Consider the following 72,089-nt stretch of genomic DNA (forward strand, 5'->3'; position numbering starts at 1 on the left):
AAATGTAAGTCACTTTTGTGTTTTTGGAAGTGAAGCATCGGCCCATATTCTAGATGAGAAACATAAAACCTTAGAACCTAAGAGAGAAAAATGTAATTTTTCTGGATATTCTAAAGATGTCAAAGCATACTGTTATAGACATTTTTGGGCACTGCAACCCCAATCAAACATGTCCATAAACCAAGGGCTCCTAAGTCCCTAAAAGTGTTGTTTCATACCCTAAAGGAACAAGGTCAGCTGATTACATCATCTCCCAGAAGTTCTCCACAAGAAACTGCTCAGAACTGGTCAAAATTGGACCATACAGGTTGCTCAGTGCTAAGGGTGTGATGCATCCCACCTGCCCAGTGAAAAGGGCGTGATGCATACTGAAAAGCCCTTCTATAGGGTGCGATGGGCGAGAGTGGACAAATGGCAGAGACAGTTTGCGAGGTGGATGATCATGGAATCTTCCAGAAACTTCTCTTGTGACACTTGCCTATCTGAATTCACCCAGGGATGAGTAAGAGATCATCAATCTCCAAGTGGAATCAAAAACTATCAGAGAGAGGACACTAATCAAAATCCCAGAAGCTAACTCACCCCCTGCAATCATCTATATATGGATCCCTCATCCCAGAGATCCAGAGGCTGGAATTTTGTATCTTGTAAGGAAGCGCTGTTGGTTTCTTGTTGGAATATCATAGTGTTGGGTGATCTAAGATTTTCATGAGGTGAAAGAAGGGTTGTCATGCTGGAGGATGACGCTGGGTCAAAACAATTGGTTGTAATCCTCTTTGCTATTCTTGATATTAATAAAGCTATTCAAGTTTTCCTCCACATTCCTGTATGTTTGATGATATATGCATTTGTGTGGTCAATATACATCTGGTCCTATATTGTTTATGATTGTAGATCTTTGTTCTTCGATAGTATTATGCTGCTTTGATTCCACAGGTGCTCTTTGAAGCTGGGTAGATGAAGGAGAAGCGGCAAGGATCTGTCAGAAGGGAGAGGAATCGAGCAAGGAACCAAGCACAAGACTAAGGTTGGTGTCCTTCATTCCACTCTTATCTACTTCTCATAAAGGAAAACGAAAGTAGTTTTAGTTTGTTTGTTTCTAAGATAATTACCAGTCTTAGTGGGACTAGCAACTCCAAGTGGACACTAGATTTCCTGATAACAAAATGGTGACTCCACTGGGGATCGAATAGATTGTTTGTTTGTCTATATTTGTTTGTTTTATAAACTTACAGATGGAGCCTGAAGTCAAGCCAGCTAGCCTTCGAACTGCATTTGCTATGCAAGTGCAAAGTAGATCAATGCTGCTTCAGTCTATCTCCAGGTTTTGTTTATAAACTGAACAATCGATTTGCAAACTTTCTAATTGCCCTAGTGGTGGCTCTAGTAACCTCATTAAATCAACCCCTGTGATTTCTATTTACTGTACATCACTTGCCCGGCCTAAATCCTCGAACTGAGCTGCAAACTGTGACCCGAAACCCAGTTGAAGTCTCGTCCCTGGACCATCGCACCTTTTACTCTTGGGAATCTGGATGCATCGCACTTCCCGTGTGTAGTAGGTGCGCTGCATCACACTTTCCCTGTGTTACAGGTGCACTGATCAGACAAGACCTCTTCTGCTCTCAGATTTTGGTTTTTGTGTTCACTCTCTTCAGCTCTATTCAGGAGTTTTGCTGTCTGTGATCAGTATACCACTGTGGAAACCCCCTTCCTTTCCATCATTCCGCCTCCATTGTGCAAAGAACTGTGAATGTTTTTATGTATTTTCCACCATTTTCAGTTCTCTTTTACAAAGTAGTAGCATAGTCGAACTATCGTCTTTTGATTTGAAAGTGTCGCAAGTGTCGTTTTCAGTCAAAGAAAATAATTCTATTGTTCTTGATGGTCAATTATACAGTTACTCTTGTATTTGATTTGAATTAGTAGTTTTTCAAGTGTTGAAAGCAGTTTTCAATTCAAAATAGTAAAGTGTCGTTATTATCTTCCTTTCGTTTTTGAAGAGAAATTTGTTAGTACTGTCGCTTTGAAAAGATAATTCAGATTTGTACTTAGCATTCTTCTTGTCATTCGCACATTAAGAAAGCTGAAAACAAATACATGCATGTGCATTTGCATTTAGACTGCTTGTTGGTTTGATTTAGGACAGTGCATCTAGTGTGTGCTCTCTGCTCTATGTTGAAAGAATATCATCTCTCTTTCTTTAGTAGATAGGATTTTCATTGCAAGAAGAAGATTAAATGATTGTTTATGATCTTAGATTGCATTTTAGGAATTGTACATCTACATCACGTGGTGAACCTCAAAGGAAAATTTCTTAAGAAATGTCAACTGTAAAATAAATTTAATGAACCTAAAAATGCTTTGGAACCTAACGCACAACATCTAGAAGTCTAGGCTAGAGACGTGTTCCGGCGTCGTAAAGCCTGGTAACTGTCACCTTCAGTGTTGGTTGGGTGATTCTTCCTCTTTGAGAGGACAAGTACTAGTACGGACTCGTGCTCCCACGTACCATCGAGTATATATTGGGAGAGCACAATAGGATATATCCTTTATCCATAGGAAGCTGTGTCTGCTGCCCTATCGATCGCAATGCACTAAACACAGCGTTCAAGAAGATTGACTGCCATACCGTAAAAAGTATTCTACAGTTTTGCGATTGGTTTGGTAATCCCTCTGTCTAGATTTCCAGAGTAGTCCCTTTCGTTCCTTTTCAGGCTCCTTAAAGGAAAAGGTCCATCTGAGCACTTGTCACTTCAAGCTCATTAAAAATCGAAGGCGACTAGAGTCATCTTTTGTTTTTTCTCGACTCTTAAAAATTGAAAAAACAAGTTGTGTCAAAGCATCTAAAAATTATTTTAATCGGAATAATATCACCATTCCCGCGTTGGTCTTAGGTTGAGGAAAATGGAGTCCACCAATGAAGGATTTCCCCTTGGGGGAAATCCTAGTCCTTTCTCCTCTTGGGGAGATGTTGGTGCACCTCATATGGCCACATTGTCACTTCCAGGATTAACGATTGGCTTGCCAATATGGCTCTTCTCGACCTCCATCGTTCAGAACACTGTGATTCCTGAGCAATCAAGTCAGCTACTAGATGATACTAAAGTTACCCCCAAACCTTCTACATCTGATTCTCCCTCTCCTCCTTCCTCTTCGCTTGATAAAGTTGGTAAGGCCAAAAATCAAGTAACTAAGAAGGATAAGAAAGAGAAGAACAAGAAGGAGCCAAAGGTGAAAAGGGGTAACCAGGCATCGTCTAGTGAAAATCCACACACTGCACCATCCAAGCCTAAATCTCCATGTGTCATTTTCAAAGGAGACCACTATCATCGAGATTGTCCTTGCATCCCTCAGATCTTAAGGGACTGGTCTCCTCGTTTGCACAACCCGGTGTCATCAACCTCTGAAGACCATGTTGAAAGTACACCATCAGCTAGTGAAAACGAAGCATTTGGACAAAAAAGGAAATGTAAATTTCCTTGTAAATTGTGTGAAAGCGATCACGCTGTCCACCATTGTCCCTTCCTAGACGAAGCTAAAATATCTTTGGATAACCATCCAGCTTTGCTGCTACGGCTTCCTCCTGGATACAAGAAACTCTTGCCGAGTCCATCGCCAGTTGAAAATCCGACCGACACGCCATTATGGTCGGTCGAAGCATCTGTCATTGAAGATAAACCCGCTGAATCCATACTAGACAAAAATCAAAAGGTTGAGGCGGCAGTCGACCCGGTCTTGTCTTCGAAAGGTCTATCTTCAGATGACATAAACACCGAAGAGAATGAGAATGACACCGTCCAAATTCTTTTCGTAAACACAGACTCTGATGAACATGGGCGCAGTCTACCTGTTCCTTTACCGCAGGAAGGAAGTTCGTTAGAGTCATATCCGGTCGTCTATTCGGTCCCACATCCAAGCAACCTAGTTGTTTCTTTCGATTGGAATCTACTATGCAGACCCCGGGTACCGGCCAATGTACCATTCCGAATCATTGTACAAGCTTACAAAATGATCATGGTATGTACCATCATAGATGAAGGGGCTTCTGTGAATATCCTTTCCTCAATTGCTTGGGAAGTGCCTGGTTCGCCATCACTTCTGCCTGAGATGAGAAATCTGACAGGCTTCGACAAAGGAACCAGCCGACCGTTAGGGATCCTTCCCAATGTGCCCATAAAGTTAAGAAGCAAAACCATTTACATGAACGTAATGGTAGTCTGAGGACCTCTAGATTATAATCTACTCCTTGGGCGTGACTATATTTATTGCATGGGAGCCATTGTCTCCTCACTCTTTAGAGTAATGTGTTTTCCGCATGAAGGCCGAGTGGTCAAGCTCGTAGACCAGCTTTCGTTCCCTGGCTCGCACATAGAAAATATTCAAATGCCATCCCTAAATGGTCTTTTCACGCAAGGAATGTCTCATTAATCTCCAGTCCGTCCACCTGAAGAGCGCAAGTGATTCAGGAGGACATGACTAAAACCCAAGGAGCATGCACCCTGGTCTGTTTCAGCAGGAAAACCTTGGGTATAGGGTAGGTTTCCACGAAGGATATATGACTAGTCTGACACACCCGTCCATTTAGGAAAATGGGATTAGACTGGAATAAGATTCCCTTGTCAAAGTTATGTGAGTGGACGCGACCGCGCCACTCACCTTTGTCAATTTCGGTAGACATCGCCAAGGAAGCATTTTGTCTGCAACGCGGATGGGGAGCTTTCATATGGTAACCTGGAAACTTTTCGCTATACCTGGGGGCATGCAAACCTTTTTGCATGCAAGCGAAGAGCGACCATTTATTTTCATAGTTTGTAGTTTCTCAACCCTTTAAACTCATAGGATTGGTCGTTCCTAACTTGCATAAAGAAAGGATCCGGGGCAAAGCTTTGAAAGGTGCAAGCTCCATAAAAAATGGCATCTTAGATGAGATATCCTTATTATACGACTGGCACGAGCAGTTTTTATGTGGAGTTCAAGCTCGTTAAAAATTAAACATAAGCAATGAGCAAACGTTCCCCCAGAGTTTAAGCTCATTAAAAAATGAACCAATTTCCGGCAAATAACCATTGTGAATGCATTATCATCAGCTTTTGAGCCCTGGTGGTGTTCTCATCATCACCTCCACTCTGTTTTAGCCAATCATTCACCTCCATTTGATTGTTTGCCCCTTTTTGAGGAACAACTGTGAAGAGTGATCCTATTAGCCATCCTTGTGACACTGCCGTGACTGGAAAATTCCAAACCTTACCTAGAACCAGCTGCTACCTGAAATTATTACTCATTCCTCAAAAACAAGTCTCCTTTAAGCTCTTTTCACCTGACTCGTAAAATATGAAAATATTGCCGAGCGATTGGCCTCTCCAGCTCGTTAAAGCGACCAGAAGTGCTATCCCTCCTCTAGATTTTAATCTTTTTTGACCTGAGGGATTATTACACAAAAAGATCGAGCGCTTGTCTTGTTTGGCTCGTTAAAATTACCGAAAATTCATCCCTTTCGTATTATTTTATACTTTTTCGGACTTAAGGGATTATATGACGAAAAAGGATTGTTGGAGTTTCCTTTACGTCCCTTTCAGACTCTCTAAAATTGAAAAGGACCGAGTTATCTTTGTCGTTAAACTCGTTAAAACCGAATAGCGACAAACTTGTCCATACATACAAGAATGAGTTTCACCGTCACTAGGCTCATTAAAATATAGCGACGGGTTTGCCCGAAGGGCAAATTATAGAACAAGCATATGTTATCCTCCTCAAGCTTGACAAAAATAAAGAGGTACTAGTCAGCAATGACTGGGGAAAAATTGGGAAGAAAACTTGAAGAAACTTTATTGGTAGCAAGTCGCTCTTGAACATGACACTTTCACTCCGCATCCGAGTCGTGTTGGGTTGTTCCGTTCACTAGTCATATCACCATTGGTCCATCACAACATCCATATTTGGGGTTAACGCTACCAATCCATGTCAGTGTAGCCGATATGTTCAAGAGAAGTCGCTCAGAGAATTCACCTGTGTCTCATTCGCTACAATACATTCACTCTCCATTCTTTCATGACCGCCACCCTGAACCCTGTATTATCAGATCGTTTTCACCTCCAAAATCATTTACTCTATTCCGTGTCGTAGATGTGGGATTCATTAAGGCCCTCCTACGGCGGGTCGCTTCTTGTCGACATTAGCTCATTATCCAAGAAGTCGACGTAGGAACAACCCTTTCAGTACTTTGAAGCTTGCATGCCTCAATGGCAATTTTCTCACTTCCAGTGACAGGTTTACATCAATGGCCTTCAACCGAAAGATTTTGCGCGGTGTTCGACGCCAAGTCCCTTATTCACACCACATGAATTCTACTGTAGTACCTTGAGGGTCATCATCATTATCGGTGATTCCTCTCGTGCCTATCAACAGCTTACATCATTAGCTGGTAATCAGGCGATGTCTTTCCATGTTCGACTCCAAAACATCTTTCACATGGATCGACTTGTACTCCAAGTGAAGATTGAACGAGTTTGAAGACCCCGGATCTAGTTTCATCCATCCGGGCTGCGATATATTCAGGAAAATAAAGACATCAAATGTACATTGTTGCTGCACAGATGATCATCCGAATCAAAGGATGATGACTCTATTATAATCATCAGTCTCCTGCACAGACGGTTGTCTGTCTTATGTACATGAAAATGAATTTATAAATCTGAGCATGGGAATGCCCGCCTCAGCTAGATCATGAAAAATATTATGAAGATAATGTATTGTATTGTATCTTATTACAGGTCGCCTTCCAGCTCGAAAAACTTCGATCCTCATGATAAAGCATTTCACCCAACATCAAAAGATTAACGACCTTATGCTTTAGGGGGCAACTGTTATAGACATTTTTGGGCACTGCAACCCCAATCAAACATGTCCATAAACCAAGGGCTCCTAAGTCCCTAAAAGTTTTGTTTCATACCCTAAAGGAACAAGGTCAGTTGATTACATCATCTCCAAGAAGTTCTCCACAGGAACTGCTCAGAACTAGTCAAAACTGGACCATACAAGTTGCTCAATGCTAAGGGTGCGATGCATCCCACTTGCCCAGTGAAAAGGGTGCGATGCATACTAAAAATCCCTTCTGTAGGGTGTGATTGACGAGAGTGGACAAATGGTAGAGACAGTTTGCGAGGTGGATGATCATGGAATCTTCCAGAAACTTCTCCTGTGACACTTGCCTATCTGAATTCGCCCAGGGACGAGTAAGAGATCATCAATCTCCAAGTGGAATCAAAAGCTATCAGAGAGAGGACACTAATCAAAATCCCAAAAGCTGACTCACCCCCCTGCAATCATCTATATATGGATCCCTCATCCCAGAGATCCAGAGGCTGGAATTTTGTATCTTGTAAGGAAGTGTTGTTGGTTTCTTGTTGGAATATCATAGTGTTGGGTGATCTAAGCTTTTCATGAGGTGAAAGAAGGGCTTTCATGCTGGAGAATGACATTGGGTTAGAACAATTGGTTGTAATCCTCTTTGCTATTCTAGATATTAATAAATCTATTCAAGTTTTCCTCCACATTCCTGTATGTTTGATGATATATGCATTTGTGTGGTCAATATACATCTGGTCCTATATTGTTTATGATTGTAGATCTCTGTTCTTCGATAGTATTATGCTGCTTTGATTCCACAGGTGCTCTTTGAAGCTGGGTAGACGAAGGAGAAGCGGCAAGGATCTGTCAGAAGGGAGAGGAATCGAGCAAGGAACCAAGCGCAAGACTGAGGTTGGTGTCCTTCGTTCCACTCTTATCTACTTCTCATAAAGGAAAACGAAAGTAGTTTAGTTTGTTTGTTTCTAATATAGCTACCAGTCTTAGTGGGACACTAGATTTCCTGATAACACATACAAACTTCTTCAACCTAAATCCAAAAATATAATCATTAGAAGAGATGTAAAGTTTTCTGAAAATATATCAGCCTACAAGCCTAGTTCGGTGGATGTGCCACCTCTCGATATCCATTCTACTTCTGAAAATATTCCTTCTTTAGATGATGACAGCGAGGATGAAAATCTTCCCCCACATTCTTGGGATCCTCCTTCATCTCCTCAACTTCCAAAAGGTCTGCACTACTCGAGATGTAGCAAGTGCTCCTGCAGGTGATCCTACAGATTAACATCGTACATGTTCTCAATTCGATAAAGCCTCTTCTTTACTGGCTCAATTTGCAGCGAATTCTGATCCTGACACCTTTATAGAAGCTTCAAGCCATCCAGATTGGGAGTTATGAATGAAGAATATCATTCATTATTGGCAAATGATACATGGGACCTTGTTCCTCTTCCAAAGGGTCGATAGCTTGTTAGATGCAAATGGGTTTATAGAACCAAGTTTGGACTAGATGGAAAAGTTGATAAACATAAAGCTCGTCTTTTTTCTAAGGGTTTTTCACAAGTTGAAGGCATTGAATATATTGAAAACTTGTACCTTGTTTCCAAAATGAACGATATCCACCTTGTTATTTCCCTTGCTGCCTCTTTCAAATGGGAATTCCATAAAGTAGATCTTAAATCTTGAATGGGGACTTTCATGAAGAAATATATATGGAACAACCTCCTAGATTTAAACAAAAAGACTCTAGCCTTGTATGTCAACTTAAGAAATCCCTTTATGGTCTTAAGCAAGCCCCTTGGGCTTGGTATGCCAAAATGGATAACTTTCTTTTAGACACTGACTTTTCTAGGTGTCATTCTAAAAATATTGTCTACACCAAGAAAGTGGGTAAGTCTCTTATCATTCTTGTTCTTTTTGTTGATGATATTATCCTTACTGGTAGTGATCCAACCTTATAAACTATGTGAAGTCTAGCCTTAAAACAGAGTTTGAAATGATAGGCTTAGGAGACTTGCATTATCTTCTTGGTCTTCAAGTCTTGCAATCCAATGAAGGTGTTTCCCTTTCCCAATTCAAGCCTGTAATCCTCTACACCACTTTCACATGGAAAAATGTAATCCAACCCCTTCTTCCTTTCAGTCTTGATTCAAAATTTAAATCACTTGTACTTCGCCTAAAGTTGATGCTACGTTATACTGTCGGCTTTTTGGAAAACTTTTGTATCTGACCCATATGTGTCTTGACCTTTCCTTTGTTGTTGGCCTTGTTGCTCGGTTTACACACAAACCACATGAAAGTCATTGGAAAGTAGCTAAAAGAATACTTCGTTATGGTTGAGGTACAGTTTAGTTTTGGATTCATTACAGTGAAGAAGTATCTCCTCTATTGGTTGGTTTCAATGATTCTGATTGGGTTGGTGACCCTGATGGTCGGAAGTCTACTGCAGGTTATGTCTTCACTCTTGATTATGGACCTATTATATAGGGTTGCAAGAAACAAAGTGTCATTTCTCTTTCTTCAACAGAAGCAAAGTATCATGGCATTGTTGAAGCTAGTCAGATCTTGTTAGAGTTTGGTTTTCACCAGCTGCATCCGAGTACACTTTGATGTGATAATCAAAGTGCCATTCAACTATGCAAAGATCCAGTCTAACATCAGTGCAGTAAACAAATTGAACTACATGTTAACTTCATCATAAAGCTCATTCATGACCATGTTCTTGAAGTTCAATATTGTTCAAATGATGATCAAGTTTCAGACATCTTTACAAAGGCTCTCACAAAGGCAAAGTTTAATAAACTTTGATTTATGGTTGGAGTTCAGGAAGTTCTAGACATGAAGTGATATGATGGTTGAATCTCTCCTTGGTATTACAAACACTTGATTCATGGCTTAACACCCGATTGGTCCATGATCTCTAATTAAAGAGCATGGAGGGTCATTTGTATGGTGACCGTTTATGAGAGAGCTTATGTAAAAAAAAATCTTTTACATCAATAAATTGCATGAAGTGGTTGTGTTGGCTCAGGTCATGGACTGTTTCCCTCTTTGAGGGTTTTAACCACCTCAAGAATATTGGTGTACTGATCTGTGATCTGTTTGTGAGTGGTGTCCTTTAGTGTTCAATCTAAGGAACTTACCCTGTAAATTCCTACATAGGTGGTAGATTGGGAGGCTTGACGTGGAGTTCTATTGTGCATTAACTAGACCACAAAGTTACATTAGTATTTAGGATGAAGGTATGTATTGGTTGATAAATTCATGTTGAGTTTGATCTTGGGGATGGTTTCTAAGTGTGGATTGAATTTGTAGCCTATGGAAGCCAAGTGGATTGAGCTTGACTTTGTGGCTAGAAGCCTAACCTAGTAGCATATTCTATAGTCATTGGCTTGGGAACCTTTGGACTATTAGAGGGTAGTGTGTAGGTAGCCCAAAGTAGCCCTAGACCAGAAAAAAAGAAGGACGTTGAATTTTGAGTGATTGTGTTGAGAATGCAACAAGATGATGGAGCTTAGTGGAAAGAAGTCGCCTTCACTAAGTGGGCCCGCAGGCTATTTTTGGCGCAAAGTCTATTTTTAGACTATGTCTATTTTTAGACATATGGATCATGGTCTATGAGTTGCAGGATGTTGTTTATGGATGATTGGTCATGTTGGGAAAAATACATGGACTTCTATTTCTAGTTCACAGCGGAGTGATCAAACTCTATTTTTAGACTGCCAGGCTAAAAATAGAAAAGTCAAATATTATTGTCTCATAATAATATTTAGACTATAAACATTATTCTATCCTCTTGGAGCACTTCAGTTTGAGCTACAGATGTGGCACATGCAGCTGTCAGAAGGAAATACACTTTCTTTGTGGGTCAGTTGAGCTATTGCATGCAGGACTTCAGTTAGAACTCAAGCAGTTGAGTTTGGTGGAGTTGGATGTGGAGTTGATGGAGTTGTGTTCAATTTGACTTGGTTAAATTAGTTGTACTTAGTCTAACTGCAAATAGACTAGTGATGAGTTGTGTGATTTAATTCACTAATTATTAACTCATAAAGCAACTAAAGAATACATCAGTTAAATCAGTTGCATGTCAGTGCATGTACAGTTCAGTGGAGACAGGTGTTAGAGGTTGAGATTGCTATCAGTTGTGACTATAGTTGTGCATGAGATCTTGCACAATCAATGGGATTGAGTTATGCCAATGAGGATTGCGCAGTGTGGGCCAATACCAATGAATTATAGCCTGTGCTCACATGATTTTCAGTGTGGATGATTTTCACAAAGCATTGTGCAGTGGAGGTAGGCAAAGCAGCAGAGGAGATTTGAACCTGTGACTTGTTCGGATCTGAGCTAGTCTTGTGTGTAACAGGCGGAGATAGTACTGAGTACTTGTGAGGAGTATTGTACTATGTATTGTTACATGTTCTCAATCATTATAATATACAGATAGTGTGGGGTTTTCATCTGTATTCTTTCCCCGAGTTACATACTGTGTTAATGTGTGCATGTGATTGATGTTTCATTGTTTTTGATGCTGCTAAATTGATGATCAACGTAGAGGAGGTTATGTATTATGCATGTATTCTGCAATAGTGTATAAACGGGATAATCTCTGTAAATAAGTGTTTATTATTCAAAATTTCTACAGATTGTGTAAATATTGGAGCCTATTGTGTAGCACTTTGATGGACAAAAGTGATTTCTATATTGGCATATTGGAACTCAGGTCTTGGCCAGCCTAGAAGAGAAGATTGTGTCAGCATGTTTTCATTGTAGCAAAAGTGACTTACAACGGTGATAGGTGGCAGCCCTACCAGAGTCTCTATGTGTTGTTTATTGATAGACTAAGGGGCAACTTGAGAGTAGAATGGAAGTGAAGGACTAGCAGGACAAGATACAACATATATTGTGAGATTGTAGTGAGTTTTTCATTGTATCTTATATTCTTTTAATTGTGTATATTTGAGGGAAATTATCCTTTGTACAGAATCCCTAGACAGTTGTATTATATGTTGATTAATATAATGAATTTGGGTTGAAAATTTGTAAAAAAAGTTGGTGATAATTGTGCATGTGTGATTTAATGTTGTTTATATTTCGCTATTCAAAGTAGCTTTGTTGAGATTATTGGTTTGGTAGTTTTAGATATTTTAAGATTCTATCCTAACACCATGGTCATGGAAATTAAACATAGTATTAGAGCGTGTTTGAGCTACTTTGGAAGATAGTGAATGAAAGGGTCCACAATGAAGTACAAGTTAAGAGGGAGTTGGTCACATTGTAGGTGAAGGGAACACTACAATGTCGAAGTTGAATCTTGGTCTCGAGTATGAGGACAGGTTGGAAGGGTTGTCCAACTATAGTCCTTGGAAGGAAAGGATCAAGTTGGTATTGGGGGTCAACAGGATCTCAGAGTTTGCCGAGAAAGAGATCAAGAAACCATCTAACCCTAAGGAACTGGAATTTTATGAGGAATTCGATATGAGAGTGAGATTGGTCATCCTTGATGGTGTGAAGGATCCCCTAATACCTCATTTGTCTGAGAAGAACTCTTCTCATGACATGTGGATGGATCTTTAGAATATGTTCTAGAATAAGAATGAGAATCGGGTATTAATATTGGAGGATAAGTTGATGTCCACCAAGATGATATAGGGTGAAGGAGTTACTTCATATCTAACGAGGTTGTCTCAAACCAAATATGAGATTGATTTCATTGGTGTGACTATTTCAGATTTTGATATGGTGAGAATTTCTTTGAAAGGGTTCACCATGGAATGGAAGCCCTTCATCAATGGGATTCATTGCCAGAGAGAAGTTGTTAGACTGGAATAGGGTGTGGGATGACTTAATTCAAGAAGAGTTGCAAGACGAGGAGTTTCAACCAAAGAACTGGGCTTTGTATGATGATGTGGCACTTGCAGCACGAATGAAGGATAAGAAAAATAAGTACTTGAGTAAAATCAAGTGTTTCAACTATTGCGAGATGGGTCGTTTTTGTCAAGATGTCTGATAAAGAACAAGATTGGAGATGATGAGAACAAGAAAGGGAAGCAATTCAACAGTGTTGCCACTTTTGTTGATGTAGGAGGAATTTGCTATGATCGCTCATTCTCGCAGGGTACTATCAATGAGGATGGATGGTACATGGAAAGTGGTGTGTCAAAATATATGAGAGGGTCACACGAGGTATTCATGACTCTAGCTGAGTGGGATTCGAAGTTGCACATGGTGTTGGGAAACAAGAGTAAGAAGGAGAGCCAAGGATCGAGAGTTATGTTATTGAGAATGGAGCCATGATGAGTGATGTGGGTTGAGGATGTATTGTTTCTAAAAGCACTCATATATAGTGTGATATTTGTCTTATTGATAGAGAAGAAGGGGTTTGAGGTCTTATTCCAGGATGGGAAGGAAAGAATCAGGCCCAGAGCCTCTATCTCTGCAGGTATTTTTCTTGGAGTTAAATAACATGATTTATTTAGGATGACAGGGAAGCCTATAGATCATGGGAAGAAAAAGTAGAAGGACCAGCTGTAGGTTCCATAGAAGAAAGTATAAGTTTAGGATTCAGAGTTGAGGGTACAAGTTCTAGAATCGAAGGTCCAGAGTCTAAAGTATCAGAGTGAATAAAGTTCTAGAGGGAGTTTGCAGGTTTATAGAGAGACTTTGCAGCCCAAGAAGAGTGTGTGGTCAGTGGGGTGCAAGGGTGCTCCTACAACTACCAATAAGTTATCATGGGGATAGTGGAAGCCATTTCATGAGAAGAAGAAGAAGAAGGATGCTTCCCGTGAAAACATAAATTCTAAAAGAGGGGTAGTTCATACTATAGGGATTGTTGTAGTTGTGAGCATCAGGAGTTGGGCGAGTGTTGCAAGTAGTGATGATGACGACGAGCTAGTTCCTAGTCTTTGAATTACCTCCCTCCCTAAGAGGGATTAATTATTTTTTATAGCTTTGGAGGTACTCCAAGCCGTGGGGTTTGATTTTTGGAGGTTGGAGCGCCACAAAAATAATTTTTGGGCTTGGAACCCAAGGTTGGGGTTTTGCACCCATTGGTTTTTGGGCCAAAACCATGGACAATTTTTGACATGTGATGGATGGAAATGATAGAGGACGTTGAATAGAATCCAGTGCGATAGAAATCATGTAATTCCGAGTTGTCTATGCTGAGATATGATTTTTTGAAGGTTAAGGATGACTTTTTGGCACATAAGTCATGTAGGATTGAAATGAAATGTGCCAAAATACATGTATCTTCAAGGAATTCATGGAGACCTTGTATTGGTATAAATATAAGGTGAGGAAGATCATTTTCAAAATCAAAGAGAATCATCTCATTGGAAATTTATCTCAAAGGAAACCGAGCTCAAGAGAGCAAGGAAAAAATATGATTGGGTTTGTTTTTGTGGTGAGATTACACCTATGAGAGGATAGAGCTACTACAGGGGGACAACTGTAGTTTGAGGAAAATCAGTGCAATATTTGAGTGGATAATATGCCTTTGTAGGTCTGAATTCGGAGAGAAAAGGGCACCCGCATTTCTGGGCAGATTAGAGGAGTTTTTTTGTGTGATTTAGGAGAGTTTTGTCTCCTATACAGGAGGCCATAGTTCAAGAAGGAAAGAAGAGTAGGCCACAGGCCTTACCCTTCCCTATGAAAATCTTTGTAAGGGTAGTTTTGGGGCTGGTTATTAGCCTAAGGAGCATCAAATGTGTATAGGAGATAGAGAAAGCTAGGTCGCAGTTGTGAAGGCTCTTAGGTGGAAGATTGAGTGGGTTGGTGTGGATTCCCATTTTGCCCTAACCATTTCACAAATTTACAAAAATATTTAGCCCATGAAGGTATGTGTTGGTCGATAAATTCATGTTGATTTTTATGTTAGGTATGTTGTCCAAGTATGGACATATTTTGTAGCATGTGGAAACCAAGTGGATTGGACTTGACTTGGTGATTAGAAGCCTAACCTAGGAGCAAATTCTACAATCATTGGATTGGGAACCTTTGGACTCTTTGAGGGAAGTGTTAGGTATCCCAAAGTATCCCTGGATCAAGAAACAACAAGGACGTTTATTTTTGCGTGATTGGGTGAAGATTAGAGCCTAATGTGCAACACTTTGATAAACAAAAGTGACTACTAGATTGGTAGATTGGAGCTCAAGTGTTGGACAACCTAGAAGAGTAGATTGTATTCGTCTATGTTCATTATAGCAGAAGTGACTTTTAGCAGTGATAGGTGGCATCCCTCTTGGAGTCTCTATCTATTGTTTCTTGATGGATTTGGGGGATGCTAGAGAGAAGAATGGAAGTGAAGGACTGCCAAGTGGAGATACGACATATATGTTGAGATTGTAGTGATATTTTCACTGTCTCTTGTATTCTTGTACTTGTGGATATTTTAGGGTTATTATTTCATGTACAGGAGCCCTAAACAATTGTATTATATGTTGATTAATATAATAAAGTTGGGTTGAAAGTTTTGTAAAAAAAGATGTCAATAATTGTTTATGTGTGATTTACTGTTGTTTATATTCCACTATGAAAAGCAACTTTGTTGTATATTCTTGGTTTGGTATCGTCAGAGATTTTAAGATTCTATCCTAGTACCAGGGTCATGGAAATTCTGCATAGAGTGGATTCGATATCTCTCTTATTATTGCTAAGTAATATAAATACCACAAATCAACAAGGAGAGAGAGGGGGTAACTGGACCCCTTAGAACTAGTCAGAGCCATCGTTTAAATAAATAAGGGTCTGATTTGGGAATCTTACTCGATGGCCTTCCCAAATGTTGATGAGGTCATTTTTTGCCATCAACATGTTTTGTGATAGAAGGAGGGCTAACATTAAGTTTATTTTTTAACATTTTCCTTCTTGGGTTTATATATTTTTTATGGATCCTTCAAAATTATCTATTTGGATTTGTTTTACCGAACCACCACTAGCCGTCACTTCAATGAAGGCAGTAAGGATCATGTAAAAAATAAAATTTAATGATAAGACTTCTCCTTTTGATCATTTCATTCAATTTGTTTCATATTGCAATAATTTTGATATTGACGAAGGTTCCATTTACAAGATAAGTAAGGTTGAAGACTGGTGTTGGGATGATTTTTCAAAAAATTTCCTTCATGCCTTTCAAGAATATAATTGCGAAAATATTTGTGATCAATTAGAAGCATTGTGTAGATTGGAAGGTGGGTCCTTGGACTATTTTCTAATTAGATTTAAACTTTTTTGTTTACAATTTTGATCCAAAGAATTTCCTCCTCAATTTCAACTAATAGTGTGATTTAAACATTTGGTGTCCCTTCTATGTAATTTAACAATTTTAAGGAACCAGAAGATATGACATTAGTAAGCATATGATTTACTATAGAAGAGTCAACGGTTCAAAATGACAATGCTGATCCTCCACAAATTAAAATTGCAAACGTTGTTGATCAAGTATTACAACAAGAAATAGATATCACAAAAAACAAAATAATAATAATAATAATAATAAATAAATAAATAAAAATAAAATAATAAAATAATAAAAAATAAAATAAAATAAAATATTGAAAATGGTGTTGCAATTATAAATGATGGTCTCCAATCTATTCTAAATCTAAATGGTTTTACTCCAAATTTTGATAATTTTGAAGTAAAAGATCAACAATTCATGAAGTCAATTTGCCGAAACCAGTAGGAAATAACTAATGAACAACAAATAAATCAACAAGTAAAAATGCAAATCAAAAAGTCCAACGCATGCAAATTTCTACAATTAATTATGAATTATCTCTTGCTAAAATTATTATTCATTCACAAATTACAGAGAAACCTAGAATCAATTGGCAGGAAAACCAAATATTTGATTCTCTTGAGATTCTTCCAAAGAATAAAAAATCATATTTTTGTGTTGAAGATGACATTGATCAACAATCCAAAATCTGCAATAGTGCAAATGTGGAAAAATTTGAAGTACCTATTCTGGAAAAATAACAAATTTCTTCAAGCAAAGAAACTTTTAGGTACATATCTACAACTAGCCATTTCTCTCTCTACCTAGATCTTTTTAATTCATTAAATATTATCTCGACAACTCTTTCTTGCATAAATACTATTTTAGAAAATAGAGTAGTTGTCACAAATTTAATTAGTAATGAATTATTGGGAAATTCTTATTGGGATAGAGAAGATATAATTTCTCATAATTTCAACCATACTAAAAAATCTCTTAATTATGCATCTAATCATTTGTCCGATTCTAATTTATCTTATGAAAAGGAAGAGAACATTAGTGAATTCATTTATGATGATGATTTGAAAGTTGAGAATGTTGAGCCTTTTCATCCATTGGTATGGCTATGTCAAATTCTCATAGAATCAATCCCTCAAATCCAAATACATTTGAAGGTGAGGAAAACACCAATCCAGAAATTGTTCCAGTATTTTCTCATTTTCAAACCTCCTAGCATTGTGATGATTTCATTATTCAATAACATACTCCTATTTTTGTTTCTTATCATGATGAAATTTCCTCTTCTAATCACAAGCCTAAAATTTTTCTATGTCCACAAGTGGATGTTCCAGTATTTTCTCATTTTCAAACCTCCTAGCATTGTGATGATTTCATTATTCAATAACAAACTCCTATTTTTGTTTCTTATCATGATGAAATTTCCTCTTCTAATCACAAGCCTAAAATTTTTCTATGTCCACAAGTGGATGTTATTAATAGTTTTAATCTTATTATTTCGGTTGACACTTGTGGAAAATAAATTTTGGTAAACACTCCCCAACTATGTTGTACTATTATTTATAAAATTAATTTAAATTAGAGTTTGTTTTTTCTTCATTTTCCTCGGTTTGAGTTTATTTTCAATTTATTTTTTTTGCTGAAATTTTGAATAAATTATGTTGGCACTTTGAGCATTTGGGCACTCAATACTCATCAAATGCATTAATTGAAAACCGATTCCATGAATTTAAGCACGAGAATCAACGACTCCTTATTCTACAATTTTATTTGATGTTCGTGTCTGGACAATTCATGTATTTTTTTCAAAAGAATTATTTAAAACTTTTGACATTTGGGAGGGCATTAAAATTTGGCCTGAAATCTAATTCATTCAAAAATATTATGTGTTATTTTAAATTCCATTCGCACTTATATGATCCATTTCAAAAGTATTTGGAAAACTTTGTTGTACAAAATATTTTTTATGTTTTTTCCATTGTATATAAGATTAATTGTTTTCTGCAGGCTACACCATTTAAAGATATATCATCCAAGTCTGGCCTTATAGTTTCTCCTTCTTTGAACTTCTTCCAATCATTAATAGAAATACAAATTCATTTTCATGATCTTGTAGGCATATGTTTGGAAGAATCTCAAGGTAAGAATTTTATGAATAAGTTTATTTTTCTGAACTTGTTAGATGTACATAGTAGGATGAATTTTCCTTTTGATAATCTAGCTGCAATTTTATTTTTGTTTCTAATTTTTATATTTTTATATGTGCAGAAATAAAACTGAAATAATGTTTACATTGGAAGTACGATTTCACCTAGTTTTAGTCTGCTCTTTAGACTAAGATTTGAAATAGATTTGCCTAAATTTACATTGTTTCCCTTTTGTTTCTATTTTAATAATGTAGGTGGAAGAATAAAGAGAGTAGGTAAGTCATACAAGTCACAAAAATGTTCAGGAAATTATTCATTTTTCTTATTAGAATCATTATTCATGTGTTGTGTATAGGTATTTGCTTTTTATATTTCCTTTGCTTTGCAGATATACAAGATGAGTCATGCTCATGTTTCAATTTTTGTTGCAGCTTAAATAAAGTGTTGGATTTTTCTTGTTCTAATTTGTCATGAGCCTTTAACTTCTCAAGTTTCAAATGATCAAATAAAGTGCCTGAAAGAAAAGGAAAATCGTAAAGAATATTCCAACAATTGTAAAACCACTCATGTCAATGGACATATCTCTGCACGTTCTAAGAATCTTACAAGTATTGAGAACTGGATGAATCAACTCTTTTCACCATATTGTTCATCCTATTTATTTCTTTTTATTTTCACTCCTTTTATAAATCCTGAGATGACTCAGATCCTACAAGATCATCTATCCTGCATATTGAATCCACATAGGTCATTATTCTTGGGTTTTTATTGATCATTCATTCCACTAGTCCACAAACAATTACACCTAGTTATCTTTGGAGCATTTCATTCATTTCCTTCTTGGATAACATGTATAGTTGGTATTGTTGTGGAAAAACAAAAACCCCCCATTTTTACTTTATTTTCTTCATAATAATAATGGAGACCCTCCATGTAAATTTTGGCTAAATTTATTTTATCTTGCTTGACTTGGTTTATTTTGTGAGATTTTCGTTTTCCTTGAATTTTATTTTTGATTGTTTCATTGAGTGCAGTTTCTCACCAACTTCCCAATAGCTATGTTTTCCTCGAATTTGGACTTATGGTTTGCAAATGGTGCTTTTTCAAAGATTTAATGATTTCCACCAGCTAGCCTTTAAAATGTAAAAATTGTATCTAATTTTATTCTTTTAGATTATTTAATTACTTTATAGGTAAATACAATTATTTAATTAAATGATTGAGGGACTAACGCGTCGATTCTAAAAGGGGGGGAAATGGTTTTTTGGTTAGTGTCACCACATCTGAGGCCAGTTCAGGACGAGGGTTAGGGTTTCCTAGCACGTTATTCACACTGGATGACCTCCCCAATAGGTAATATTCAAATATCTTGGAGTGCAACACAATTATATCTAAGAGGGATTATTTTTTCTTAGTGAGGCGAGTAGTGTGAGATATTCTTTCCTATCGATAGGAGGTAGTTTGGACGGCAGTTGACAATGCGAGAAAGGATATTATTTTTCTGGAATTTTTCATACATGACAGAGTGGAATTTCAAAATTGAGGAGGAGTTGGTAGAATATTCAGAAGATCCCACCTTGAATATCTCCATTTGGTCAATCCATCCACATCAGCGATAAGGCATGGTGATAGATCCGACATCTGGAGGTCAAAATATAGGGAATATTTTCTTCATTGTCAAATTTATCGGAAGGGGATCCAAGCTCCACTACGTTCCTCCCTAGACCACTTGATTTCAAACAAACCTGCACCCAGTGTAAAGATGAAACACTCTTCGAAAACCCTTCTCTAGGATGATTGACACCACAGGAGTAAGGAGACTTCCTGAATTGTTTTTCAATAAAAGCCCTAATATTTGCAGAGACCTGCATTAACCCTTGTATTCCATACCATACTATGGAACTTCAAAGAAATAGAGGCTCAATACAAGTGGGTCAAATTAGTGAGAATCAAGAATATCCACATGAAAAGTAAATTATTGAGGAAGGGGCTCATGAAGTTATTCAGCATTCGGTGACCACCGGAAATACATTGGCACCCACAACCCCTGGTGGGGTAGGGTGTTCTTAGTCATCAGGCGAGTTCAGTGGAATTAGGGAAGACATTAGATTACCCACATCGACATTGGAAGGGGATGAGAATCTAGCTGGGGAGAAGTTTCAACATGGAAGCATAACTTCCTGAGACTAGGAGGGGGTTCATAAGAAGAACGCTAAGAAAAAATTCCCTAAAGTCAAGAATAAAAACAGGGCACTTGTGTTGGGGGAGGGCATCAGAATTGATGATATTATGGACAAGATTGGCAGGGTTTTAGTTGGTAGAGTAAGAGCAAGCATCTACTCCTTCTCTCGACTCAGGAAATGGACACAGGAAATATGGGGACAGGACTTAGAATCCCTCCCTCCAATTTTCAATGTGTAGAAGGGATGGTTCGCATTGATGTTCAGTAGAGAAGAACATGTGACTTGGGTCCTCTCGCATTATTGGAACATTGATATGGCACCAGTATTATTGAAGAATTGGTCCCCAATGATCAACCTATAACGATAAAAGCTTGGTGTTGGCCCCATTTGGGTCTAACTTCCAGGCCTACCCCTTCAACTCTGGACGAAATACATATTTCGATTCATTGGTGATGATTTAGGGAACTATTTTTATTTGGATGATTCTTTTTGGAGATAGAGAAAATGTTCTTCAAGTGGATATTAGTATATCTGGACACTAGGGAGGGTTTGGTGGAGAATTTGATACTAAATTATAGAGGTTTTTTCCACAACCAAATCCTTGAATATGAGGGCGTCCCTTTCAGATGTCATCGGTGCCATCAGGTTGGGAATGTTTACAAATATTGCCCTATATTAGTAAAGGAGAATCAGGGTATCATCAATGATAGGAATGGAAATCTATTGGTTGCAGGCTCGGTGTCTACAGAGGAATATCCCCTTAGAAATCCTGCCCAAGCTCACTTAGTCCCTCTGACCAGTGACGACATAGTAAAAGGAATGATCTCACAGACCTTTGTGCTTGGACCGCACAAGAGCAGAGAATATTTGAGGATGTCCCAACTGACATCAATTGCTCATTCAGGTACTACTACTCTTTCCCCTCCTCTTTCTTGTAGCTTTGCTTCTAAGGTATTTGCATATATTACCTCTTCTATTTCCCTCTCTCCTGTTGGCTATAATATCCCATCACAAAATTTGGGGGTTCTATCCTACCTAGTAAATACTATACTTGTTTATAGCTTGACTCCATCTCCTATTATGCCTGCTCCTAGTGACTCCTTTTCTGGGTCATACAAGGGGCATAGATGCAATCTCTGATCCCTGTCTAGACCTTTTATTTTATCTATAGCCATCACCAGCCATGGAATAGGTTTGGGCCCTCTCTCCCCATCTAAGGTTCCTAAAATCACTCATGGGATACAATCACATATATCCAAAGCCATGAATAATGCTAGCCTAGATATAGTAGCAGGAAGACAACTATCACTAGAAGGGGTTCTTAGAGAAAGGAATTCCCCATGTTCAGTTCTCCCATGAAGTGGCTATCTATTGTAGCGGATACAACCACCCTCCAAAATTTCTGCCTACACCCAATTCCAGAGCCTCCCTTGAGAGTTTCACTTGATGATTGCATAGACTCGGGTTCACTCAGTAAGCTTGTGTGAGTATTTGCACCCACCTTACTTGATCATTTCACCCAAGATTTTGCATGTTGATGTCAATGTCATGCTTTCGACCATGTTCTCGTCATGCTCAAGGTCTTCGCTTTGTGTGTACATGTTGTTTTCACTATGAAAACATATGTCACACACACACACGAAGTCACATACACTATCGCACAAGAATCATCGCGATCGACCAACAATCAATCACAAATGTCAGGCTTATCACTCACACCATCATTCAATGATGTTGAGCATGTGTGTCTGGATGGTTTGAGTCATCTCGTCATCGAGTCATGTAAGTGTGTGTATGAAAGATCACATATGCATCTTTCACTTGTTCACACACTTAGTCCTTTTGCAGAAGTTCTCACGACTGGACTCCCCTATGATATCCAAACCATCACCCCACCATCGACTCGATTGACTATCAACTAGAATAGCCCAAAAGCACCAAGCAAGTCATTTCAAGTTGTGCTACCCGCAAGAAAATCAATCAGTTTTCATGTTGGTCAACCAAAGAGTTTGACCCGGCAGCTACACCGAGACTCACTTCCCTCAAAAATTGCGCAAAGGTTGCAGGCCTTGCTAACTCCACTGACTGGAAAAATTGCGCAGACAGACCGAATAGACACCCAGTGCCTATCCCTGTCTCCCTTAGAAACTTGCGCAGTTTTTAGAGTTAGGCCTCGTGACAGTCGACCAACTGCTCACCAAGAAAATTGCGCAATTTTCATGAGAAATCCCTCTACTGCCCAAGAGTCCACTCAGCTCAGAAACTGTGCAGAGGTGATCAGTAGGCCAACCTCCTAGTAGTAGCATAGTTTTTCCTGCCAGCAGCTCCTGGAAACTGACTGCCAGTTCCCTCCAAGAATTGCGCAGTTTTTGCTGCCAAGATCCAGCAGTTGACTGCTACTTCCCTCTAGGAATTGCGCAGTTTTTGCTGCCAACATCCAATAGTTGACTACCAATTCCCCTCAGGAATTGTGTAAGTTTCGTTGCCAGTGGCCGAGCAGTAGACTGCCAATTCCCTTAAGGAATTGCACAGTTCTTGCTACCAATTTTCCACTGCCTGCTCGTTTTGGAAATTGTGCATATTTTGCCTACCTAGCCTTCCTACAACCCGGACTATTCCTCCCAAAATATCCATAGTTTTGTCCTCTAGCCGAGCCAGACACCACAGATAGTCACTGTCAATCTGGATTGCCCATATTCATCACCCAATGACTCTTGCACATTTTTCATCAGCAGTGCCCAGAGCCTCCATCCCACCTCACAACCTTGTTACCTCTCCCGATCACCTGCATCCAAAATGATCATGCATCATGGTAGACTAGGAAGTTTTTGATTTGATGTCATCTCATCATGAGTGACAGTAGGTACAGGTACACAAACAAACATAGCATGACAACGGATGGGATGAATGAAGGGAGCACATTCAGAAGGACAGGTTCACCAATAGACGAATAGATGATGCATGCAAAGAGATATGCTCATGAACAGATGATCATGCAAAGATGTGTTCACAGATGGACAGATAAGAAAACATGCAAGATGTTCTCATAGAAGGATGGACGAACGAACATGTACCTTTCATGAATGGACGAACCTACCAAGCTTACCAACATACAAGAAAGGAGCAATCTGTGAATACAACATCAAGCGAACCAACGACCATCAAAGACTCCATACACTTTGCCATGTGGAGGTGAAGTTGGACACACCATGAGGACATCCATCACCTAGCAGCACTACAGTTCGACATGCACACCAGCTGTAGCACAAATGTACCAGCACTTTCATGTCGAGTCATGTCATGAGTCATGTCATCCACATCTCTACTACGGGCCATACTGTCAATCAATGTAATGTAACGTGGAAGTCTAAGAGACCCACTTGTTGTATGAAGAATCATGTAAAGTCGAAAAGTCATCTAAGTCAAACAGTCATGAGGATAGTCGAACACCCACAAGGGTCAGTTTCACCCTTGGCTATAAATACCCCCTCATTTGTACATGCAAAGGACTTTTCACCTCAACTCCTCCCACATATCCTTGAGAGTATGTAATATTTTCTTTGAGGAGTAAGTAGTGGCTCCAACGCCCCGCCCACGGGGTTAGTGATGTATGGTTTAACGATGTGTCTAGGAACTTTCGCTTAATTCAGAATCCTGCTAACAGGCCAAAACGTTTTCACACATGTATTGTAATTGTTGTAAGACTAATCTTGAACACTTGTAATGCATGATGCTTTAACCTATATTTAACACTTTAACTCATTCACCTGTTGTAATACATATATGTTAATGAAAATGTGTTGTATATGTTGTTAACGCTATCTTGCCGGTGTTGGTTACCTCCCTAGACATCAGATAGACCTTTCACATAAAACTTTCTATAACAACCGTTGCACTAATGCAGACTCATCCGCCGAGTGTTGTACATGTTATCTTCCCTTATGTGTTGTCACTACCACATCCGTGTGGACTGCTCTTCCCAAAGTTGCGCACGTCCTATTGTGTTGTGTGTTCCTAACAGAGTTGGAGCTTCCTCCCAACCAACTTTGGACTCACTCCCACAAGTAACACTAGCAATCATGAAGCACGCAAACCTTACTTCTCAAAGACAAAGCAGACCACTCTCCTATGCTGAAAAGAAAGAGTTGAGCCAAATCCTTAAGACAATGGAACTGGGCCATCATACTATATAGGACTCCCACACCAAATGGTGTGAGTTCTAGTTGGTACTTCATACCAGGGTGACCCCCTGAATGTTGGCAAGTCCAGCACCGTCAACATTTCTGGCGCTAGAAGGAGGGCAGTGAGTTGTATATGGCTGAACATCCTCTCACACTCACTCATCAACCATGTGGTCAAGGAAGTAACTCGCACTTCCTCTCACCTACACCCGACACTGCAGTTGGTTACTTCTCACCTCCTAGGACTGAACACGAAATTTGATATCATCAACTTCACTCTTTATGTCCCATCACTCACCAATTTTCGAAAGCAATCGGACTAATCCTAGGCATACAACATCTTCCATATGCATCAACGAAGCCAAAAGCCACTCCCACATGAGTTGTTGTATCATCAGTGGAAGAAGCAGTTCTTGCCACACTTGAAGGTCTGGCAGAATATATTGAATATGAAGAGGAACCTCCAGTCTTCCGAAAAGGGGAACAAGACACCCTTGTGACCTTGGGATCAAACTCTAGTACAGGAGGTGGAGGGGAAGGCAATGGAGGATGCAAAGGCGAAGACGAACCAATAGACTAAGAGATGGAACCATCAGATTCTGAAGGAGAGGAGGAGGAGGAAGAAGAAGAAGGGTTGGCTGACCAAAATCTGGAATGAATGACTTAGTGACCATTGCCTCTCTCGAGTGTCTTGAAAAAGATGTCAAAGCGAGCGAAGAGAATGAACATCAAGTTTAACCCTGATAGCATGGTGAAGGCAGAAGGTCACTTGGACAACTTCTACCTACAGCTGTAGACCCTTGAGGTGAGGTACGACGACGTAGCATGTAAATTGTTTCCGTGTACGTTGGATGGTCCTGCAGCTGCATGGTATCAAAAAATTTCACTGAAATCCATACAGAACTGGGGTGCATTCAAACACATGTTCCTTGAAAATTTTGCTGATAACAAGACCTCAGCCATGCTACTCAAAGAATTGGGAAGCCTGAAGATGGAGGGAAAAGAAAAGGTAAAAGATTTCAGTAAGATGTTTGCACACATATTGAACAAGTTTGCAATACACACCAAACCTCATGACTCCATCATTGTTAATTACTACACGTCCACACTTCCAAACAGCATTGCGCAGTTCGTCAAGTGAGCTTCAAAACCAAGACTCTTAGAAAACTGCGAAGAGGCTATTGCTGTAGAGAAAGACCTGCACGTGATTGGAGTCATCAAGGATGACAAATCAATAAAGGAATCCAAAGATGCGAGCATGTAGTCCCAAGTGATGGTGAGCAAGGGTAGAGACAGAGAAGCAAATGAAATTGAAACCCTCACTCGCCTCGTCAAGAACTTGACAACAGAAGTGTCTGAGCTTAAGCAATGGAAAATGGACACATCCACAAGCATCCATCCACGCAAACAAAGACAGGGAAGCATCTCATATGGTAGCAACTAGTTTGATCAAAAAACTGTGCATATATCTGTGTTCCAGGTTGAACAGTGCGCAGATCCTAAGTTCTGTTCATTCCAGGAAGAACATCACCCCGAGAACTCTTGTTCGAACTGGAAGCGAGTCGCGAAATCTATATGCAGTTATACTTTTGACGCGGAAAAGAGTATGCAAGAGCAGCCAGAAGACACTGATAATGATGAAGAGGGTGCACCTGATGAAGCATCAAGTTCTGGGCATGTGGTGAATGCATATCAATGCTTGTAAGCAATGCCGAAGACAAACACCAAAAAATAGCCCCAAAGAAAAATGATCGTTACAATCTTAGGAGTCAAGGGGCTCCCCTTACACTTGGGGAAGCACAAGAGAAGATGAGACTGTTGTTGAGGAAGGCTAATCCACTAGTCGCCCCAAAGCAGAAACAAAAAACAAGTCCGGGAAGATAGCAACGGACAAGAGTAAATCCATGAGCAACAAACTATAGAACACTCTGTCGAACAACATGAACATTCGTTCTACCCCGGGCACCTCAATGATTTTATCACCTCTCGACTACAACATTGTAGATGACATGAAGAAAACTCGAGTGAACATCAATTTGTTTGTGTCACCTAAGATCCAAAGTCAACAAGACATCCTGTTGTGCACATTGGGATAGACAACAATGGACCACACAACCTATACCAGCAAGGGAGAAAGCACACCTCCCAGATCACTTTCTACTATGCTCAACACACTCCGGATGGAAGAATAAAACTCATGTTTCACTCCATGCCTACTATCATTTGAAATTTGTAGCTGCAATGTTCACAATTGCTTGGTTAATTCCAACGCGGCAGCCAACGTCATGCCGCTCTCCATTGCAAAAAAGATCAATGCACAATGGAGCAAGACATCCGCGTGAATCATCCAGCTTAATCAAACATCGGTACCAGCCATTGGTGAAGTATGAGATGTGATCATTCGACTATCTCATGAAGGTCGATTCCACCAATGCATCAATATAGTTGTTGTGGATATACTGGAAGCATATGGTCTACTACTAAGTAGAGACTTGTACAGCAAGCTGGACGGATATTTTTTACACACTGGTCCCACATGTGGCTTCTGTACAAGGGAAAATGCAACCAAATCCGGGTATTGTACAAGAGGTATATGAAGAAAAATGTCACTCCCCTTAATGGCAACAATGAACCGTTGGCCTTCGCAGAACTCATCTTGGGCAACTACCTCCAAGAAACAACATTGGGGTGTTATCCTGCATGGCCAGCTCCAAGCCCACCAGACGCGCAGTTGGTACTCCTTCCATACCCAACTGATGGTAATGAAACATGTATAGTGCATTGTACCAATATTAGTAGTAGTAGCAACAGTAGTAGTAGCAGTACTAGCACGTCAAACTGTTTGTGTACAGAGAAGTTGTTGACCATGTACTTTGACGGATCAAAGACACAAGATGGCTCAAGAATTGGGTGTGTCTTGATCGACCCTTACAACAGGAAGCATTTGGTTTCAAGTTGCTTGGAGTTCGAGTGCACAAACAAAGTTGCTGAGTATGTAGCACTCATTTTAGGCTTGTAGAAATCCATCAACCTCAATGTGATTGCGCTCAAAGTGGTAGGTGATTCAGACATAGTGGTACAACAGGTACATAACACCATTCATTGTTTGTTACACATCTCAAAACTTACCAACAAGAGGTGTGGTGGCTAATCTCTAACTTCCAAGCATCTAACATCATTGTTGTACCACATACGTGTAATGCAGCTGCCAATGCTCTGGCTAATGCATCTTTGAGAATGTCACCGATTAGGGATAGATTTACTATTGAAATTTTCTACAAGCCATATTTCGTGGACAACATAACTAATTTACGTGTGTTTAATGATAATCAATAGATACTGCATTTCATCACCAACGCTGACGTCTTCAAAGATGAAACGATAGATGATGATGAGCACGAGCGCTCTCTACAAGCAGAAGCTGGTAACAGGAAAGGCCACCTTATCACAAAATGTGTGGCAACATTGGAAAAGCTTTATGACTTGCAAGAACGTTTTCAGGGGACGACGAATAGCAAGACCCACAATTCCACCATGATGCACGAACTAATCAACCTGTGAACAGAACAAGATCTAAAGTTCGTCAATCTTGGTACATGTTGCACACAACAAGAGTGGAAAACCTTTGTCCGCTTGTTCAAACAGTACTGAGATGTGTTCGTGTGGACATATGATGATCTGAAAACTTATGACACATGGATCATCCAACACATCATCCTGATCAAAGAAGGGGTCAAGCCATATCAACAGAAGCTTAGAAAAGTACACCTGTCACTTTAACCCCTCATACAAAAAGAGATCACCAAGCTATTAGATGCACGGATCATATACAAATTTCATCATTCCACATGGGTTTCAAATATTGTTCTTGTAGGTAAGAAGTCCAGGGAAATCTGCTTGTGTGTCGATTTCCAGAATGCAAAACGCACCTCTGATAAAGACAACTAGCTCGTGTCATCTATGGACCACATTCTCCAAATAGTATCTGGGGCACAAATGTTTTCTCTTCTCAATGGTTTCTCATGATACAATCAGGTTCTGGTAGCAGAACCTGATAGACTTAAGACTACTTTCCAACCTAAGTGGGGTACGTTCGCTTACAGACAAATGTCGTTTGGGCTCGTAAATGCAGGCACAACCCTTCATCACACCATGGACATCACTTTTCGAGGACTCATCGGACCGAGCATAGTGTTGTACCTCAACGATGTGATTGTGTTTTCAAAAGATGTGAGGACCACATACGTCATCTGAAGAAAATATTTGGGCGATGTCGAAGATATGGGATTTCCTTGAATCCTAAAAAGAGTGTATTTGCAGTGTCTGAGGGGAACCTTCTTGGACACATTGTTGCCATAAGTGGGATTAAGGTGGATCTGGACCGAGTCCAGAATACCCAGCCAACAAGAAATCCATGGAGTCCTTCTTGGGAAAGATAAACTTCCTCTAGAAGTTCATCTCGGATTATGCGTAGATAGTCAAGCCCATGCAGGACATGATCAAGAAAGATACAGTCTACAGTTGGGGCAAGAGGGAAAAGTATGCATTCACCCAAATCAAGTAGGCCATTGTAGAAGCACCTGCACTCTACAGCCCAGACTTCAAGAAATATTTCCTGCTATACACCTTCGCCTTCGACAATTCACTCGTTGCAGTACTCACTCAAAAGGATGAAACGAATGATGAACGTCCCATCTCCTTCATGAGTGCAAGCATGCAAGGACCAGAACTCAACTACCCCATCATTGACAAGCAAGCATATGCAGTTTACAAGGTGGTGAAACACTTCAGGCCCTACTTGCTGAAGAACCACTACATAGTCTTCGTCCCTCACCCAACAGTCCGCACATTGCTTGTACAACAAGAACTGGGTGAATGACATGCAAACTGGATGACAAGCTTGCAAGAGTATGATCTTGAAATCAATCCAGTTCACATGATCAAAGGACATGGGCTATGCAAACTTATAGCTGAAGAAGTACACGCACTGGAGAGTAAAGAAGAGCTTGCCAACTGGGAGCAGGAAATTGAGATTTATGATATAAGGCGAGCAACACCCATTGAAGACGGAACCTCTTGGTACGGAGATGTGCACCAGTACCTTGAGCATGGCATCATACCCTCTCACTTCTCCATTGGACAGAAGAGGGAATTGCGCCTTAAAGCCTTAGCATATGAGTCAGTGCACAGAGTGCTTTATAGAAAGCACAGTAACGAAGTTTTGCTCAGGTGCTTAGAGGCACATGAATCAGAGAAGGTACTTCAAGATCTACATGACGGACCCGTCGGGGGTCACTTTGCAGGAAACACCACTACGCATAAAGTTATGTGAGCTAGTTTTTACTAGTCTCACATTATTCAAGGACACGCATGCTTATGCCTGCAAGTGCCCAGTTTGACAGCAATGCACCGACAGAACACGAAGATCAGCAACCCCACTGCACCCTATTGTAGTGACCGAACCATTCCAATAGTGGAGCCTAGACATCATTAGGGAAATATTCCCACATTCGTCAAAGAAACAACGCTACATTATAACAACAAATGATTACTTCATGCAGTGGATAGAAGCAATTCCACTCAAACCACTACAAGAAAAAAGGTCATTGGTGAGGGTCATACCTGTGACGGACCTTTAAGGTCTGCCACCAATGTCACATATGGTGACGATCTTTAAAAAAGTGTTGTTGTAAGTGTATATAGTGATGGTCCTTTAAGGTTTGTCACTGTTGGAGAGGTAAATCCCCTCTACGGATAGAGGCGATCCCTACTAGCCCAGCAGGGGTCTAGCAACAATCACACAATGCTGCTACGCATGTTCCTAATTACAATTAAACAAGAGGTAGAGAGCACCTACTTGGATTCCTGCGCTGTCGTTTGACGAAGAGATGTTGCCTTCGCTCCTCCGCTTCGGCTGGTCACAATCCTCCGCGATCTCTGTGAATAGATACCTGCACACACGAAGGGGAAACAAACACAAGCGTGAAATCTAGTAAAAGCAACCATACATCAGTCAGAAAATATGTAATTCACATTTAACCATTGCATAGACAAATGAGAATGGAACAATAATAGCAGTCATCTATTATTAATTGGAATAGAGAAGAGTACAACCAAATGTTCTGACGTCGGTAACCTTCTCAGGAGGGGCCAGTCAGCATGTATCTCAAGCATTCACCTTTGAGGATGATTCTCCCAAGACAAACAACTCTCTCTCTCTCACAAATAGTACAAAACAACCTTCCCTAAGCAATCAATCACTTCCACACCTAGCACACCAAACCTATAGCAGCAATCTGAGCACTACAAGCTCTGTACAATCCAAGCTATTCCAAGCTAAGTCTAACTAGCTACTCATGGTAATGGTGAGAGTTTATATAGGAGAAGGAGCCTCCTAAAAGGGTGGAAGGATGAGCTTATCCTTGAGGGAAATGGTTGCAAAGGGTCGAACAGACATGCCATAGAAGGGAGTCGACATTCACAAAGCTAACAACCAAGCCTGGAGTTATCTGGAAGGCTGGTTGTTTGAACAAATTCGCCCAAACTGGATTAGCGCGGATTACGAGGCAACTGACGCGATGTCGCCGCGTTCACATAACTAGGACAGTCATGTCAGCGCGGAAGAACACGGGAAAGGCGCGCTGGCTACCAGCGCGGAAAAGTGATGTCCTTCCGAGCTGGCAGCGCGCGGGATACACTATGGAGCGCCAGTCATCGCGGGTATTTTCCAAACAGACGCGCTGATGAACAAAACTTTAGGAAAATGGGTTTTTGGGCCAGTTCAGAAGGCATGAAGCTTAGTGATTGGCACAGCAGGGTGACTGACAGGAAGGCAGTGACAAATTACTGTGTAACAGATGCCCCCTAAAGCATGAAGACCGAGAGAGTGGGATGGGTGAAATGCTTTACAACACACGCCGAACTGGAACATCACCAGGAAGGACCGAAATATCTCTGATAGTCAAGTACATGCAGTCGAGGCATGGGCGCAGCCATCCAAAAGACATGCGAAAAGGTCTGTGGAATGGACGCAGCCACCCAGCTAAAGAGACCATAATAATGATAAGGTATGGTCGCAGCCATCCATGAAGACTCAGGTATGGGCGCAGCCATCCATCAATGAGTCATGTAATGATCATCCACAAAATCGCAACCTGGACCATAAACAGAGGGGGATCCAGGGTCTTGCGCTCCGTCCCGATCCGAACAAAGTACAAGTTCAAGCATGTGAATACATGGGTTGAAGTCGAACATGCATGAACATCGCCTGATTACCAGTCAATGATGAAAACTGTTAACAGACACGAGAGGTACCACCAATAATGACAATGGCCCTCAAGGTACTATAGGTACAATCCGCGGCATGTGAATCAATGAGCTGGTGTCGAACACCCACGGAATCATTCAATCGGAGGCCAATGATGTAAACCTCACGTCGAACACGAAGAACCTGCCATTAGGGCATGCAGGCTCTAAGGCACCTGAAGGGAGTCTCTAAGTCACCTTCCCGGATAATGAGCTGAAGTCGACAGGAAGTGACCTTGATCGAAGGTGGGCCATAATGATTCCCACATCATCGACACGAGACAGAGGAAAAATGATTTGTGGGAGATAGCAGATGAGGTTGTATTATTGCAGAGGTCAACTTCTCTTGAACATATCGGCGGCACTGTAGCGGTTTTGGCAGTATTTGACATCAAATGAGCAGAGGGTATAGTAATAATGGCAATGGGCAGATGAGAGGTCGAATAAGATAACCCAAACCCACGGAGGCCAGTGAAAAACAAGATGAGATGGTCCCACCCAGACACGAAGCAGGAGAGTGCCATGTTCAAGAGCGACATACTGCCGACACGACTATGATTACAGTTCCATTTTCCCCACCATTTCTGGCAGGTACCCCGGTTATTTTTGGATGACAAGCTTGACGGGGATAGCATATGCTCGAAGAGTGTCATTTCGACAATACCCGATGTCATCAAGTGTTTAACGAGCCTGACAAAGGAAAAACTCGGCGTCTTTTCTTGTTTAGAGAGCCTGAAAAGACAGCAGAAAAGAAGACTCCAGGGGGGTCCTTTTTCGTACAGTTGTGTCTCTCGAGCCCGAAAAAGTATAAAACAATGCTCGAAAGAACCGCCCGACCATTACGATCGAGGAGTACTTTTCGTAAATAGTGCTTTTGACCCGAAAAAGTAAAAAAGCGGTCGAAAACACGTCGTTTTAGGGCCCATAACGAGTGCGAAACGATAAACACCCGGCAATCTTTTTAAGTTACACGGTCCGAAAAAGAGCTTAAAATGACCGCCTCTCGTTCCCTTTAACGAGCTGAAAGGAGGCTCGGCCATCTTTTCTTGTTTTATGTCGGAAAAGAGCTCAAAGACGACATTGTTGGGACCAAGTGATTTCAGGACCATGATGATTTTCACCTTTTATTCGAACCTGCACAAGAGCACTACCCGCATAAATCCATTCGATATGTAAAAAAAAAACATATTAAAACATGTATTTAACAAATTCAGGGCTAAAGTCATGGTTAAAAATGGCAAAAACCCAAAAATATGGCAATTTACGAGTTTTTACTATAAATAGAGGGGAGTAAGAAGTCATTTTTACCATTTTACTATTTGGGATGTGAAGAACGTGGAGAAGCCAGAAAGTTGACGGAGTGATTTCCAGCCCGTACGGACACCATTTCTCGAGCTGCTTCTTCCAGGTAGGTTCTCCACTCCTCACCCTGCATTTTGATCATATTTGGTAGAATTTTAGCGGTTGAATTTGCCCAATCGGGCGAATTCTTGGTGCATGGATGCGCTCTCGGTCAGCGCGGATATCCCACGCGGGTCCGCGCTGGCCGAATTAGGACAAAACGTGACCAACTTCGGGTCAGCGCGGAAAACCCGTGTTCTTCCGCGCTGACCTCGAAAAATAACGAAGGGCTGCCATGGCCAGCGCGGCTGTTTTTAAAACAGCCGCGCTGGCGCGGAAAAAAATTTTGTTTCAATTTTGAACGTGAAAAATCCTATGCCAGCACTTCTAATTTCTTTTCATGGTTTGTGCAGGACGTAATGGCTTTCCAATGGCAGGAAAGAGTGCACGATGTCGAAGATATTGCTGCTTGGGCCAATGTGGATTGCTGCAATGCCATGCGGGCTTGCGGTTTTATGAAATTTTTCCTCACACCTCGCCTAAGAGCTCAGCATGATCTTCTCGAGCTACTGATCAGGGCATGGAACCCGGTGGATATGAAATTCACTATCCGGGGCCAGGATATCGAATTTGACCACATGGATATCTTCTTTTTGACTGGGTTGTCACGCCGGGGTGCGCGGCCCATCATAGAGGGACAGCGACCTGGCGGCGGTCCTCTAGATGATCTCATGGCTCGAGTATGCCCGGAGGCTGAGAAGACGAGGAGTGGGAAAGTAGCAATCCCCACAGTGGGAAACATAGTCCTTCGCACCATCCTGTTCATGGTGACCCGGGCAGCGGGAAGCATGGCCAACCACGAGGCTTCAAAGACCCACCTCATGCTAGCTCTTGATTGCCTTGAGCCTACAGTGTTTGATTGGTGCACAGCAGTGACCAACAACATGAAGAGGCAGCTGAGCAACTGTCGTCGCGGGGAGACGAAACAGTTCGGCTACGGGTCTATCTTAGTCCCGCTCATTCTAGAGCGAGTGCTAGCCATGCGGCTGCAGACGATGGCCGTGGATGCTCCTAGGGATCCTCGGGAGACGAGGGCCACACGATGGGCTCGCATCATGCCACGCGGAGGTGGCGGCCGGCCACATGCCTGGGGGACATTCTTCCGGGACTGGCTAGATCAACAGGTTTTCTTCGTGGAGGACTAGCCATACGCGGGTATGGATTTCCGCAATGACCCTGATATGGTGCTGCCCCCAGGTGAACAGTGGGATGATGCAGGTATAACACTTGACTTTTTTGAGTTTTGTAATGTTTTGGAATTTTTTATGTACATGTCCTAATAAATGTCATGGTATGCAGATGTGAGGCCCACTAGACCGATTGGCCTGGCTGCCACGGCACGAAGAGAAGGACAGGGGGCCGGGGCTTTGGCCTTAGTCCCTCCAGGGGTTGACACATCAGAGACTGTGGCTCGCAACCTTGAGGGGTTGCTGGAGGGAGTGCCTGACTACCAGGGGGTCGAAGAGGTCCCCTTACAGCATCAGATCCATACAGTGGGGGTGGAACCCAGGGTGCACCGTCTTCTGAGGCGGGTAGCACAAGCAGCTGTGTACTACAGAGAGCATCATCCAGCCGAATAGTCGCCTAGGCTTTATTTCCACTGTTATTTTGAGACACATGACTCAGGCGTACTGATATTTTGGACATATACACTTATTTTTTAGCGCCTTAGTGCGCCACACGATATATATATATATATATATACATACCGGTTTTTGGATGGATCATTGTTACATGTGATGATGTTTTGTTTATGTTATGCAATTGTTCAGTACAACTGTGATCTTATGTATGAATTCGCACGACACATGACCCATGAATTTATATTTTTTAATGCAAGCTTAAAAGCACACATATGCAAACTATGCTTGAAATGATTTATTTACATATGCTTTACTCTATTACGCTTTCTTATGTCTTCTTGCATGATGTTATCTGTTCCGCAAATGTCTGTCTAACACATGATTTGCCAATGCATCAGTCAATGTGTTTAATCGTCTCGGAATATGCTGATATGTAATATAATCAAAGTTCCGTTCCAACAATCTTACACGTAGGTACAACCTTAGTATGCATTGGTCTCTGACGGAATATCGCCCGTTAAGTTGATGGACGACCAGCTGGGAGTCCAGGTTCACCACTAATTCTCGGATGCCGAGGTCAACCGCTTCGGCAAGTAATTCAATTACAGCGCTGTATTCGGCGACGTTGTTAGTGGTACGACCTAGGCAGACACCCTGAAGGTCTAACAATTCTCCGTGAGGATCGTAGATCACCCACGCCGCAGATGACAAATTGCAAGTACTACGGCAGGCGCCATCAGCGAAACCAACATAAGGTGCACTAGACATCTGCACAAGAAGAAGAAAACACAATAAGAGGAAAACACGCTTCCACACCAAGGCAAAACGAAAACATGCACAACACACAAAACACACGTATATACAAAGTGAGTGCGCGAAGTTATGCATAATATTTCTTCAGATATAGCCCGTTGCGGGGCTTGTCAAGAGGATTTCCTTCATAATCAATCAACTCATATGCGCCCTTTTGTAAAACTCTTTTCACGATGTAGGGACCTAACCACATGGATTCGAGTTTTCCTGCCCCCAGCTTATCCTTAGCTTGATCGTAGAGCAGTACTAAGTCTCCCTCAACAAAGGAACGAGGATGGATATTCTGGTCGAAGTGAGCCTTGACTCTCTTCTTCTGTGCTTCGATAGCCAGATAAGCCAAACGACGAGTCTCGTCTAACCGTTCTAGGTAAAGAAGTCGTTCCTCCACTGGAGTGGTGTTGGGAAGCAACTCGACAGCTAATTTTAATGAAGGAATCTCGCATTCGACGGGAAGGGTAGCCTCCAGTCCATAGACCAGTTGAAACGGGGTGAAACCGATGGCATCCTTCACAGAAGTCCGGTAGGCCCACAAGGCTGGGAAAAGCATAAGATGCCAGTTCGACTTGTGTGTATTGACGGTGCGTTGAAGCATGGTGATCAAAACTTTGTTCACGGCTTCGACTTGACCGTTCGATTGAGGATAGTACGGTGACGAACTATCTTGGCGCAAGCCTAGCTGGGTTGTTAATTCCGTCATCATATGGTTTCGGAAATGCTTTCCATGATCTGTAACAATAGCCTGAGGGACTCCGAAACGAGTGATAATATGGTTGAATAGAAACTGCGCCGCTGTATGACCGTCTTCGTTTAATGTAGGCATCGCTTCGGCCCACTTGGTGAAATAATCCACAGCAACGATAATGTACCCATGCCCCCCGGCCGAACGAGGGTTACAGGACGCATAATCGATGCCCCATTTTGCAAATGGACCTACGGTTACGACAGGGTGCAGTGGTGCAACAGGTGCACGCATCTTCCGGTGGTAAACCTGGCACTCGTGACATGCATGTACAGCAAGGATGCAATCCTTGAAGATAGAAGGCCAGAAATAACCAGCGCGGAGGATCTTCTGAGCGGTAGCATATCCGGACATATGGCCGCCACAAGTGCCGGAGTGGCAGTCATTCAAGACTCGCTCAGCCTCCTCGAGAGTTAAGCACCGGCGAAGAACAGAATCGACGCCGAGGCGGTACAGGGTATCGCCCAAGATACGATATGGTTGAGCTTGGTGACGAATTCGTCGTCGAGCATCTTTCGATGTGTTGGGACGAAACAAAGACGTTTGTAAATATACGATAATGTCCCAGTACCACGGGTCGAGAGTGCTGATGAGAAATAGCGTTTCATCCGGAATATGTTCCTCTGAACGAGATGGTGTAGACTGAGATGGTAAGGAGCAGAGCAGTTCGGCGAAGACCAGCGATTTCTTAGACTTGGCTGCAGTGAATTCCAAGTCGAACTCTTGGAGGATTACGATCCACTTTGAGTATTTGCCCCCCAGCAACTGACGTGACAAAATATAGGTCATGGGGTTGCAATCAGAGATCACGGTCGTCGTGCGCAACAGGATGTAATGACGGAAACGTTGGACGGCACAGACAGCTGCCAATGCCAACTTCTCGACGTATGCATAGCGAGTTTCCGTATCCAGAAGGTTGCGGCTAAGATAATATACAACATGCTCGGTGCCATCATCGTCGTCTTGCACTAAAACCATGCCGATGGTGGTATCAGCGGCGGCCAAATAAAGGGTGTAGTCACGGTGGTAATTTGGAGGTCTTAGGAGCGGAGCTGAGACCAGAAGGTCTTTAAGACGCTCAAAAGATTGTTGAGCGATAGCGTCCCAGCGAAAGGGCGTGTCTCGCTTCAATAATCGCGTGAAACCCTTAGCCACCTCGGCATAATTTGGGATGAATCGTCTGAGAAAATTTGCTTTCCCCTGCAAGCTCTGTAACTGCTGTAGAGAGGCAGGGGGAGGAAGATTCAAAATGGCCTCGACCTTAAGGGGATCCAGACGGATACCTTCCCGGGAGACGATAAACCCGAGCAGTCGGCCGGATTCTACGCAGAAGACACACTTATGCGGATTGAGTCGAATACGGTAGTGTCGACAGCGGAGAAAGATTTCGCGTAAATGAGATGGATGGTCTTGACGTTTAGCTGAATGAGCTGGTAGGTCATCCAGGTAAGGCTGTACGATGTGTCGGATATCATGAAAAGCATACGACATCGCACGCTGGAAAGTGGCACCGGCATTTTTGAGACCAAAAGGTAGCTTCTTGTAAGCGAAGGTGCCCCAAGGACAAAGGAAAGCAGTCTTGTGCTGGTCTGCGGGGGCTATGTTGATCTGGTTGTAACCAGAGAAGCCGTCCATAAATGAATAAATTTCGCTTCCTACGCAATCGTCGATAAGCTGATCAATAAAAGGCGTAGGAAAGTTATCTTTTGGACAGGCGCGATTGATGTCGCGATAGTCAACACAAACCTGAATAGTACCCTGTTTTTTATTCACAGGGACTATATTAGATACCCATTCCGTGAGAGTAATGGCATAGATGAAACCAGCTCGAAGGAGTTTTTCAAATTCGGCCTTGATGGCTGCAGCCTTTTGAGGGTGCACTGGGCGTAAACGCTGACGAACAGGCTTAGCGCCGGGATAAGTAGGGATTTCGTGCTCCACGATACTGGGGTCAATGCCGGGCATTTCCTCGTAAGACCATGCGAAAACGTCACGGAATTCACGAAATAAATCGGTATAAAGTTGAATTTCCTCAGGAGTGCATGTGACTCCAATATAAATATTTTCGACAACCCCTGTTTTGACAGAGATGTCGATAGCCAGAGTTTGCGTAATGTTACCCATGTTCCCTTCCGAAGACACTTGATACAACTGAACAGGCGTTTGGAGAGGGATAGATGGGACATATGAAGCAAACCGTTCGAGACATGTGGCCATTTCCGAATGAGGAGGGAGAAACGAAGAGCGATGGTGGTAATCTGACCAAGGGAGCTCCTCGGGAGACATAGTCTCAATGATAGCCTCGTCGGAGGGAAATGATTCCTTCAGGGGATCCGAAGTGGCTTCTTCTCCCAACCAAGGGAAGCGGCCATATGAATCGGGAACGCTGCTTGGAAAAGCAGGTTCAGGAGGTGGAGCCGATGCAGCGACTATCTCGATGTAGTTGAGCTCGGCAGGGCTCAATGGCATCATCTCGCCCCAAGAGTCTTCTTGATTCAAGGGAGGGAGAACCCATGGATCGGAACGCACTGTGATCATGTTAACGGAGGCGAGATTTGGAGGTGGGAGGGAAAAGACTCCCATCAGGGAGGGATCTTTAAATAATCCAGCACCCACACTCACTAGCGATTTGGAGGTATGCTCTACGAAAGGCACATTCCCTTCAGAAGAGGAAGCGAAAAAGGACAGCTGGTCCACTGTGACGATTTTCCCTTGATGGGGAAAACGAACGACACGGAACAAAGAGGAAGCCACGGCGTGCATGGCATATGTCCAGCTTCGTCCAAGGAGGAGGTTGTAAGTGAGATTAGCGTCAACGACTTCAACCTCGACTTCTACCGTTTTCCCTTCTAAAGAGATAGGCAATCGCGAGAGGATACCATATGGACGAGATTCTCTTCCATCGAAAGCCTCTAGGGTGGTAGGAGACTAGCTCAGAGCAGGGGAACCAATAGCCTTCCAACAAGCAACCGACATGATGCAGGTTGAGGCACCTTCATCAATGACCGTACGATGGATCGTTTTGCCATTGATGAGAACCTGTATAAGGAAGGCCACCTGGTGAGGCAATCTCTGCGTAAAACCCTCGAGATCAAAAGAGATTAAATCCGAATCTGCCGGGTCTATGCCACCAATCGCTGATAGCAGGGACTTCCTCTGGGAGGGGCAGCTCTAGAGGACTTCTAATGCGGACATAGCAGACGGAGCCTGAGCTAAGTCCTTGAGAATGCTATAATGTTGTGCAGCACGAGCATTGGGGTTATAAGATGACTTCCTGAGTACACCTTTGGGAGGGGGTCGGGGGATCGTCTCGGTGCTGGGCCGTTCGATGTGAAGGGGACCAGAACTGGATGGAGGAGCGCTGGAGGGAACTTCCGACTCCTTCCCGGCTGAAGATGGATAATATTTCGCTCGAGTCGTGACATGGATGGGGATGGTTCCAGCCATGAACACTTGAGAACCGAACGAGGAAGAGGATTGAGAGGGATCTGCCACCTGATGCGTCTGCTGGGACGGGAAAGGCTCTTTAAGCATGGCAGGGGACCCTGGAGCACCTTTCAAAAGCCGACTAACCTCGGACCGCCTGGGGCAATCCTTGGTGTAGTGATCCTCCTCGCAAATGAGACAAGGATACTTAGGCTTCCGTTTGGCTCCTTCCTCGGAAGGAGGTTTAGGAGGGTTCTGCTTGGGCTGTCCAGATTTTTCTTTGGCCTTTCCTTTCTTTTTGCCTTTCGAGGATTTGTCTGCCGCGGTGGACTGAACGGCATTTACCTCGGAGGTATTCCCAGGAATAGATTGGCTCTGAGAAGCATTCTCGTTAGAGGAATTTTGTTTCTGCTTCCCAGGATTCGCGGCCGATTTCTTAGATGATGAATTTACGGAACCAATGACTCCATCAACAGAAGGCTTTGGTGGAGCTTTGGGTTGTCCGGGCCTCGGGGCATCTGGCAAATACTCATACAAAGTACCTGACTGAGAATACACTAAGTCAAGGTATTGAGCTCGCGCGATTGCTTGCTCCTCAGTTACACACGCCCCCATTGCGATATCTTTGGCAATTTTAGGGACAAAGGACGTGGTAAACCAGTCGGTCAGGAGTTGATCACGGATCCAAAATTTAATCAAGCGACGGCGCCTTCTCCATTCATGTATATGATCGGAGATGTGCGTCGCCGTATCCTGTTTTAGAGACGTGAGAAGATGGGTCCCAGTCTCGTACCGAATGGGTAACTGAAAATGAGTTAAAAAGGCCATAGCCAACGAGTTAAAATCTGAAAACATGCCGCGATTGAGTTCGATGTACCATTTAGCAGCTGAACCAGTGAGAGTCCTCTGGAAGAGGCGAAGTCGGATAGAATCATCAAGCCATGAGTTAGATGAGCACCAAAGGTGATAAGTCATTACATGGGCCTGAGGATCCTCTCTGGCTTTGCCGTCGAACTTTGGACAGTCACCTGGTATTTTGGTTGGAACTGGTGGCCAATATGGATTATGCAAAATAGGGTCATTTGTTAACTTGGACACATCAGGTAGTTCCAACGTTGCCAAAAATGGTAGCTGCGGGTTGAAGGACATCTGTGGCTGCGGATTCGAGGCGACATTAGGGTTCCACCCAGATTGGGGTTGCCCCCACGAACTTTGTCCGGACGGGCCCGGCCCAAAAGGACCCGGCGCGTAGGAATTTTGTCCCGATGGACCTGGTCCAAAAGGACCTGGCGCATAGGGAGTTTGTCCGTAGGAGTTTTGTCCGTATGGATTTTGGCCATATGCGGACGGCTGTCCCTGTGTCTGCCCCCCAGCTCCCCATGTATTAGCAGCTTGCCCGACAGGTTGGCCATATTGATAATTTTGATAAGGGGTGACCTGTGGTTGCTGATAATTTTGATAAGGAGCATACTGATTTTGCCCCTGGGGTGGCTGGTAGCCAGATGACTGCTGGGTCCCATACGGAGCCTGGTGGGCAGGCTGCGTTTGGTACGAGGGTTGATAACCTGTTTGAGTTTGAGGCCCAGAGTAATGTCCTTGAACCGGCTGAGGTTGAACCATATGTCCCGAAGGTTGACTTGGTCGGATTCGAGATGGACCTGGTTGGCCAGCAGGGTAGCCTTGCTGGGCACCAGGTTGTCCATGTGCCACCAAGGGTTGTCTTTACGGAACGGATGGTCGAATTGGCTGGATAGCTGGTTGACGTCGAGGTTGGCCAGCTTGTCCAGGTTGACGATGAGGGTGGACAACGGGTTGATTTGGCTGTATAGACAGTTGGCCCGTTTGTCCCCCAGCGTGAACAGATTGAGAAGAGGGCTGGGCTTGCTGTATGGCAGGCTGCCCTCCTTGGTGTATGGGCTGAGCAGAGGGTTGGCCTTGCTGTATAGCAGGTTGCCCCCTTTTCCCAGAAGGATTCATGATTTGAGGGGTAGGTTGGCCCTGTTGAACATAGGGTTGTCCACCCTGCCCAGGGAATTGACCAGACTGGGCGGTAGGTTGGCCCTGTTGTACATAGGGTTGTCCACTCTGCCCAAGAGGATACCCTTGCTGGGCCACTGGTTGATTTGGAGGATTGTAAACTGAGCCAGTTTGTCCAGAGGGGTACCCTTGCTGGAAACCGAGTTGGCCTTGTTGAAAAGAAGGTTGCTCTGGTTGTCCAGTAGGTTGATTTTGATACGGATATGGCGGACCTCCAATGCCCATGGGTTGTTCCTGGTAAGGTTGACCTTGTGGGCCCCCAGATTGTCCTGGGTCGGGCGGGCCATAAAGTGGTTGCCCCTGGGGGGTTTGCACGTAGAATGGCTGGCCTTGATTGGGTGGTCCTATGGGCTGCCTGGGAGGATCCCGGTTCCCTATGAACATATGAGTAGCGTAATCGTACGTGACATTCAAGGGCTCCTCGTTTTCTTCGAAAGGGCGATGAGGGAGGCTTGAGATGCTCTCAAGGAACTCACCGTTTTCATCATAGAAAAAGAAGGGACCTTCGTAATCTGGGTCCGTTATGGGTTCCCCAAAAGCATCATACGGTCCTGATCCTGGAATTCCACCAACAAAGGAACCAGCTTGAGGGTTTTCTGACGAGGAAACCGGTACAGCACTGACGACCGGAGTCGAACGTGCTACACAGACAGTAGGTTGAGTGGGAACTGAGGTGACGGGCGTGTTAAGCCCTGTCGTAAGGGGTGTACTAAGGGGCTGCGAAACAAAAGGCCCAGTGGAGGCAACAAGACTAGGATCCCATATAGTAGTAGAAGTCGTTCTAGCGGCATACCTATCCCTCACTGATTGATATCGTGGAGGGAGGGGAGAGGAAGCCGGGATCGGGGTCTCGACGTCTGTGACCACGGGTGTCTCACCGGTGTTGGAAGCTGTCTCATCCATGTGGGAAGAAGACATTGGAGACGACATACCGAGAGGGGTACGAGGGGTACGGGGGGTATAATCAGGCTCCCAGATGGGATTCCAATCCTCTATGTAATCTTCGTCGCCTGGGGCACGTACGTTGATAGGCTGGATACTCGGAACAATGGGAAGAGTACCGCTTACAACTGGTACCTCTGGAGCAACAGAGGACGAAGAACCTTGATCACTTAGACCGGGAGTTGATGGGTCAGCCAGGATGACCAGACCCCTTAGAAAACCTAAAGGAAACTAACGATAAAACCCTACTCAAAACTATCGCACACAAGATCTAAAATAGGTGATGTTATCGTGGCCAAATTAATTTTAAGACACAAGAACCAAACTTGACCTTTTCATGTTTCAGGAGTCGAGAAAAGGACGAAAAGATGACTCCAGTCTCCTTCGAATGTTTAATGAGCACGAAGTGACAAGACGCTCACAGGCACCTTTTCGTTTAGGGAGTCCGAAAAGGATCAAAAGTGACTGCTTTGGAATTCTAGGTAGAGGGTGTGCCAAACTTTTCGCAAAACCACAGAATACTTTTTAGGGTACGGGTGGTCAATCTTCGTGAATGCTGTGTTCACTGCATTGCGAATCGTAGGGCGGCCGACTCGGCTTCCAATGGATAAAGGATAAAAGCCTAGTGGGGTCTCCCTATATACGCGACGGTACGTGGGAGCGCAGTCCGTGTTAGACCACTATCGGGTCACAGAAGGAGGAATCACCCAACCTAATGTGAAACAACAGTGACTATGTTTAAAGACGCCGGAACACGTCTCTAACCTAGACCTCTAGATGTTTGCGTTTAGTTCCAATGCGTTTTTAGATTCATTTGGTTCATTTTACAGTTGATCTTGAGATTAAGTTTCGATTTCAAGCTCTATCGTATGTTCGCTCACAATTACCTAGATGCAATCTATATGCCAAAAAATTCCGTTTTGTTCGATGAATTCTAGCTACGAGAGGGCAAGGAATTTTTAATCAAACAAAACAAGTACAAGCAAACAAGCAGCTTAATGCAACTAAAACGAGGAAAGGAAACTTTTTCTTTTTGAAGATGCAAATCAATGAAATGTTCTTTTCCTTTTCAATTTTTCAAAGCAAAGCTACTAGTTTGATTTCTTTTCAATGACACAAAGCATCTAAATGAATTTGGAGGAACCGGAACACCAAGTAAACTACTTAATGAAAGCACACAAAGTCCCCAAAACACTCAACCAAAGCTTCCAAATCAAAAGAAAACAAAATCCGCACGAGCTATGTGATCTAAGCTCTTGCAAGACAAGCGAGGATTGCAAACAAGGAGGAAGCGAAAGACCACTCGGAAACACAATCCAAACACTCCAACAATCACTGAACAAGTGCATAAACAAATCTGAAATCAGCTGGTCGTACAAGCAAACAAGATCCCCTGCGGTAGGCTTGACACACACACGGCCTCTAGATGTCCTAGGGCTAGAGTGTGAAATCAATAGAGAAAAGCGAACACCCGAAGGACGAGAGTCACAACCAGTCAACTAGAGACCCAACACAATCCAGCAATTGCAAAAGTAACGATGGAAACACGAACCAAGCAGCGAAAGTAAAAAGGGAAGGTATTTGCAAACTTAAGAACTGAGCAAAATGGAACCCTATGGAACCAAGCTCCGCAATCAAGCAGTTCAGAGTTCAGACAATGAAAAACAAGTCATCAGACAGGTGGAGAGAAAAAGGGAAAGTCACAACAAGAGGTTCAAGAGGCCAATTTGGTCAAAAATGAATTTTACAGGATCAGCGCGGGTAGCCTTCAGCAACTCGGTGCTGACAGGGGGAGGCCTGTAGCAACTTTGCGACGTCAGCACGGAAGAACAGGGATAAAGCGCGCTGTCTTAGAAAAACAAGGTCAGCGCGGAAATAAAACACACAGACGCGATGACAAAAACCACAAAGAAGCGGGGGCGCGATACCAGCGCGGAAGGACACGAATAAAGCGTGCTGCCCTTGAAAACGAGGTCAGCGCGACTGTTAGACGTACAGGCGCGATGGAAAGAAAACTAAAGAACAGGGTCGCGACGTCAGCGCGACTGTTCGGAATTAAAACGCGCTGAGACCAAAAAACAAGGAAGGCCAAAATAAAAACTTCCCAAACCAAAGGCAAGAGCCTTTTAACAATAAAGATGCTTCCCAGAAACACCCAGAAAGTTCATAAGCAAAAGAGACAATCCCAAAAACTCGAAAAGAGATCAATCAAAGCCAAACACAAAGGTGGACTCAAGAGACAAAAAGGCTGATCCCCAGCGGAGTCGCCAAATTGTTGGAGAGGTAAATCCCCTCTACGGATAGAGGCGATCCCTACTAGCCCAGCAGGGGTCTAGCAACAATCACACAATGCTGCTACGCATGTTCCTAATTACAATTAAACAAGAGGTAGAGAGCACCTACTTGGATTCCTGCGCTGTCGTTTGACGAAGAGATGTTGCCTTTGCTCCTCCGCTTCGGCTGGTCACAATCCTCCGCGATCTCCGCGAATAGATACCTGCACACACGAAGGGGAAACAAACACAAGCGTGAAATCTAGTAAAAGCAACCATACATCAGTCAGAAAAGATGTAATTCACATTTAACCATTGCATAGACAAATGAGAATGGAACAATAATAGCAGTCATCTATTATTAATTGGAATAGAGAAGAGTACAACCAAATGTTCTGACGTCGGTAACCTTCTCAGGAGGGGCCAGTCAGCATGTATCTCAAGCATTCACCTTTGAGGATGATTCTCCCAAGACAAACAACTCTCTCTCTCACACAAATAGTACAAAACAACCTTCCCTAAGCAATCAATCACTTCCACACCTAGCACACCAAACCTATAGCAGCAATCTGAGCACTACAAGCTCTGTACAATCCAAGCTATTCCAAGCTAAGTCTAACTAGCTGCTCATGGTAATGGTGAGAGTTTATATAGGAGAAGGAGCCTCCTAAAAGGGTGGAAGGATGAGCTTATCCTTGAGGGAAATGGTTGCAAAGGGTCGAGCAGACATGCCATAGAAGGGAGTCGACATTCACAAAGCTAACAACCAAGCCTGGAGTTATCTAGAAGGCTGGTTGTTTGAACAAATTCGCCCAAACTGGATCAGCGCGGATTACGAGGCAACTGACGCGATGTCGCCGCGTTCACATAACTAGGACAGTCATGTCAGCGCAGAAGAACACGGGAAAGGCGCGCTGGCTACCAGCGCGGAAAAGTGATGTCCTTCCGAGCTGGCAGCGCGCGGGATACACTATGGAGCGCCAGTCATCGCGGGTATTTTCCAAACAGACGCGCTGATGAACAAAACTTTAGGAAAATGGGTTTTTGGGCCAGTTCAGAAGGCATGAAGCTTAGTGATTGGCACAGAAGGGTGACTGACAGGAAGGCAGTGACAAATTACTGTGTAACAGTCACCAAAGCCATTTTCAATGACACTTTTGGTGAGGGTCGTTAAAGGCTCGTCACTAATTCTCTCTTTGGTAACACTTTTGGTGAGGGTCGTTAAAGGCCCATCACTAATTCTCTCTTTGGTGACACTTCTAGTGACGATCTTTTATTGACCGTCACCAATGATCTTTTTGGTTACTTTTCGTGATGGTCAATAAATGTTCGTCATCATTGATCATTCTAATGATTTTTTGATGACACTTCATGCCTGTGACGGACATGTAAGGTTCATCACCAATGTCACATATGGTGACGGTCTTTAAAAAATTGTTGTTGTAATTGTATATAGTGATGGTCCTTTAAGGTTTGTCACCATAGCCATTTTCAATGACACTTTTGGTGAGGGTTGTTAAAGTCCCATCACTAATTCTCTCTTTGGTGACACTTTTGGTGAGGGTCGTTAAAGACCCATCACCAATTCTCTCTTTTGTGACACTTCTAGTGATGATATTTTATTGACCCTCACTAATTCTCTTTTTGGTTACTTTTGGTGACGGTCAAAAAATGTTTGTCATCATTTATCATTCCAATAAGTTTTTGATGGTGCTATGTAGTTGTTACTATATTTTTTGTCAAAGTATAACAATTTAAGACCATTGTTGTGGAGCCCTTTTCATTATGTGTCCAAGTTCATACTGGTTATAATAGTCAGTCAATTTGTTAAGAAGTCATTAGTGTGTATCATTTCCCTCAATTCATAAGAATATAGTTTTCCTATGAGTCAACACATGATTCATCTCCGTTAGGTTTATTATCAAGCAAATTTCCTTTAAATAAAGTTCCATTAGTGTGTTTAGGAACTATATTATTTAATACATAATCAAGCTCTATCAATTATATCAATGAGAGAGACCTAGCACTCCTCAACACTCATGGAACACCTTAACATGCTTTGGAACAGTACACTAACATTCCTTGGCACCTCGCATGTCTTGGAACATCTTTGTACCTGGAACATATTTGTACCTGGAACATCTTTTTACCTGGAACATAATTGTACCTAGAACATCTTTCCATGAGTAGGACACCCAAGCACATGTTGGCATGCCCTAACATAGCATAGCACTCCCCTATCATGTGTTGGCATGCCCTATAGTCCCTAGCATTCCCTAGAACACCTTGGCATAATATTGCATTGACAAACATTAGTACTTGGCATGTATTGGAACATATTGTTAGTGTGCCTAGCATGCCCGTTTTGAAAAAAATAAAGTCCCGACTTATTAACCCCCTTATGTGTTCATTTCCTTTCATTTTAGCTTGGTTATTCCCTCTGTTTCCTTGAAACTCCTTGACGAATATTGGCATACTCTGGCACCTTGCACATCCTAGCATGTCTTAGCACCTGGCATGCCTCAACAGTGTTTGTCACATGTTAGCAAACCCCGGAACTACCTAGCACATTCTAGCACTTCTTGACATTCCCTGATATTCCTTGGAATGCCTTATGCGTGCTTAGCATACCTTGTCACTCCCTCCTTGGCATGACAGCTAACACTCATTGACACACCCTCATATTCATTCACTTCCATGCATTTTGACCTAGTGCTCCCTTATGTTTTCCTAGTACTCCCTAACATTCCTCATCACGTATTGGCATTCTCTAGCATGCCTTTGCACTCTTTGATATGCTCTGCCACTTCATAGCATGCATCACACTCCCTAATGCACATTGGCACTTGGCACGTGTTGGCACCTGAAAAGTCTTATAACCATGTTTGGCATGCATTGAGATGACTTGGTATACTTTGGCATGGTTTAATATTAAAGTTATTTGAGATCAATTATTGGAAACTAGATGAGAAGAAATGGAGGAAGATTTGGCACTTAAAATGCATTGACACTTGGCACTTGGCACCTATTGGCACCTAGTGTTGGTGTGCCTAGCATGCCCCTCATGGAAAAGGTAAATTGATGACTTATTAACCCTATTATGTGTTCATTTCCTTGTATATTAACTTGTTCCTCCATTCTGTTGCCTTGATAGTCCCTGGCATGCAGTGTCACACCTTTGTACTTCTTGGCATGCCTTAGCACTTGGCACATATTAGCTTGTTTGACATGTCTTCGTACTATCTGGCACATGTTAGCATGCCCTAGCATTCCCTAACACACCTTGGCAGTCATGACCTCACAACTAGAATTACATTTTTCCATGACTTGAGAACCTTACATTCACTAGAACACCTAGACACTCCCTTGTTGTGATTCATTTTGTTATTCTCCACAATGACCCAGGCTGATAAGGAGATCGATGGAGGTAACCACAGACCAAGCTTTTAGTTTGGTAGCTAGCCCTACCAAACCAGAGAGGGCTCTCTCTATGAAATCACAACCAAAATATGACTAGAATGTAAAGGATTTTAAGCTAGATAGATAGGCTCAGGTGGGTTTTGGAAAATTTAGGCTCATCATGTTTGCTTGATGACCCCACCTCCATGGGTTGTACTGACATGGTTTGGTGCTGGCTTGGTGAAGTGGTTATATGTGGTTTCAAAGCTACCTCAATGAAGGTGTCCCATGTCATGTTATTCTCTTTCAACTAATGGAGTACTATAACCTTTATCAGGTTATGGTGAAAGAGTCTGGGATAATGCAATTTTCCTTCCAATTGTACCCTTTCAAACATTTTGGTTAGACTCGTATACAAGTAGCTCGACAAATTTAGAGACTTGGGAGCTGTAAATTCCATGAGCAGTCTTATGTGGTATTGATATAGCCTAGAAAATCTTCCCTCACATGTGAATAACTTCATGACAGCCTTCATCAATGGTGCATATCTCTCCAACAAGTATCTGAATGGGAAAACATGTGAGTGAACTCCTTTGTATTGTGATTTCAAGTAGGGTTTGTACTCTTCTAGGTCTAGGTTCATGCCTTTGAACCAGTTTTCACCATGGTTTGGTATGCCTGTAGCTTGAGAGATGGAATCCATTGAAAACATGAAATTAGTCCCTGCAATGGTGATCTTGTCTTCATTCAAGGTGAGGGAAAATATACCTATGAGATGCTCATGGTAACCTACTTCCTGCACTATTTGACAAAACCCTAAACAATTGACATCTTCAAAGCATTTCATGACAAATGGGGAGGAGGTGATTTCATTGCAATTAGAGGGCTCGAACCTTAGTATCTTCCCCCACTCAGTATATCTATACCAAAATAATTGATGCTATTATAGCTAGGTGCCTTTGGGCTAGGCCTAAATCCACAAATAAGATACTTTTGGTCTATTTAGAGGTTCTTGCGAGACATGAGAATGATTGAGGGTGGGGTATAAAGGACACATAATGTTTTAGTAAGGATTTAATTGTCAATAAATTATGGAAAACTTTCCAAGGAAAAGGTATTTGGTAATAGGTTATTAAAGAGAAATATCTAAAAAATAGACAACTTAAGGAATGGATTAAAGAGGCGGCTCCAAAGAAGAAGGTGGCATCTTATATATGGAGAAGCATGATGAGAAACAAATATTGGCTACTACGAAATCTGAGATGGGAGGTTGGAAGGGGGAATAGGATAGCAATAGGACTAGATGATATCAAAGGAGTGGAGGGAATACATACTCTTTCTATTCGCATCCTTGAGCATTTACATAAGAAAAGGCTTTACTTTATGAACTAAATCTCTTGTGATTGAGGATTTTGTTCTGTTACAAGTTATTGGCTTAATGCATTTGAACTTGGATTTCCAGAGGATCTATTTTTGGAATGGGCATGTTTCACAACACAGTAAGTCTGACAGGTTTAAAACTCACTGAAAAGAAATAAAATCTAAAATGGGAAGGTGTTATGTATAATGAGTAGATCTCGGTTAAAGATATTTATAAACATATTTCTCATGGACGTGGCTTGAATGATAATGCTTTTTGGTTTCATAACACGTAGAGATGGCATATATCTCTCAAATTAAAATGTTTTATGTGGCTGGTGGTCCATAATAATATTTTAACTTGGGATAATATCCATAAAAGGGGATTTCAAGATCTTGGAAGATGCTCTTTATGCAAAGAAGATTTAGAAGACATGGAACATCTATTTCTAACATGTCCTTTTGTGATCTCGGTATGGAATGGGGTTTTTCAAACACTTAAAATACATGAAATATAGAACACGGTTTCCATTTAGAGATGTTTGGAGGCAGGATGGGAGAGTTTGAGAACAAATAAGTGTAAAAAAAGTAAAAGAAGAGTTTAAGATTACAATTGATCATATGCTTTCCCACCATTTTTTGCAAAAGAAGGCCAACAGAGCAGAGCACATGGGAGAGTTTGAGAACAAATCAGCGTAACAAAATGTAAAAGAAGAGTTTAATATTACAATTGATCACCTTCTTTCCCACCATTTTTCACAAAAGAAGGCCAACAGAGTAGAGCATGTCACGATATTATGTTCCAAGGAGATTTCTCAGGTATGCCAGGGGAGATCAGCGGATTCGTTCAACTGATCTTCGCAATTGATCCATAAGTTGTTTTGGATTTGTTGTTTGAATAGGAAGAGAGAATGAGTGAAGTATTTGAAGGATACAAGTGACAATATTGCAAGCTCTTTGCAAATATTTCACGGAAATTCACCTCAGCAACTCTTCTCAATGGAGGTAAGAGGATCGATCATATGGTCCTCACACACTTTTACAGAAATTATTAATTTTTTCTTTCAATTGATACAAAAACCAAATGTAATAAAGATTGAACCTTTCAACTCTCCCGATCATTTGATGTCTTCATCAATGCACCATAGGAAGATTTCCATATTTCCCTTGCCCTTGTATCTTCGACCTCTTTTCTTTGTTTTTTGGCTAGTTGGAAAAAAAAATCAAAATTGATACTTGCGATGTGATAACCATGTATATGAAGACACTCTAAATCTCTGAGACTGAGACCTAGGGTTTGATAACATTGAAATCTATGCTTTGTTTTGGTGGGGTTGGTAAATTTGTTGGGTACTTGAAATCATAAACACTCGATTTGTGAATAATCATATGTTAGTTTATTTAATTTCGATTATGAAGGCTTTCTTTGGTACAATGGATGCTATGTCAAAGGATGGTTGGATCGGTTTCCTATATATTACTTAAATGTTGTATTTATGGGAATTTAGATATCAAAAAATGTTCAATTGTCTGTCTGCTTGTCTGTATAGGAAATATCCTATGGTTTGATTTATGTGGAAAACCTGCTGGACAAATCTATTCGTAATAGTTTATGGTATTGATACCCCTTTTGGTTTCTATTTTTGATGGAGCAACCTCTGACAGTACACCTTTTACCATAGAGATGTTGTTGTTGGATAGAAATATCCAGAGGATTCTTACACCGAACATATAGATGGCTATTGTATATCACAATTATAAGCATTAACATATGAAGATGTGGCACACCCTAAACTCTGTGCATTCAATCCATTGCTTTTTCTTTCATGGTAGATTTTGTTCTGCATAGTAGATGTGTTGTGGCACTTGAGTGTGTTCGCATCAAAGATTCTAAGGCCAAACTCAAATTCTCATGTTTCATGTAAATTCAACATATGCCTTGTTCACACAAGAACTACCTGTAACACATCTTAAGGTACTCATGTACAATCTCAACTCATCCCACTTAACAAGTTACCAAGACAAGGCTCATCACATCCAACTGTGGTCTAAAACAACTAAGAAACACAATTTACATCTTGACATGCCATAACACCTGGCATGTCTTAGAATGCCTTGGCACTATGTGGCATGTGTTAACATCCCCTACATTCCTTGGCATTCTTTGACACTCCCTAGCACACCATGGCACTTCCTAACATGCCTTGGGAGTTTAGCATACCTTGGCATTACCTAGCATATAACCTTGTCACTCCCTCCTTAACACACCTAGAACTCATTGAAACTCCCTCTCACACACTCTTATTCATTCATTTCCATGCATTTTGACCTAGTGCTTCCTTATGTTTCCCTAACACCCCTTAACACTCGCTATCTCACCCTAACACTCTAGCATTCCTTGGCACTACATATTATACCTTGTCACTCTCTCCTTAGCACACCAAGAGATAGCTGACACTCTTGGTCACAAACTCTTATTCATTCATTTCCATGCATTTTTACCTACTTCTCCCTTATGTTTCCCTAGCACTCCTTATCACTCCTTGACACGTGTTGTTACATCCTAGCACCTATGACATCTTGGCATGTTTCCCTAGCCTCTAGCATGCCTTAAAAATTCCTAGCATACCTTGTCACTTTGTCCTTAGCACACCTGGAACTCACTGAAACTTCTAATCACAAACTCTTATTTATTCATTTCCATTCATTTTGACATAGTGCTCCCTTGTGTTTCCCTGGCACTCCCAGCTAACACTTCCTTGCACACGTTGGCACATCTTGGCCGCATGTCACCCTATAACTCTAGCATTCCTTAGCATTTCCAAGCATGCCTTGTAACTCCTCCTTAACACACTTGGAACTCACTAACACTCCATGCCACACAAGATACCCATAAGATGTGCCCTACACCCAAGGGCTTAGACTACACCTCCATAAAATGTACCTTCAACTTTAGATGTCCCAAAACAGTAATATCCTAACCCAATATAGCCTATTTGTTAGATTTTTGTAACTTTCTCCTTAACTAACACTTGTTTTTAACTATTTAATCCACTTTCCATATACTCTCTCTTGTTTTCACCCACCTAGTATACAAGAATACTTATGTTTTTAATACAACCAAGTTAAGAGGGCATGTTTCTTTCTTACACTTAAATGTTTTCAATACAACCAAGTTAAGAGCACGTGTTTCCTTTTCAAATTCCAAAAGTATAACATGTCTATCTCTATATACTAACAACAAAATCATTGCATAAAAAAGGTAAACTTAAAATTAAATTAAAATTACATTATTATTGTTATGATAAATACACCAAATATGGAAAAAAAATGTTTTCGAATAGAACCATAAAAAAAAAAGTGTTAGTTTGTCAAATACAACTACAAACTTATTAAACCATCCTAGATCCATATTAACCTGGATCTATCAAGCACCAAGAGGGATCCAATCTCTTGATGTGAAAACCTCTTTTTTTTCACTTGATAGATCCAAGTTAAGATGGATCTAGGCTAGTATATAATACTATATAATATCTATATTTGTATCCATGTGTCTCTTTCTTATTCCCTCTCTCTATCTCACCCCCCAAACATACACACTCTCTCTCCATATCTATCTCTCTCTCCCTCCCTCTTCCTCTCTACCTCTCTCTCTTCCCTCTATCTCTCCTCTCTCTGTCGCTCCCTTGTTGCTCCCTCTCTCTCTCTCTCTACCTTTATCCCTCTATGTATTTCTTCTTCCTTCCCTCTCTCACCCTCCAACTTCATCTCTCTCTCCCCTCTCTTCGACCTCTCTCTCCATTTCTCTCGCCTCCCTCTGTCCCCCCCATCACTCTCTCTCTCTATCCCCCCTCCATCTATGTGCCTCCCTCTCTCTCTCTTCCCCTTCTCTCCCTATCTTTATCCCCAACTATTCTCTCTCTTCTCTCCTCTCTTCTCTCCCTCTCTCTATCCATCTATCCCTTGTCACTCCCTCTCTCTCTCCACTTCTATCTCTCTATGCCTTAGTTCTTTCCTCCCTCTCTCTCCCCCTCCAACTCCATATCTCACTCTCCCCCCCTCTCTTCTTCTCTTTCTCCCCCTCCAACTCCATATCTCTCTCCCCCCGCTCTCTTCTTCTCTCTCTCCCCTCTCTCTCTTCTGACCTCCTTCTCTCTATCTCCCCCTGTCTCTCTCTCTCTCTCTCTCTCTCTCTCTCTCTCTCCACCCTCCATCTTTGTCACTATCTCCCTCCCCCTCTCTTCCCTTCACTTTTCTTGCTATCATCACTTGGATCCTTAGTTAAGATAGATCTATGTTGGTTCTTACTAATATTTGTATTAGATAAATTTCACATCTTTAAATATAAAAGTATTCTCATTTTTAATTTTATTAAAACCTTAATTTAATTTATATGGGAATAATTTTAGTAGTCGTGAGGATAGAGGGTTTATATATATCTCAAAACTAATTACAACCCTTTTCCTAATAGCTTCAAATAAAAAATGTTATAAAATTAAATTAAATTAAAATATTTTTATTGTGAAATAAGTTATGGTTTTTGGGCATGTGGTATTGATAAGCCATGGTATTGTAACAAAGCTTATTTACAAGTTAATAATATCCATGGTAAAGTGGGGGTGAATATCGATGGTTAAGAATCTTTTCATATTTTTATAAAATATTTAGATTGTGAAATAAGATATGATTTTTTTGGCATGTGGTATTGATAAGCCATGGTATTAGCCCATGTTATTGTAACAAAGCCTATTCACAAGTTCATAATATCAATGACAAAGCGGGGGTGAATATCCATGATTAAGAATCCTGTCATATTCTTATAAAATATTTTGATTTTGAAATAAGTTGTGTTTTTTGGGCATGTGGTATTGATAAGCCATGGTATTGGCCCACGGTAGTGTAACAAAGTCTATTTACAAGTTAATAATATCCATGGTAAAGTGAGAATGAATATCCATGGTTAAGAATATTTTCATATTGTTATAAAATAATTTGATTGTGAAATAAGTTATGTTCTTAGAGCATGTGGTATTGATAAGCCATAGTATTCGCCCATGGTATTATAACAAAGCCAAATTTTTACAAGTTAATAATATTCATTGTAAAGTGGGGGTGAATATCCATGGTTAAGAATCTTGTCATATTGTTATAAAATATTTTGGTCGTGAAATAAGTTATGGTTTTCGGGCTTGAGGTGTTGATAAGCCATGGTATTGGCTCATGGTATTGTAACAAAACCTATTCACAAGTTAATAACAAAATCAAAATATAACAAATTGAATTTTATTATTTTTATTATTAATTGAGCCAACATTTAAATTTTTGCACTCATCCCCATACTTTTGAATTTTATTATTATTATTACTATTATTCTTTAACTAAGTCCATATTTAGAATTGTTTACATACTTACATTACACCTACACATCTACTCTATAATCTATAAATATTGTATTTATTGTTTTTTAGGGAGGAAAATTTTAACATTTTTGAAAAAAATCAGCCTTAATTTTGATGTAACAAAGCCCTCCCAAATCCAATCTTCATTTACGTTCTAAAACAAGTAGTATATTTTCACTTTTCATAGGGTGGAGGGAAAACGAGTAGCACATTTTCACTTTTCACAGGGAGAGAAAAGATTAAAAAAAGTAGTATATTTTCACTTTTCATAGGGCGGGGGGAAAACTAGTAGCACATTTTCACTTTTCACAGGGCGAGAGGGAAAACGAGATTGAAGAGAGTTGTGAATTAAGGTTTTACCAATAGCAGACTGTATCAAACCCCACCATTGGATCTTTAGTCCATTAATGGCACCCAGGTGTGTTTCATTTCTAACCTCGCTGCATTTCCACCCCACTTTTAGTCTTCTTCCACATAGGGAGGAGTACACACACCTCAGATCTTTGGTTCAAAATTCACTATTTTTTCATCCTTTATTTTAAGTTTGTGTTAATCTTTGTGTCGCGTTTTGTTACTATTTGCAGGGATGGCATTGGAATTTGATGAATTTTGGAGGCCATTTATCATAATAAAGAAGCAGAGGCATGAGAGGCATAGATGTTCAAAATGTCTAACATTGTGTCATCAAGGCTGTTATGAGAATATTGTGCACCTCACTAGACTCCAATGGAATAAAAATGATGCTCTAGAATCCCTGCGGTGATTTCATCATCAGTAAGCTCCTATTCCTTTTATTCATTCTCTATTTCTGGATCAGTGAAACCGCCCTTAAATTATGAAAATTAGTAGAATTTACTTTAAAACTTGTATGATTCTTAACTAAAAATTACTTAAATTTTCTTTAAAGACTGAAATAAGCCAATACTCTATGATCTACTCACTCTTTCTCACAAACCCTGATGCCCACCGAGCTAGATGCTCTACATATGTCGATGTCTGCCTACTAAATCTCTTAAAATTGGTGAATGCGTTCAGATGTCATTTGGATCATTGGACGTCTAATGTGCATTAAGGGCATTTCAACCCCTAGATTTGTATGTGCCATATTCCATCATGTTGGTTCTATTTATAGGTGCATGCTAGTTTTAGTTGTGGGTAGAGCTTGACGCAATCATTTTGGTTAGATTTCGAGAACTTGCTATTTAAAGTAGTTCTCTGATTTTATAGGAGATCAATTTTTAGGGCCTGCATGCCAAACATAGCTACATGGTATTGGTCCATGCATGTAACTTTATGCACTTTGAGGATGTGGTACTTCAGTTTACCATCCAAATTCACACAAAAAGTGAACCCAAATTCACACAAATTTACGAAGTAACTGAATTGAATAATTCACACAAAAAATGAACACAAATTTACGAAGCAACTAAACTGAATATTTCACACAAAAACTAAACCAACATTCACACAAATTTACGAAGTGACTGAACTAAATAAGTCACACAAAAACTGATCCCAAATTCACACAAATTTTCGAAGTAACTTAACTGAATTGTTTCTGTTATTAACTATTCATTATTGAACTGAATAATTCACACAAAAAACTGAACCCAAATTCACACAAATTTGCAAAGTAATTGAACTGAATTGTTTTTGTTATTAACTATTTACTATTGAATTGTTTCTGTTATTAACTATTTACTATTGTCAAGCATGAAATTATAGATTTATGCAACCTAAATGCACACAACCATTCCATTATTCACAAATCCACAAATTGCAGTTAGAGAGGTAACCTAAAAATTAATTCAGCCATGAAATAAACCATAAAAAAATAGTAATAATTCAATACAATTCATATATACAGTTAGGAATACTTATCTGTCTCAAATTGTTCAACAATTAGTTGCAGAAGAGGGAAGTAAGATCACAACCATATAATCGACGATCAATCACAGTTCATATTTTACTTGATCACTCGCTTCATCATTGACATTATCACTATTTCACTTGATCACATGATCCATTGTTAGTAATATCTTTGTTTGACAGACCACACATAAGGGTATGTAGGCGTATTGTCTTATTGTCCATAAGAATCCCTGAAATATAATCTCTTCATGAGTATAATTGATGGCCTTTACTATATTGGAGCTAAGCAGTTGCTAAATTGAAGATTAATTTTTGCAAAGGATAGCGAGTAATTTCACTGCTTTTTTTTTTCATAAATCTTCCTCCCAAACCTGTAGTTGTAGTTGTTCCTGGATGATAGGTACAAAAAAAACAACATGATGCACTTCTTGTCTTCACATTATTGTTTTTCAAGTCTATGCTTCGAACAAGACATAATAGCTCTTTTGATGATACAAAAAAAAACACTTAATACTGAATAATCTGAAGAAGTGCCTTGGTGTTGTTTTGCACAAAATTATGGACAAGAACAAGAAAGTGAAAGAGAGCTATAAAATTGGTTAGAACATAGATTTTTTACTGATCACTAGATCCATAACTAATGATCCTACAGTGTTAGTAGATAATAGTTCCTTCAAATAATGATCCTCATGTGTCTCGGGTTATTTTTGTTTTATTCCATCTTCCATGATTTTGATCTATTATGTGGAAGAAATTTTCTGATGAAGACTGCTAAATTAACCCACCAACTTCATAGGGCTCCAATTGAGGTTCTTATGTCCAGCTTCAAATTTCTAGTCTTTAAGCTCTCTCACAATGGTATATACATACAGATATATATATATATATATATATATATATATATATATATATATATATATATATATATATATATTGATGGGTATTTTCGGACTATTTATATAAACAAATTTTCTTTCACTAGATAGACAACGAAGTTAGCAGCCTAAAGTTTTCTATCACATTTTTATTTTAAAAGAGAGTCCTCTAGTTCTTCTCTCAGGGTTCCTCTCAGGCTTCCTTGTTTCCCTTCATGTTCACTTCCATCATTTACTTTGGCTATAATTTTTCTCAGCTAGGTTGTTTCTATGGTTTTAGTGTTGTAGTAATTGTTCTCAACATCTTCGTAATGTTTGCATTTCTTTGATATATGCTTCTCCAATTCACGTCCACTCCTCCACATACCATGTTTTTTCTCTTTTCGCAACAAGTTTCTAGACATCATATTTCCAGTTCTCATCCTAGAGTTGCTTCTCTCCCCTGAATCTCCTTTGTTGGATTTGCAACAAAGGAGGGAGAAAAAAATCTTCTTTGTTGGATTTGCCTCACTGCAGGTTCTTCCTGCTTTAATACCAATTGACAGGTCCTGGAAAACACAAAACCTATAGATAAGAAATAAAATTTACTACCCATCTCAGTGGATGGTGTCAATCAAAATCAATGTATTTCACTAAAAAGAGGCCAAACATTTCCACCTGATGATTTTATCATTAAAATTTTATTATAACATTAAAGTAAATTAGTGAAATGATAATGATGCTACTCAATTACATTCACTTCACAGCAGAAATTGATCCTCATGCACGGGATTAAGAAAGGATAGAAAAAAAGAAATACTATGTTTCTCACATAACAATGGGTTGCACGGTTTCTTGTTTAGGCAGAGATTCCATGCTAGTTCTCTTTCCACGAGTTTACCCTTCTTGCTGCTCAGTGTTAATTCCTTAACAATCTCCTTCATTATCAGTGGAGTGATCTTCCTCAATTGCACAGTGATATGCCTCAACTTATCCAAGGATCTTCTTTCCCAATGATTTTGCTCAATTGCAGTTGTGGAGAATACAGAAGCCCTCTATAGTAACATCATCAGACGTGAGTACCAAATACACGACATTTCCATTCTTGAGCAGAGCTTTGGAAGCAATTTCCCCTTGCACTAGAGCTATAATTTGGCTCTGCTTCAGAGATATGCTGAGGGAATAACCAGCATCCAACTTCTTCTTTCCTAGCCTTATATTTGCCATGGCGATGGCCTTGTTGGACTGACCACGATATCTCTGAGTGGTTTTACACCAGCTGTACAAAGAGGGCTCTAGGGTCTTGCTGGCTTCCAAGGACTAAACAAAATCTGCCACAATGGAATGTTGAGCAGGGTTGAATCTGCCATACCAAATCAGATGAACATCCACAGTAGGACTACTGGTGAGCATGGGACCATTGTGATAAGTTAAAACAAGGGGTTGTTATTCAACCAATACGAAGGAACACAGATTAATCAGAAGAAGCAAGCATACAATAAACTTAAACCCTCCCATTCCCAAAATCAGAGAAACCCTACAAACCCTAGTGTTGCTGGGTTTTTCCTAACAGACAAGAAATGCGTAAAAAAATTTCTCCCTCCTTTGTTGGATTTGCCTCACTACAAGTTATTCCTACTTTAATACTAATCGATGGGTGTTGGAAAATGAAAAAACTACACAAATGCATACTAATCTTTTGTAGGTAGATAAGAAATAAAATTTATTACCCATCTCAGTGGATGGTGTCAATCACAATCAATGTACATCACTAAACAAAAGCCAAACAATTCCACATGAGAATTTTATCATTGAACTTGTATTATAACATTCAAGTAAACCAGTGAAATAATAGTTATGCTACTCAATTACATTCACTCTGCCGCAGAAATTGATCCTCATGCATGGGATTAAGAAAGGATGAACAAAAAGAAACACTCTATTTATCACACAACAATGGGTTGCACGGTTTCTTTTTTAGGCATAGGTTCCATGCTAGTTTTCTTTCCAGGAATTTACCCTTCTTGTTGCTCAGTGATTATTCCTTAACAATCTCCTTCATTTTTAGTGGAGTGATCTTCCTTAATTGCCCAGTGATATGCCTCAACTGCTCCAAGGATCTTCTTTCCCAATCATTGTGCTCAATTTCATTTGTGGAAGTCGGTGCCTTCTTCTCTAGAGAGTCTGTTGCTTCTCTTAATTTTTTTCCTCAACGAGTTCTTCCACTTTAGCCTAGTGATTTCTGGTCTATGTTAAAATTTCTTTCTCAGTGATCTCATCCTTTACAATGAATGTATTAATTATTGCTGGAGTTGATTTCTGTTTTATCATTCAGCAAGATGTTTCTGGAAACAACAAGATCTGTGATGTCATGCCATCGCACCCTACTATATTTCTATTAATTTGGTATCTCTTTGCTTTTGTATTATTTCTCCAGTAGCAGCAATCCGTCATCTCAACTTCTCTTGTTTTTATTGTGGTTCTAGTGTAATGGGTCAATAAACTAAGTACGCTGTATCTTGCCTTTCCTTTCAGCTATTTTTAGAAATGTCATGTTTAAAGTGGGAGTCGGTGAAACTAAGAGTGATCTCATGTGGGCTCATGTAAGTCTCACAAGTAGAAATTCATGATTAAACATGAACGAGATGCTGGAATTTAAACATGTTTTTGGTGATGCAAGAACATTAATGGACTGAGGATGCTCCTACATCACTCATTCCAATGTCCAGCAGATAGCCTTTGTTTGAAAATATATGTTGAAGTTACAATTTATTTATCATGTGGCACCATTTGGTGAAGTTAATAGACTGAGTAGACAAGTAGATGAATAGATTCAATAGAGAAGTGGATCCAAGCCTGAGATTCCAATGGTAGTTTTCTTGATTTCAATGATAGGAATTGGATTTGCAACATGCCCCTAATGTTTTTACCTACTTTCAACTTTGCCATTTGACTACTTGTTTATGCCCTTGTTTGAATTCTAGAATTTAGTTATTTTCCCAATAACTATTTGAAGTAGTTTATGTTCTATTTGCAGCAGTAATCTTTATTTATCAGGGTTGTTTGAATATATAGGTTCATGTTTAAAGACATATACATTTGAGTTCCCCTGGTTCTAGTTCATTTTATTTCATTCTTTTATTCTATCAATCCTTGTGTTTGTTGGTGATATCATTTTCCAGCTGCAACACCTTGTTGGATTTCTTAAAGATATTTTATTGCCTTTATCTTACTATCTTTCTTGTGAAGCATGATTATTTATTTGCATACGTAGGGTTGAAGTTTAAGCAATTGGTTTTGCATTTGAAGGACGATTTTCTTATTAGATTTGGTTTTGTTTGGCATGTATATCAACCTTCAGAAGAAGAAGTAATGAGATTTTTTGTTCCCTATGTAAATATAATTTGCTTAGATTGTAACGAGGCTAGTGATGGTGATCTTTTATTATTGTGTGATCGCTATGATTCAACATATAATACATATTGTGTTGGCCTTGTAAGGGATATCCCTAAAGGAGATTGGTATTGTCAAGGCTATCAAACATCTATGCCTGGATAGTCCAACACACATGATGAAGATGTTGAGGATTTCATGCTTGATTTTGACAATGGGGATTAAGCTTAGGAATCAGAGGATTTGTGGAAGATGCTCCAGTTGGGATGGTTGTAGAAAGAATAAACTTAGAGCTCAATTTATCACCACCTTCTTCTTCTTCTACTCCTCTCACAGAGACAAGGCCAACTCATGTAAGAACAATTCACAGAAGGATTTTGCGACAAAGCACTCCAAATCCATCTCCTAGATTGCTAGATGCAACAAGGGCTTCACTTAGGCAAATTGAAGTATCTGGGTCTACATTTCAAGTATCCATTGTATGGAAAAAAACTCTCTCAGGTCATCACATACTTCAAGAGCGTGTACAAGCTTTACATGACAATTGGTCTGCACCAGGAAGAGGCTTTTAGCAGTTTTCACCTAGCTCTTCCCTTGATAGATTTGGGGCCAGAGATGGGACCGATGCAATTGTACAACCCACACCCAACAGCAAGTCGCTTCTCTTTTGTGAATCAGCTCGGAGAATACATTCCCAGGGATCATCTTCTAGTTATAAAAAAATGTTTTATAAGAATTGATGGGCAATGCAAGGCAAATTGTTGTGAGCGGAAGTATCTTAACTGCTCATGTATGATCAAGAACTAGATAGTCAAGATAGACACATTCCTACAACTACTAACTATTTGGAAAATTCAGAAAGGATAATAGAGGAGATCTCATGTAGGGATGTTGGAAATAATAGGCTACCAGCACCTGGTGTTTCTAATGAGATATTGGGTATAAGATTATCTGAAAGAAGTAACAGTTTACATCATCAGCTAAACAATGGCAATTCATTTAGTAAACCTCATGAAAATGGAGTCCGCAAAGTTGAAGGTGCAAAGGAGAATGTTATCTCCATGGTAAAATCTCACATGAAGTGCACACTCACAAGGGAATATAGGTAAAAGAATCTGTATTTTTCCTTCTTTTATGGTTTGTCTCTATAGAGTTGATTTTACTAGGTGTACATTGTATGCATCTCAAAATTTCTCCTTAGGAAATCCTAATTTTATTCTTTCCAAGAAAAACTCTCTAGGGAATCCCAATGGATGTTTCCCCACATTCATGGATGGCATCACTGGTAAACCCATTGGCATTGACTAGTGCACCTCACCTAAGGCATTTCGAATAGGGCACCTTGTTGGCTACGTGGGGTCTGACCCAGGTTCAGCAGTGAGTTTAGCCAAGCAAATCTCGGTACTACTGGCCCTTTCGGCAACATTCCACGGAGCGTGGACTGAGGTCTCACCTGAAGTAGTATGGGAGGGTGCTGGAACCAGGTTTTTTCACCCTAGGGATGTCTTGATGAGGGTTCTGGAGATTCGTGATCCCAACCTGTGTGCTGCACTGCCCTGCGCAACTTTCTATCCTTCGCAACCCGTGCACACTTTAGAGAATACAGTATTATTCTAATCCGATCTTTACTGTGTTATTATATTACTGCTTAACTTAATTTGTGTGGGCCCAATGTTTTTATTACTCATTCAACTTTCAGATAAGCGCACGTATTCGAAAACAATATACATGCATAAAGATAACCAGAACATAGAAATACAGATCCACAAACAGACGCACAATATTCTGAATCAATCTTACCTTTATTAATACTCAAGTTCAGTTACAGACCCAACTCTTCCCTGCGCACACAGCTACAGGGGTCCGTGCACTCAGCTGCAGACTCTACTAGGCCTCTGCGCACTCAGCTGTAGAGCCTCCACCTACTACTATGACCAAATACACTTCAGATTCACTTCTATCTTCTAACCATGCCTACGCATATATCTATCACTTGCTTTCTAAAAACTTAGATTGGCTTTACACTTAGAGCCTTACTCTATTTATACAGTCCAATGGTCCGCGGACCATGGGTAGGCCGACACACTTTAAATTAAATTACATTATCTTAGGGTGGAAAACCCTAGACTCTCGTGCTCCGCGCCCATACTTCATGGAGTCTTTACATTACATTTACGAAACTTTGGGCATTAAGCCCCAAAAACATGTTATAGGGGGATTCGCTGACCAACAGGACTCTAACACAATCATCGTGACTCGTCCTGAGTCACTGTTGGTGCAGTGATCTTTTCACGAAGCCCCTCTAGCTGTTTCTGTGCTGCACGAAGATCTGCAGCGCACTTTTTTGCCATCTGCTGGATCTGCTCTACTCTTTCTGCCGAATGCTCACTTTCAATGGAAAATCCCTGTCTTAAAGCATGCATCACCTTCATTTGTGCGAGCTTTCGTTCGATATCGGCAGTGATGTGGAAAGCCTCATCAATCCAAGGTTGGACGCGTGCTTTAAGTACTGCCTCCTTCTGTCACGCGACATCCACCTGTTCCTTCAATGCCTTCACCGATTGTAGCTTCATCAGCCGTTAGGTCAGGACAATCGTCTGTGCTGTTCCACGCACACTGTCATAATGTACTTGAAAATCCTACGTGTTGTGTGTGGAGCATGATTGTACAGAGGTCTTTTGTTTCAGCCGGATGTATACCCCAGGGAGTTTGTACACCCCTCCACGTGGGGGGGTGTAGGGGGGACTTGTCCCCCTCGTAGGGGTCCGATCCCCCCTGGCTGGGGGGTCTGGGGGCCAGCAGTCCCTTGGCGGGGGTTCGGGGGCAGCACCCCCGAAGCCAAAAATATATGTAAAATTGCCTTGTAAAAGTATAGTAGTTTCTAGTCAATTTGGGCTGTTCATTAGGCGGATGATCTGACGGTAGAACTTATGTTTAGTTTAGGGTTTTTTTCCCTAGAAGGCAACCCCTCTCTTTGTATGAGGGCATTTTATTTAAGGCTGTGAGATAGATGTGTATTCTCTGAGTGAGAAACAGAGAGGTGAGACTGTGAGAGAAAACAAAGGATATTACAGCGGATTTGCTGTAGGTTGTGTCTCTTCATTTTGCTAGATAATAGAAAGGAAGGACTGGCTGTTCGGGGTGGACGTAGCCCAAACTGGGTGAACCACGTATATCTATGTCTCTCTTGTTTTATGTGTTTTTCTGGGCTTATATTTCTGCAATATTTTATGTGTTCCATTTCTCCGTAATATATAATTTTCTAACAACTGGTATTAGAGCCGAAGGTCTATTTGGCTGATAAACTCGCAGGAAAAAGGGTTCCTCGTTCGAGTGGGAGCAATGGCGGAAGATGGTAAGTTTAGGGTCGAGAAATTTAACAGCTAAAACTTATCGCTATGGAAGATGCAGATGGAAGATTATCTGTATCAGAAAGATCTATACCTACCATTGAGCAGAAAAACAAAGAAGCCGACAGCTATGACAGATGAAGAATGGAACCTTCTTGATAGAAAGGCACTTAGAACAATACGGTTGTGCCTCGCTACATCAGTCGCCTTCAACATTTTGAAGGAAACAACGACAGAGGGTTTGATTCAGGCATTGTCGAAACTATATGAAAAACCCTCGGCCTCAAACAAGGTATTTCTTATGAAACGGTTATTTAATATGAATATGTCAGAAGGTGGATCTGTTGCAGATCATTTAAATGATTTTAATACAGTTAGAAGTCAGTTAAGTTCTGTAGGGGTAAACTTTGAAGATGAAGTTAGAGATCTGTTATTCTTGTGCTCATTGCCAGAAAGTTGGAATGGTTTAGTAATGGCCATTAGTAACTCTGTCTCTGGATCTAGTACTTTAAAGTTTGATGATGTTTTCGGTGCTATCCTTAGCAAGGAAATGCAATGGAAAAGCTCCGGTGAGACATCAGGTAATGCTTTGAGTGCAGAGTCTAGGGGAAGAAAAATGGAAAGAGGAAAGAGCTCAAGATATCGTAGTAAATCAAGGAAAGGCAGATCCAAGTCTAGATCGGGGATAGTGTGCTAGAAATGCGGAAAGAAAGGACACCTAAAGAAAGACTGTAGATTTCGGAAGGGAAAAGAATGAGATGCACAGCAAGAAAACAATCATGAAGCAAATGTGACGGGTGAGGTGTTATAAGATGCTTTGATTCTTTCTTTCGAAAATATTACTGATCCCTGGGTGGTAGATTCAGGGGCCTCATTCCATGCCACACCTGATAAGAAATACTTTCATGACTATGTTCAAGGAGATTTTGGACAAGTTCGTTTGGGTGATGATAAACCCTGTAAAATTGTTGGAATGGGTAAGGTTCTTGTAAAACAGTAAAATGGAAACCAATGGCTACTAAAGGAGGTAAGGCATGTTCCAAATCTAAATAAAAATCTGATTTCAACAGGGCAGTTAGGCGGTGAAGGTTGTGTGAAAACTTTCATAGATAAAGCTTGGAAGGTCACCAAAGGAGCCCTGGTAATAGCAAAAGGCAAAAAGGTTGGTACATTGTATTTATGCAATGGTATTTCTAACTCTGTTAATGATTTAACTTCCAAAGGAGCAGATGCAGCATTATGGCATCATAGGCTAGTACACATGAGTGAAAAGGGGATGAAGATTCTTCACTCAAGGAATTTGTTGCCGGGTTTGAAGAATGTTGATTTGGACTTCTGTGAGAATTGCATTTATGGAAAACAAAAGAGAGTCAGATTTCTCAGAGTTGGAAAAGAAAAGAAGAGCAAAAAATTAGAGCTTGTGCATACATATGTATGGGGACCTGCTCAGGTATCATCTCTCGGTGGCTCTCATTATTATGTTACCTTTATTGATGATGTAGCTAGAAAAACTTGGATTTATTGTATTAAGAATAAATCTGATGGATTCGATACTTTCAAGAAATGGAAAGCTATGGTTGAGATTGAGACAGGAAAAAAATTGAAGTGTCTTAGATCAGACAATGGAGGTGAATATTGCATTAAAGAGTTTGATAGGTACTGTTCAGAGCATGGAATTCGCAGAGAGAAGACAGTTACAAGAACACCACAAGAAAATGGTGTTTCAGAAAGGATGAACAGAACAATCATGGAACGTGCAAGGTGCATGAGATTTCATGCAGGATTGCCTTTACAGTTTTGGCCAGATGCTGTAGATACTATTGTTTATCTAATAAATAGAGGGCCTTCAAGTTCCTTGGATGATGGTGTTCCAGAGGAAGCATGGATAGGTAAAAAGGTAAACTACTCCTTTTTAAAGATTTTTGGTTGTCAGGCCTTTGTCCATATTGATAAAGAAAATAGAACAAATCTTGAGGCAAAGTCAAAGAAATGTACCTTTATTGGATATGGTGTTAATGATTTTGGTTATTGCTTATATGATTACGAAAATCACAAAATCATTAGGAGAAAAGATGTAATATTCAATGAAAAGGTCTTGTACAAGAATCAGTTGCAGGAAAAGAAGCAAGAAAAAGAAAACAAGGAATATGCAGTTCTTGACGAAATCACTGAAAAAGTAAAGGTGCCTGAAAATAATAATAATCAACAAACACAATGACAGCAACCACCACAATAGCAACAGGCCCCCAAACACCTGAAAGTGGTGTTAGAAGATCTACCAGGATAAGTAGACCCCCTGAACGATACTCTCCTTCATTATATTATTTATTGTTGACTAATTCGGGTGAACCCGAATGTTATGAAGAAGCAATGCAGGTTGAAAGCATGAAGAAGTGGGAGGTAGCCATGGAAGAAGAGATGGACTCCTTAATGCATAACCAAACTTGGGACTTAGTCAGGTTGCCTACAGGAAAAACTACATTGAAGAGTAAATGGGTTTACAGGTTGAAGGAAGAAGATGGAGGACAACAGAGGTACAAAGCTAGACTTGTGGTGAAGGGGTTTGCACAGAAGAAAGGTATTGATTTTGATGAAATATTTTCTCCTGTTGTTAAAATGACTTCAATCAGAACTATTTTAAGTCTAGTAGCAGCTGAAGATTTGCATCTTGAGCAGTTAGATGTAAAGATAGCCTTTCTCCATGGGGATTTGGAGGAAGAGATATATATGCAGTAGCCACAAGGATATGAGGTGAAAGGGAAGGAGAAACTAGTGTGCAGGTTGAAGAAGAGCTTGTATGGCTTAAAACAGGCTCCAAGGCAGTGGTATCTAAAATTTCACAAGTTTATGTCTGAACAAGGTTATACTAGATGTCACTCTGATCATTGTGTTTATCTAAAAAAGCAAAATGATGGCAGCTATATTATATTGTTATTATATGTAGATGACATGCTTCTTGCAGGGTCTAACATGCAGGAAATAAATGTGCTCAAAAGAAAATTGGCAAATTCATTTGCAATGAAGGATTTGGGAGCTGCAAAACAAATCCTTGGTATAAGAATCACTAGAGACAGAAAAAATCGCAAATTAACATTGTCTCAGAATGAGTACATACAAAAGGTGTTGAAAAGATTTAATATGCACAATGAAAAACCAGTTAGTACACCTTTTGCTAGCCATTTCAAACTTAGTAAGGAAATGTGCCCAAAGACCCAAGAAGACATGGATTATATGTCTAAAGTTCCATATGCATCAGAAGTTGGAAGCTTAATGTATGCAATGGTCTGCACAAGGCCTGATATTGCACATGCAGTGGGAGTTGTAAGCAAGTACATGAACAATCCAGGAAAGGAACATTGGATGGAAGTGAAATGGATTCTCAGATATTTGAAAGGTACCACAAATCAAGCATTATGCTTTGGTGGTTCAAACATTTCTCTACAGGGATATGTTGATGTAGATATGGCAGGTGACAGAGATAATAGGAGGAGCACTACAGGATATGTATTTACTGTTGGTGGAACAGCTGTCATTTGGTTTCAAAAATCCAAAATGTTGTTGCGCTTTCAACAACAGAAGCAGAGTATGTTGCTGTTATAGAGGCTAGTAAAGAAATGATTTGGTTACAAAAGTTTATGGGTGAATTGGGTAAGGAGCATGATATGGGCACCTTATACAGTGATAGCCAAAGTGCCATTCATCTTGCAAATAACTCAACATTTCATTCCAGGACTAAACACATACATCTCAAGTACCATTTCATACAATCAGTGTTGGAAGATGGAGAGTTGAAGCTGGAAAAGATACACACTAGCCAGAATCCTCCGGACATGATAACAAAATTTGTAACCAATGAGAAACTAAGAACATGCTCAGTTTCAATTGGTCTTTAAGGATGACAATGAAGATGAGAAACAGCCAGGTCCAAAGAGGAGTCATTGTCCAGAAAATGAAGCAGCGGTGGAGTTGCTACAATCATTCTCCAAGTGGGAGATTGTTGTGTGTGGAGCATGATTGTACAGAGGTTTTTTTGTTTCAGCCGAATGTATACCCCAGGGAGTTTGTACACCCCTCCACGTGGGGGAGTGCAGGGGGGACTTGTCCCCCCTGTGGGTGTCTGATCCCTCGGCTGGGGGGTTCGGGGGCAGCGCCCCCGAAGCCAAAAATAGATGTAAAATTGCCTTGTAAAGGTATAGTAATTTCTAGTCAATCTGGGTCGTTCATTAGGTGGATGATCTAACGGTCGAACTTATGTTTATTTTAGGGTTTTTTTCCCTAGAAGGCAACCCCTCTCTTTGTATGAGGGCATTGTATTTGAGGCTATGAGATAGATGTGTATTCTCTGAGCAAGAAACAGAGAGGTGAGACTGTGAGAGAAAACAGAGGATATTACAGCGGATTTGCTGTAGGTTGTGTCTCTTCATTTTGCTGGATAATAGAAAGGAAGGACTGGCTGTTTAGGGTGGACGTAGCCCAAACTTGGTGAACCATGTATATCTGTGTCTCTCTTGTTTTATGCGTTTTTCTGTGTTTATATTTTTTCAGTATTTTATGTGTTCCATTGCTCCGTAATATATAATTTTATAACATTGTGCCTCTGTTTCCAAGCATTGTATGGTGGGGTCCTCTTGTAAGGAAGTGAGGACCATGAAGGATTCTTCCAACATACCCGTACAGGTCTGCATTGCCTGTCCTATTTCCTCCAGCCCTTTTTGGATAGCGCCCATGCACTGTTCTCAAACTTCCGGAGGCGTGGATGACTACGCGTTTAATCGCAGTTCAGCAATCTACAGGTTGAGGTCCAGCTGGATCCTCGTAGATTCCTCCTTTGCCTCGCAGAATCCACTGGCCAATTTGTGGATCCGCATCTCGATTGATAGGTCTGTTGCAATTTCCAGATCTGGGGTGTGGTGACATGCTTCCTCTACTATCTGCTCTATCTGTTGATTTTGCTCCAACACTTCATCGCATTGGAGGCTAAGCTGCTCGATGTTGATTCACTGTTCACTGAGCATTTGCACTACACGTCCTTTCCTAGCACGAAGTTCTACTATTGCTCTGTCCTACAGTTGGTATAATATATCCCGTGGAAGGGTGGCCAAGTTTAGGCCGAGTCCCTTGATCTGTCCTACCACGGCTCAATCCTCCATGTTTTCCGCTGTCAGTGCTCCTTCCGACAACGCGACAATGTTAGCCATTTTGGCCCACAATAGCTGCTTTATTGCCGATGTTCCCATGGCACTGTAGGTGACTACCATTCCTTCTTGTGGGGTCCGCACCTGAATTCCCTGGAGTTGTGCCCTGAGGGCCCCCAACACATTTTTCTACTACATCATTACTTCCTAGAGCGCTTCCCTGGTGACCTCGCGAACTGTGTCGCCAATGTCATATAGATCACCCTCTGTCAGTGTAATAGGCTCCCCATCTAGTTTGGACACTTTGGCCTTCTTCTGTGGCCCTATTCGTTCTGTACTGCGTGGCCATTTTAGTTGTGTTGATATCGTGCCCGGGTCCGTGCCTTCCACCATGTCGTCTGTCCCCTGCCCTGGGCTCAGATCTGGGCCTCTTCCCTCCTACGTCATGGTTTGCCCAGTTGCCGGTGCTGTTGCTGCTTTGTCCGTGGCCTTATTCTGCTCCGCAGCAGCCTTCGCTGCCTCACGGGTAGCCCTTACGTCCTCAGCGAACTCCTCGTTCTGCTTCTATTATGTTAGCAGCTTGGCGGCATCCTTCTTTCTTTGAATCACCGTCTCATCGCGCGCTGCCAGCTCCGGAGTGCGCCACTCAGTTGGCCATGAGTCGAGCACCATGAAAAAAATGTCATCAATCATGATGAAGGGAGTTTGGTCCATTTCTGCTCTGGATCCTTCCATGCCCTGATATACACATTGTGCATATCTACCTTAAAGTCTACAAAACTCTATAGACTATTGTATACCATGGGGGATAGGCACGGCCGTTTTTTGATCCACATCCGTACGCTCACCTCCATGAGTATCTATAAGATCTTGGTCTTGTGGATTTGCGTGGCGTCCCTTGTCGCCCATAGCAATGCGTATTTTGCTGCCTCTGGCAAGTCTTGATCAAGAGGAGGAAACTGACTGTCCTCCGGTAATTCCCTGCAACCAACAAGATGGATAAGAGCAACCACGCGTAGTGGAAAGTCTTACCCTGCTCCTGGGCCTCCTTGCAGTTCATCAGGAACTCCTCGCAGAGGAACTGCACCCAGTTGAACTGTACCCCCTCGGTGCATTGCTTGGCCAGTGCGATGACTGTTGCTGGTACCTCGTTGCCGCGACATTTTCTCATCACTTTTCCTGCCAGCAGTTGGGTGGCTATGCGCACCCCTTTTTCTTGAATGCTAGTAATGACATAACCCCTTTGCTTCTTCTCCAACTTGTATTTCTTCTTCATGGCCTCTGCGAGCGCCAAGTCTCTGCTTTGGCCAGCTATTTCTGCGGGGTCCCTTCCCGTATAGGGAAGCTGAGAAATCCTATGAATAAGCTCCGTCGTGATGGGAATCGGCTCCTCCAGCCACAAGTACCCATCATGCACTAGGCAAAGCAGTTGCCTGATGACAAATATCGTGATTGGTGCCCGGTGATAGTGTGGAATCCATAGTAGGTGGAGTAGCCCGGCCTCCTCCACACCATGCAGCCATTTCTATGGCTTTAGCACTGTAACTGACCCCTCCTTGCTCTATTTCATGAGTTGGCTGGTTTCCAAATGTGGGAACTTTTCGTTGTCCGCAAGGTCCCAATCTTCAAATTTCATTGTGGGCACACAGCCTAGAACTGATCCTTCAAACAGAATTCCATCTAGGAGAAATGGGGTTTGGAGTGCGCTCTTAACGGCATCCAAATCTTTGGGTACTTTCACTCTCCCTTTCTGCGGGGGGACATACTTGGGTAGTTTTTCTTTAGCGCGCACTGGTTGAATGTCTTCCTCCATTTCTTCATCCACCTCGATTTCTTCTACGAATGCTTGGAGATCCTCCTCCTCGTCATCTGTCTCAAGATTAATAGTTTTTCCCTTGTCTTCCATAGACAGTTTACTGAACCTCTGATTTCATGGAGACATGCGGACTGGTCCCGCTGCCTGTGGATCCGTCTTGGGCCTCGATGTCCAGGGTGATTTTGGAATTTCCAGTCCCACCTATAGCGAAGGGCTCTAGGCAGCTTCTTCGGCAGTACTTTCAACAAAGCCCACACCTCTCCTGGTAGTTGTCATCTTATTTGAGCTATCTATAGTTGTTCGCGACTTTGGAGACTCAAACACCGCTTGGCGCTCAACACTATGGGCTCTTTTTAATAGCTCAAATCTCAAGCAAA

The sequence above is a fragment of the Pinus tabuliformis genome, chromosome 2_1 (genome assembly GCF_031772625.1).
Source record: "Pinus tabuliformis cultivar Carrire ecotype Pingquan chromosome 2_1, CPIR1, whole genome shotgun sequence".
Taxonomy (NCBI): domain Eukaryota; kingdom Viridiplantae; phylum Streptophyta; class Pinopsida; order Pinales; family Pinaceae; genus Pinus; species Pinus tabuliformis.